The sequence below is a fragment of the Lissotriton vulgaris genome, chromosome 8, assembly GCF_964263255.1.
Source record: "Lissotriton vulgaris chromosome 8, aLisVul1.2, whole genome shotgun sequence".
Lineage (NCBI taxonomy): Eukaryota > Metazoa > Chordata > Amphibia > Caudata > Salamandridae > Lissotriton > Lissotriton vulgaris.
The window spans coordinates 237987512-238059600 of record NC_141696.1 but is presented as its reverse complement, the minus strand read 5'-3'; positions in this window follow the sequence as shown (position 1 = coordinate 238059600).

The following is a 72089-nucleotide window of genomic DNA, read 5'->3' as shown; positions in this document are numbered from 1 at the left end:
TTACAAAAAGTGTGGCGAGGTCCTGAGTATCTTTAGGCAAGGGTGTCTTTGATGGTTGTTTTGCCGTCGGTACGGAGTTGGAACTTGAGGTGTTCTTTGATCGGTGTGGTGCAGTCTTCCATGGTGTTGCAAGGGATGGCTTCTCTGTGGATGATGGCGGTACCGCATCTGTGTTTGTTGGTGCTGTTCTTGTGAACCATGTTGTAGCTGCTGGGAGTGGCAGTGGTGATGTCGGGAGCAGAGGCGAGGTGAAAACAGGTCTTGTTGATAAATATGACGTCAGGTGAGGGAGCTGATGGTATCCTGGATTTTGATGGCATGTTTCCAGAGCGACCTGCCGTTGATCAGAAGGCAGTGGAGTAGTTCCTGGGTGGTCGTGGTCAGTGAGGAGGCTGTGGTGGTGGTTTCCGTTCAGGTGAGAGATCTAGAGTTGCAGGAGACGTTATAGTGCTGGCACATAAATGGTCCTACTGTCGATTGAGGGCTCATAAGGTAGCAGTGGTTGTTGCAGCATTTCGGGTCCAGGGTTCCGAGCTCGGCAGCAAATTATCTGTGGGTGGCAGGCAGGTCAGGGTTCCTGGCACTGGGTGCAGTCCAGGCATGGACTGGCACAGACATGCTTACTTTTGGCGCGCCTGTGGTCAGCCCACTGTGCATGGATATGCTGCTGCCTCCTTTAAGTAGGTCCTTGGACGAGCTGAGTGGTGGTAGGTAGGAGCGACAAAATGGGCGGGAAAGCAGGCAGCGAGGTGGGCTGGCTCGCTGAACAAAGATTAGACCAAAACAAACAAAGCGAAACAGCACAGATTACCACAGTATTGAAATGGGGCTACACATAATAAACAGGAGACAGAAATAATAAGAATTGGGCTAAGCATTAATGGCTGAAAAATTAAATAGAGATACAGTTACAATACAGTCAGGTTACGGTTGCAAAATTGTTAGGTCAATACAGTTCCAATAGTGAAAGAAAACAAATGTTGCGTCACTAGCCGAATAGCGATGTTGCCTGTTTCACACGGGCTGCAGTGCAACCTGTGATGCCTCTCTCTCCTCCTCGAGCGTGTCACATTGCAATACTGCTGCCCACTATTGCTATTTTGCAGTTGCGGTGTCATCCGTTACACCTACTACCTTTTATATCGGGCACGCCATGGACTTACGCGGCGGCCCGTCGGTTGTTAAAAGACATTTTAGAAACACTGCAGTTCCTTGATTGGGACAGCGTCTTCCTATGATATAACTTTGGGGGCACTTTCACTTACCTTTTTCATGGTGGCATCCTATAAAGTCCTCCCTTGGGGGCCTTCTTGATGCTTGTTTTCCCTTCTCCTCCTCCACAGTCATGCTCCCAGAAGGTCTTGGGGAAAGGTTGTTCTACCTTACTAAAATGGCGACCCTCCTATACTGCACTTCACTCCTTTCCCTATCCAAGATGGCAACAGCCTCCTTCCTGTTTTATCACTTCCTGTTCCTGTTTATCACTTCCTGTTCTTGTGTATAAAAGGGACAGAACCTTTTTGTTTCTTATGTTACAACACTCCTTGTTCCTGCTGGTGTGTCTTCACTCCTGTTGGTGCCCTTGCTGCAGTTTCAGTGTTCCCTTCCTTCTGTTGGCACTCCTTTTTAGGTCTTTGCGTGCTGCATAGGAAAAAGACCTTTAGCAATGGATTCTGTTTTTCAGTCAAAAACGTGCAAGCGTTGTATTGCTTTGAATGCAACGCGTGCACATTTGGCTATTCCCTTGTGGGCGCGAGCTTGACACCATATGGGTCCTGCTCGCTCCCGCAAGGGAAACAGCCGCAAGACCCCTCCTTTCTCCCCTCACCCTTCTGCCACCTCCTCTACCATTCCGTTTTTTTATTTTTTTTTCAGCGGGAGGCGCGCGCTGGTTCTTTTTTGGATCCATTTCACAGGGAAGCAACTAAATGAAAGAAGGAAAGAGATGTTGTGAACCGTTTCTTCATGTCACAGTTTTCAGTAAGTGAGGAGCGAGGCGCACGCTGGGTATACTAATGAGTTTGCACAGCCACGGGCCATTAACCAGACACGTGAAGTGCAGCAGATTGTGAATTATGTCAGAATAAATAACTACTTTGGCACCTACATTCAGGCATTTTCGATGTGTATTTTTATGCCACATAGCTAACACAGAAATTGAAGAACTTGGCCTGAGAGGGTACTCAGGTGGGGGCATTGCTCATTTCGATAAAACATATCTTGAGTAATATAATTAAGAACAGCAATGCCGAACATTACATCTACGCAGAGAGGACGGGCAGCAAAAACAAACATTCAAACAGGTTAGGATTCCCAAATGGCTGTGAGAGTTGGAAGACAGGGTAGCGCCGCAAAATATAAGCAGAGTCTCAAGACACTACAATAGAAAATAGTCCAAGGGCGTATAGGATAGGCCCGAGAATTGAAACCTTCACTTTATTGGAAACGGTGTGAATCTGCAAGGCATCCAAGCACAGCGCGAGGGAGGCAGAACCTCAGAACACTGACGTTACATTACGCATCTGGGCTTCTGTGCTTTGCATTTGTTTGAAAATACCCTAAATGAGACAGTGGCATTTTGTCAGTTAATAAAAACCACACATAATAAGAAAGGCACCAGGAGCAAGGGGCTTCACATGTTTACTTGTTTAGATAAGAAGGTTGAAAGCAGAGCGTTTTGAATGAAGGAATAGAGATTATTGGAGCTGTCAAGATGCTTTATGCCTTGTGCGACAACTTCTTCTGGGCCTGTCCTACTAGCCGATGCCACTGGGCAAGGCCTTCCCCAACTTAAACCCCTGGACAAAACCAGATGTGGTGCCCCTACACTTTGATGAAAAAATACTCGACAAACATCTGTACAACACTTTATGCCAGCTTGACAAATCAAGATCTATCCGACCTCTCCGGTCTATAATGCCTGTTATGCAACAATAAAGTAAGACAAGCTTCTCAAGCTTCCAAAAGAGAACCGATTTGAGGCCAGTAACACAAGCGGATATTCAGTGGGTGCCCAGAGATCAGCGGATTGGTGAGCAGCACTGATTTCCCCCGTAGTGTTCATGGTAGAGAGGGAGCTTTGCCAGCTCGCAGTTAGATCAGAATGCGGTCTGTAGGTGTTTTAGGGTGCGGCTGCTGGGTTTGTGTCAGTGGTGGAGATATCTTGGAGCAAAGGTCTTGTCAGATCACATGTTGCATGGGGGGGCTATTGCTCTTCTTATAGCTGGATTGACTGAGCATGTGGTTGTAGTCAGTGTTTAATTTGTAAAAACTAAGTGCCAGGGCCTTCTCGGAAAGCCACTGCAGCTTGCCTCACACATTGCCCCTGCGAGCTCTGCCAATGACAGTGCCAGCAAAACTACTAACCATTGCACCCTACAAGTAGGCTACAAGTAGGGTTGACAGTGGCAGTGTCTACCCGTTCTACTCGAGGACAGTCAGCCTGTACCAGGTCAGGTACATAGGAACGAGGTATTAACTGTCTGCAATCAGGATTTTAAATACATTTTAATTACGTCGTCTGGTTGATCTGAAAACCATCCGCTTGACCTGCACATAGAATAAGATTCTGTGCGCATGCTATGTAGTGTACTGGGGGTGATTTTAAATACTTTCCTGCACTCTGCAGTCAGTGCTCGATGTTGTAGCCTGCCCGCCCCGGTCCGACTCGGCAATTATTGCCGTAGAGCGGAGGGCGGACAGGTAAGAGCCTGACAAACTTCCTCACTTCCGCTAGTGGATCAGGTAGCGGTCTAGCCTCCCACAAGGAGGGGCTATTTAGGCAGCGAGGAGCTGCGCGCTGTCCGTGGATAGGGTTGACAGTGGCAGTGTCTACCCGTTCTACTCGAGGACAGTCAGCCTGTACCAGGTCAGGTACATAGGAACGAGGTATTAACTGTCTGCAATCAGGATTTTAAATACATTTTAATTACGTCGTCTGGTTGATCTGAAAACCATCCGCTTGACCTGCACATAGAATAAGATTCTGTGCGCATGCTATGTAGTGTACTGGGGGTGATTTTAAATACTTTCCTGCACTCTGCAGTCAGTGCTCGATGTTGTAGCCTGCCCGCCCCGGTCCGACTCGGCAATTATTGCCGTAGAGCGGAGGGCGGACAGGTAAGAGCCTGACAAACTTCCTCACTTCCGCTAGTGGATCAGGTAGCGGTCTAGCCTCCCACAAGGAGGGGCTATTTAGGCAGCGAGGAGCTGCGCGCTGTCCGTGGATAGGGTTGACAGTGGCAGTGTCTACCCGTTCTACTCGAGGACAGTCAGCCTGTACCAGGTCAGGTACATAGGAACGAGGTATTAACTGTCTGCAATCAGGATTTTAAATACATTTTAATTACGTCGTCTGGTTGATCTGAAAACCATCCGCTTGACCTGCACATAGAATAAGATTCTGTGCGCATGCTATGTAGTGTACTGGGGGTGATTTTAAATACTTTCCTGCACTCTGCAGTCAGTGCTCGATGTTGTAGCCTGCCCGCCCCGGTCCGACTCGGCAATTATTGCCGTAGAGCGGAGGGCGGACAGGTAAGAGCCTGACAAACTTCCTCACTTCCGCTAGTGGATCAGGTAGCGGTCTAGCCTCCCACAAGGAGGGGCTATTTAGGCAGCGAGGAGCTGCGCGCTGTCCGTGGATAGGGTTGACAGTGGCAGTGTCTACCCGTTCTACTCGAGGACAGTCAGCCTGTACCAGGTCAGGTACATAGGAACGAGGTATTAACTGTCTGCAATCAGGATTTTAAATACATTTTAATTACGTCGTCTGGTTGATCTGAAAACCATCCGCTTGACCTGCACATAGAATAAGATTCTGTGCGCATGCTATGTAGTGTACTGGGGGTGATTTTAAATACTTTCCTGCACTCTGCAGTCAGTGCTCGATGTTGTAGCCTGCCCGCCCCGGTCCGACTCGGCAATTATTGCCGTAGAGCGGAGGGCGGACAGGTAAGAGCCTGACAAACTTCCTCACTTCCGCTAGTGGATCAGGTAGCGGTCTAGCCTCCCACAAGGAGGGGCTATTTAGCCCTCTCGTCGCTCTGAGCGCGCAGCGGTCGCGCGCAGGGGAGTGCCTGAGGACGCGCCTGAGACAAGCCAGAGAGAAGCCCGTCTGTGCCCGTCCGTGCCTGGACGGGGCTAGGGGCGGGGTACCATGGCTGTTTTATCAATCTCTACGAGGATTCCTGATGCCGCCCGCATCATATATCCATCTAAGGTACTATGGGATTTACGTCCCAGTATGCCCTATACATGTGCCGTTACCCTCCCATCTAAATTAGAAGGCTCTTTTACTTGCCCTATTTGTTCTATACATTTCAGCTCTGAGTTAGTGGCCAAGAGCCCCTTGCGAGTGTCACCCGCAATGTCTTGTCTAATATCTAATACCGGCCCAGTAAAGACTACCAAGGATTCCAATCCCATAGGAAGCAAACACTTGTTATGCAATGTACGTTCACTATCAAAGCATGCTTCTCAGGTGTGGGACCTGATATCTACAGAGAAGCCTGATCTCTGTTTTTTAACGGAGACCTGGCTCAAGCCTCATTCTGCCCCAGCTGTTACTTTGGGTGTCCCGATGGGCTATAAGATCTCTAGACTGGACCGCCCATATAAAACAGGTGGAGGAATAGCAATCGTATATAGGGAGGATCTAACTGTTACGACATTGGAGGAAATTAGCACTCCCCTGATGGAATTAATGATTTTCAAACTTAGCTCCACTTCCGGGGAGAACAGAAGGGGTGCGATTTTATATCGACCCCCTGGCTCGAGTGTGGATTTTTCGATCACACTTATGGAGGTCCTGGCTCCATTCATCTCAAACAATCAGATTTTCCTATTAGTTGGGGATTTCAACTTCCACAGTGAACTGGAGACCTGCATGGAGGCCAGAACACTTCTCACTGATATGGAACATCTAGGTCTGAAAAAAATGAACCAGGGACCTACACATGAGGCAGGCCATACGTTGGACTTGGTGTTCTCCAACTCATTTTTAAATATGTGCCCATCCCCCATTCAAGCAGAATGGACTGATCATTATATTTTAAAATTTTATACTAAGCCCATGTGTAAATCAAGTGTACCGACTGCCTTGCCGACCAAAAGAAGACCATGGCACAAACTTACACAGGACACCTTTCGAGAGGCTTATCAAGCCCCTATAATTAATGAGCATGAGGGAATAATGCCAACTGAGCTCTATCGCTTTACAAATGCCATAAATGAAGCAATTGATGACACCATACCATTTAAAATGTATAAACCCCGCCAAGCAGCCAGACAAGAAGTCTGGTACTCCGAAGACCTGAGACACATGAAACAAAAGACCAGGAAGCTTGAAAAAGTGTGGAGACATTCTCGGAAGCCGGAGGATAAACAATGCTACTTATCATCCCTTAGATCCTATTATAAGGCAATAAGGTTGGCTCGGAAAAGCCACATTGCGATGCAACTTGCAGAGGCTGGGAAGGACTCCAAAGTTCTTTTTCAAATTCTGCAAACTTTTACCAAGCCTGTAGCATGCGAAACGGCGGAGATTGCTTCCCAAGAATTATGTGATAGGATTTCTTCCTTTTTTATGAATAAAATTGACACGATTTATGCTAAGATATTAGCCACTAAATCTATGGAAGTGGCCGATCCTAATAACCTCCCTCATAACAGTATTCAGCAGAACACACTGGCCAATCGTTTAAAAAACTTTCCCCCTATTTCTTTGGAAGAAGTCACCTCCCTTATTAAAGTAATCAAGAGCGGTAGTCCGCAGGATACTGTTCCCGCCCGGATCATGCCTATGCTGGCTGATATTCTTGGTCCAGATATAAAGAAACTGATCAATCTGTCTCTAAGCACGGGAGAAGTCCCGAGAGATTGGAAACGGGCATTGGTAAGACCGCTAAGGAAAAATACCACCATTCCTTGGACGGATCTTGCCAACCTGCGACCCATTTCTCTCCTCCCCTTTATGGGCAAGATGATGGAGAAGTTCGTTAATGGACATCTGTCCAGATTTGTTGAGGAGACACAGGGACTGGATCCCTCTCAGTCGGGCTTCAGGCCGAGACACAGCACCGAGACCACCTTGCTGTCAGTCGCAGACGATCTACGTATGTACCAGGATGGGGGTTATTCCGTCATCCTGGTTCTGCTGGATCTGTCTGCGGCGTTCGACACCGTGTCTCATGACATCATGACCACCAGACTTGCTAACATCGGTCTGGAAGGTGTAGCTCTGGCATGGCTGAGGAGTTTCCTGACCGACCGCACCCAGACTGTCACCTTGGGTGCTTACCGGTCAGAGGAGTTGGGGATCTCAAAGGGGGTGCCACAGGGGTCTTGCTTAAGCCCGACCCTGTTTAATATCTATGTGGCCCCCCTGGCTAACATCATGAGATCCCATGGGTTCATCCCTATGTCATACGCGGATGACACTCAACTCCTCTTCCCGTTTAAACATCTTACGGATACGGTCAGGAACTCTTTTTCCTTGGGGATGAAGGCAGTAGCCCACTGGATGGCATCAAACTTCCTGCAATGCAATGTGGCAAAAACGGAAGTGATGCTGTTCGGTGAGGCAAAGCTCCTATGGTCACCTGACTGGTGGCCGCAAGACCTCGGCCCAGTCCCAGAGCCAAAGCAGGTGGTAAAAAATCTCGGTGTACGACTGGACCAGGAACTTTCTTTAAAACAAAACAGCAATCAAGTAGTGGGTTCATGCTTCCATGTGATCGCCATGCTGAGGAAAGTCTTCCCCTTGCTCCCTGACACAACTAGGAGAACGTTAGTGCAGGCCCTTATACTGAGTCGACTGGACTACTGCAACGGGCTGCTCCTGTCAGCCAACGAGGGAGTTATTGCGAGATTGCAGGTAGTCCAGAATACGGCGGCCCGTCTTGTCCTAAATCAGCCTCCCCGCACACCATCGAAGCCTCTCCTGAACACCCTACATTGGTTGCCTATCAAACAAAGGGTGAAATACAAGATAGGATGCACTATACATAAAAGTCTCCAGAACAAAGGCCCAGAGTATCTAAACAATAGATTCTCTCTCTATAGGCCCGCTCGATCCTTGAGATCCAGTGAACAAGGTCTTTTACAAGTTCCAAGAGCCAGAAAGACCAGACAAGGTGGAAGAGCTTTGTCCATTGCCGGACCAAGATTGTGGAACAGCCTTCCTCTCTCTTTGAGACTCTGTCAGGAGTATCTCCTATTTAGGAAACAGTTAAAAACCTTTTTATTTCCTAATTAATTACTACCATCTGCCTACCTATTGTTACAAGCTGAAAGGTTTCTCAAAGGCGCGGAGATACTCCTCCGGGAGATGATCCTAGCGCGATACAAACCCGCTAATAATAGGACATTTCAGGCTATTCCTGGCCACCTTAAGCTATAATAATAGCGTGAGCGGCCAGTATTATTCATTTTTAATGTATATTAACTTAATAAATACGGTTGTTGTCCTCATCTCAAAATTAGACAGACAGCGCTGCCATGTGGTGGACTGTCACCAGAGCCAGTGCTCACAATTAAGTGTCGGTGCCGAGTACAGGAAACCACCTGCTCAAATTAAGCACAGGTTGTAGTGGGGTGTTTGGCAGAATAAGATAGGGAGAATCAACACACTGGGTTATCTGAGGTTAGCTGACCATGCATAGTTTATGCAAAAAGCTGTTATGTTTAATAAAGGTACCCAGATATAGGCTCAGGTAGTACGTTTCTGGGTGGCTTGTTGGTGAGCACAGGCCAGTCCAAGGCTGATGGAGTCAAAGCAATGCCGGGCCCTGCCATGAGCACACATCTCCCCGTTCCTCCCCCACGTTCCCAGAATATCCTCATCTGGCTCTTTCACACCCAATATCATCAAATGGGGGAAGAATGGTCTGGTGGGAGGGCAGGAGAAGAATTGGGGAGTAAAGAAGAAGGAGAGGAGATGAGGGATTCATAGAATGCACAGGTTGCTGGAGGATACCATGAATTAAGAGCAGGCTTCACTGGCATGATCTGCGCGATGCCCGGGGGTGGGCCTAGCTTGCTCATGGTAAAGGTCGGCCCTCAACATTACTATCATTCTCAGAAACCAGCATTCCAAGTGCTATTGGCATAAGCCAGGAGTGGCAGGCTGTCACACATGACATGAAGCCACGTGGCAGTTTATGTAATGCATTCAGTAAACTCTGTAAGTAGCTTGCACACTGGCTTGGGCTCAGTCCAGGCTAAGAAAAAAAAAACACTAAAATAACAATCTCTAGTGTCAGTTTCAACTTCTCCAGCACGAGATAATAAAACAGAACCCGGCTGATTTTGCTGGTGAAAAGGAGATAAGCGACTTAAACATCTTTTTATGGAAAGTTATGAATACACCAATGGCGCAGCCATCAACAGGTCAGGCTGAAAGCCCAGAACCTCCCCGAACCCACTGCAGTTGAGTCTCCTCTTGCACAAAGCTGGCAGGTTTGAGGGTCAGTAAGACTGGCGAGGTGTGAACTTGATATTCCCTCACAATCACTGTGGCAAACTCAACTAAAAACACACAAGACACGCGCAGAGGGTGATAGGTTGATGGGCATGAGCAGGGTAGAGGACAGAGCGATGTCAGTAGGAGGAAACATATTTCTGAAGTAAACAACATTTTTGAAACCAATTAAATGTATCCAAGTATTACACCATCTGTATTTTACAAAAAGAGCTTGAACATTTAGAAAAAACGTGCGACCTAAACTTTGGCCCAGATATTGAACTTGACTTGGGAAGGTGGTAGCCTCTCTCCACCAACGTACCACCACCAGCTGTCCATTAAGAGACAAGGATGCCGACAATCAGACGCAAGTATTGTAATTCCGTCCAATGGCAGCTGGTTTCCAAAAGCAAGCTATGTAAGAACCTGATGGCCGTGTTAGACGTCAGCTTTTTAGGTGGCCTCGTGAGGCAAGAGGATGGAGGTGAGGTCTGCAGGATCAAAGCTGGTGGTAGTCTACAGGCTGAACCTCCTGGGGGCTTATGGAATCTGGTGGATCATCCTAGCCAGACGCGGGACGCCACAGCAGTCTCTGGAGATTCTTTGAGCCAAAAGAATGGATGAGATGGCTCCCATCACCCCTGCACCCAAAGATAATCCAGTGGATTAACTTCCCTTGGTTGCGCACTACTCGAAAAAAGGGGATATCCCCGAGACACTTTTGCTGATACCAGGTGTATGAATGCTATTGTGAGTGGATTCCCCTTTTCTCTGTAGTGGCGGTGCACTCTTGGAAAGGGAATCCTTGTGAATGCCATGGTGTTTTGGGGGCTCTGCCAGGTCAGGTTTCCACCAGAGTGTCCTGTAGAGCCACCAGACAGATCAGGAGACATTACCACAGACCAAACCCTGGCTACCACCTGTAGTCAACTTTCAAAGCAATCTATTCAAGGTGAGTCCAGTATGTTTTCCTCGATAACCATCATCAACATCAAGCACCCAGTTATCTTTCCCTCTCGCCTACATCTCTTTATTATGTCTTACGCAGTGTTCTGACTTCTGGAAAGTTCTGGTCTTTGCTATATAAAAATGAATAAATACAGTGCCTGTGTGATTGGCGACTTGGAGCAACAAAGGTGCAATGCACCTTAACATAGGCCAAAGAAAAGAGTCTGCCTTACCCCCTAATTTTGTAGTAAAAGACGTAATTCGGGAGAGGTGGCATCACTTAATTTCTTACAACCCTGTGCCACTGCACATATTGCACGAATGCTAGCTAAACCCAATCAAACTAAAGTATAGTACCTGTAAGTATTGTATTGTATTCAACCGTATAGCACTTCACACCCTATTTTGGGGAGCCAAAGCACATTATTGTTGTCCAATATTGAATTAGGCGAGGAGAGGAACCTACAAGGATGGGATACGCTTTAACAGAGTTAGAGAGTCCTCCATGATGCAAGTCACATGTGGCAGATCTCACCAACCTTGAGGTGCGTGTCCTCTTTGTATTGTGTGGTTTGGTTAGGAGGATTGATGGCAATTTTCTGCGTGCAACTGAATCATGTGGTAGTTCCCATTTATTCTGGTGCTAGTTAGCCAGTCCAGACATGTTTCATGAGGCTCATCGAGATGGTATAGCATCCATCTAGCCCAGAGGTCTTCAAACTTTTTGATGCCGAGACCCCCTTGTAAAACCTTTTTAGGCGTAAGGACCCCCTTACGACAAAAGATTCTAGAAACTGGTACTCCTCATCATCAACAACTATCGACAACCATAAATGCGCCTGTTAGACCTCATCACATCCATCCATCCATCATTCATCCACCCACACTTTCACACATCCATCCACCCTTTCATCCTTCCATCCATACGTCCATCCTTTACCTATCCACCCATCTAATTATCCACCCACCTTTTCACACATCCATCCATCCATCATTCATCCATGCAACCTTTTACCCATCCATCCATACATCCATCCTTCATCCATCCACCCTTTCATCCTTCCATCCATACATCCACCATTTCACCTATCCATCCTCCATCCACCCTTTCATTATTCCATCCATACATCCATCCACCCTTTCATCCATACATCCATCCTTCATCCACCCACCCTTTCATCCATCCATCCACCCATCATTCATCCCCCCACCTTTTCACACATCCATCCATGCATCCATCATTCATCCATGCAACCTTTTATCCACCCATACATCCATCCTTCATCCATCTACCTTTTTGTCCTTCCATCCATACATACATCCTTCATCCATCCACCCTTTCATCCATCCATCCTTCATCCATCCACCTACCCTTTCATCCATCCATCTATCCATCCACCCATCATTCATCCCCCACCTTTTCACACATCCATCCATACATACATCCTTCATCCATCCACCCTTTCATCCATCCATCCACCCACCTTTTCACACATCCATCCATCCTTCATCCATCCATCCATCCACCCTTTCATCTTTACATCCATCCACTCATCATTCATCCACCCACCCTTTCATCCATCCATCCACCCACCTTTTCACACATCCATCCATCCTTCATCCATCCATCCACCCTTTCATCTTTACATCCATCCACTCATCATTCATCCACCCTTTCATCCATCCATCCACCCACCTTTTCACACATCCATCCATCCTTCATCCATCCATCCACCCTTTCATCTTTACATCCATCCACTCATCATTCACCCACCCACCCTTTCATCCATCCATCCACCCACCTTTTCACACATCCATACATCCTTCATCCATCCATGCACCCTTTCATCTTTACATCCATCCACTCATCATTCATCCACCCACCTTTTCACACATCCATCCATTCATCCTTCATCCATCCATCTACCCTTTCATCTTTACATCCATCCACTCATCATTCATCCACCCACCTTTTCACACATCCATCTATTCATCCTTACATCCACCCATCCATCCTTCATCCTTCCTTCCATCCATCCATCCATCCATCCATCCACCCACCCTTCATCCTTCCATCCACACATACATTCATCCTTCATCCACCCACCTTTTCTGTGCCTCTCTCATGGGGGTGGGGTCAGTATCTCTCTGTGTCTTCTTCCTTCTTCCTCTCTCATGGGAGGGCATCTCTGTGCTTCCCTGCTTGGGGGGGGGGGGGGGGGGGGGGGCAGACAGGCTGTATAAACACCTCACGGTGAAGAACAGTTTCAGGCACATTTCTCCTGCACAGGCGCCAGGTATGTGGGACTTGAACCAATGACTGTAATGTCCTTCTGCTGTTTGCTATGTGTGTTTGTAAAGCGCTCTGATACCTACTGGTTAAGCTAGCGCTATATAAAACGTTAAAAATAAAAATAAACCCCACAGCTAAGTCCATTGATTGAACTCAAAGGGCTACAGCCTCCTCCCCCAGACACCCCCCCCACCTCCCCCCCCACTCCCCAGCACGTGTAAGTGAGCCCGGCTGAAACAGCTTCGGGACACACAGAAAGGCACACCCGAGTACTTCACAGGTCTTCAGAAGACCTTTACTTGTTAATGAGGCGTGAATTAGGCCTCCACCGTGATCACCCGGCCTCAATCAGCCTGACGCCAGGAACTGCTGCACGCTCCAACAGAATCTGCGACCCCCTTCCCAGGACTCCACGACCCCCCTGGGGGTCGCGCCCCACAGATTGAAGACCTCTGATCTAGCCTGTCCTGATCAGAGCTGGCTCTGGCAATTCTTGTGGAATTTCAGCCCCATATTCATCTATGCTGCACTGGTTAATATCGGCCATGACAGAATGGAGTATGGAGTATGGCGTAACCTGTCACTTATGGACTCTGAAGTGTAGAATATTCTGAGCACACTTTTTTGGTTTTGTTGAAATAAAAAAAAAACTTGCAGTGATCATACAGTCAAACGTATGCTAGATTAATGAAATCACTAGAAGTACGTTCCACATAATACAGACACATATCATGCTTTACCTGGGTCCCATCAAAAACTACAATCCAGTCTCACCCTTGTAATATTGTGGCTAGATTATGTAAATGACCTGAACCTAAAAGTCCCACGCTTTCTACTGCAAAACTACATAGGATGCACATGGCATCACTGCTGTTCTATTGGCCTAAAAAAACTGAAAAGGGAAAGCTTCATTTATGCAATTGTTAAAACAAAAAAATGGATGTGTCAGAAATCCCATTGTGATTTACATGGACAATCTCCCGGCTAGAACAGGCAACCGGAAAAGCATGTGCTGTGTGTATGTGAGGGTTGAGCACTGCCGAGTGGATGCGGAGGCTGATCTTATGAACTAGAGTTTCCTTATAGTCCTTACACGAGCAAGTGTGGTTCAACGGTTCCACAGTGACAAGTAGGCCATCAGTGTACATGTTTTAAGCACAGCATGCGGCAAGCTATCCTCTCTTTTTAGGTCTCGCGCCTAGCCTTGCAGTGTGCAGCACTGCTCGCCCAGCGATAGACTTAACATAGGGGTTTCAAAACTAACATTTGGAATCGCACACGCTCATACGTGTGCTTTTTGTTTTGGCCCACGCTATTGGCCTTTGCGTGCGTCTTTTTAACAAAGACAGCACGCAATTGGCCAAAGGCGGGTGCATTGCTCCGCCCACGGCCTATTGGTGTCGGTTACCCACAGGCCCGACATCTGTTTTGCATTACCGTGCCCGATAATGCAAAACAGTTGTCTCGCTGTGGCACGCGCACAACTTGCGTGCTTGTTTATACTTATGTAAGCCCCAAAAATCTTGAGAACAAAGACAGAGTTCGTAGGCGATTTGGTGCCCTTCAACATTCTGAAGTAATTGAAAGGTGAAAACATCGGCTCTGCTCTCTTAGCGGGAGAAGAGATTCTAGTATATAGTCCTGACAGCTAGAACAGAAGTAATAGGGATCACAAAAGTCAACACAACACCTTTACTGCAATGAAGGATTTCACATCAGGAGCCGCACTCCACCAGTGTACTAAAAACTGCTGACATAAAAGGCCTTCACCTTATTCCCATCCCTCACTTTGTATTTAGAGACCAGACACCAGCAGGAAAGACTGAATAGTTTTGAGCCTCTACATTCACGACCCAAACTGTCAAATTTGATGTTCTGATGAGGATGGTTACACCACAGCAGGCAGGAGTAAAAAATTAGTACGTTTTTATGCCCATTTTAGAATGACATGCTCTTTGTTTGCTCTGTATGTACTACGTGTTTGCACACAGCTGAAGGGCTAGTGAACAGAGAGATACAACAAAGAACTAGAGACCCAACTTATCTCAGAGAATGCTTCAGGAAAAGGCCACGCTGCTGGACAAAACAGCCTTAAAATCCTCCACTCGCTGACCCAGCTGTGGAACCCATCAGCGTTTTCACTGTGTAAATACCGCATGCAGCACGCGCACAGCTAAACAAAAACAAGCATTTGCAATGCAACAGGTCTGGCACTTAGGCGAGTTTGAACTATTGGCATTGTAAATGACAATGCCTTTTATTTATGTTTTGCTTTTTGAAACATAAATAAAACGCATTGTCATTTACAATGCCAATAGCTTACGCTCACATAAATGCGAGACCTATTGCATTGCAAATGCTTGTTTCCTTTAGTGCCTCCAGTTCCAGTTTGGCTTCCTGTAGCCTACTGCTCAATCTAGAGCTTCCGGTCTCTCTGTGTTTTTCTTGCTCCTTGCTTTCTCCTTTGTTTCTGGAGTCTCCTCGTCATCTGAGGTTTTTTCCTATGGGTTTCTTTCCTCTTGGGAATCCTTCTGGAAGGCACTGGCTGCTCAGGGTTCTTACTGTTGGCAGCACTGTGGCTACCGGAAAGGGTTGTTCATATCTCGGACAACCAGGACTTACAAGAACCGAAGCCGGGAACCGTTCCAACATCTCAAGACCGGTAAGAAAGATTCCAAACATGACAGATTGCAACACCCAAAGCCCACACTGATCCTGGTACCATAGATCTTTCGCAGTCGCCCCCTTCCGAAGGGTCAGTGGAAACGGCACAGGTGTTAGTACAGATGGTTCATCAACAAGCTCGAGAACTTCAACAACTATGAGAAGAAGACATAGCCTTACACCATGTATTGGCAGCAACGACGTCTGATGTGCACGTGGTCTCTACCTACACTCCCCGTTATTCTGGAGATCTGAACAAGCTGAAGTAAGTTTTGGATTCATTAACTGTGTTTTTTGCCTTTCGTCCTTCTTAATTTTCTTTGGATAGAACTTTTTTATTATTATTAGTTACATTTGTTAGGCTCACAAATCATCCCTACCAGTATCTCTAGGTTCCATTGCAATGTGGGAGCATCAAGAGATTCGACTACTGAGAGAAAAGCCAGCTTTTCAGGAGTTTTTTAAATGTAGCAAAATCTGTACATGCTCGAAAAGATAAAGGTAGCCTATTCCAATGGTAGGGGGCCTGGAATGAGAAGGTGCTGCCTCAGTGCCTCGTTGTTCTGGCGCGTTTTGGGCATAGAAGCAGTCAGTCACTCGACATGACTTACCTCGCCGGGATATATGGTTGTAGTTTCTGCCTCAAATAAAGAGGGTCCTTCCCCTACAAGGTCTTGCATACCAGGCAGAGAAGTTTGAAAAGGGCACGTTTCTTAATTGGGAGCCAGTGAAGAGAATATAGAGAGGGCTCGGAGGGGGAGCGAGGAGGAAGATTTAGTATCAATCTAGCGGCTGAGTTCTGCACTACCTGGAGCCTGGCCAACAGTCCTTCACTACTCCCCACCAGGAGGGCATTGTCGTAATCCAGGTGGCTCATTAATAGTGCTTGTACCAGTGTCTTCTTAACCTGCAGAGGTGTCCATTGAAAAACCTTTCTGAGGGTTCGCAGAATGCCAAAACAGGTACCAGGCAGTGTTTTGACATGCTCCTTCATGGAGAGCTTGTATCCATCATTATTCCCAAGTTCCTAGCACAGGAGGCCACCATTCCTCTGCCTAGGCTGTCTTCGCCTTCCCAAACAGGGGAATCTCAATTTTGTTCATGTTCAGTTGAAGGCAGTTCTTGGACATCCACAAGGCTATTGTCAGTAGACAATTTTTAAATCTCGTTTTGGTCAAGGTGAGGTCATGGTCCATGGTGATGATCAATTGAGTGTTATCAGCATAGGAGATAGTTTCAAAACCATATGATCTAATCAGTTGTGCCAAGGGAGCCATATACAAATTAAACTGTGTCGGGATCAGGATTGAGCCCTGTGGCAACCCTTTGACAATATATAACAGAGCTGATGAATACTCGCCCAACTGTACCTGGCCTGTACGTTCTGACAGAAAGTTAACCAGCATTCCAGTGCTTTGCCTCTGATTCCGCACTCCCAGAGTCTATGTACTAAGATCTGATGGGAGATGGTATCAAATGCGGCAGTGAGGTCTAAAAGAACTAACATGGTCGGTGATCCCTAGTGCCTGTTTGATAGTGTCTGTGACCTCCACAAGTGCAACCTCTGTATTGTGTGAGGTGCGAAAGCCAGATTGGGAATTGTCGAGTAGGTGATTAGTTTCCATATATGATGATAGCTGGGCATTCACTACGGATTCTAAGATTTTCGAATAAAAAGGGAGAAGAGAAATTGAGTCAATAGTTTGCAAAGTTTTAGGGGTCAGCTGTGGCTTTTTTAAAAGGGGCTTAATATATGTTGCCTTCCATTTACAGGGTATGCTAGCCAATTTTAGGGAGAGATTACATACATCTGTAAGTGAGTTGCACAGAGTAGGGGCTAAAGTGATGCTCACCTGAGGAGGTGCTGGGTCTCTGGTGGCCCCTGATTTTATCGAAATTATACTGGCTAAGGTCTGATCCTCAGTTATTGGACTCCTGAGTAATGAAACCTACTGGGTTTGAGACTGTGTTATAGATAATATATTTTTTTGTTTAAAGTGGGCTTCAAGATTATCACAGTGCTCTTGTAATGTCGGAATCATTTGATTCCCGTTCTAAGGGTTTGTAAATTCTTTAAGGATTATAAACACCCCCCTAGGTACATTTTTGCAGTTAATTCTCTCTTAAATATTACAGTGTTTGGGGTACATTCTCAGGGCGCTTTTATAGGCTTGCTTGCCCTCGTTTGTTTTGTCCTTCCTCCAGATCCATTCCTGTCTCCTTACTCTGGTTTTCTCCTTCTTTAATGCCTCAGAATATCATTGAGCCAGGGATGTTCTCCTCAAGACTTAGGTTTTCTTAGTGGTGCAATGGAGTCAAAGGCATGTACAAGTGAAGCTTCAAAGGCTGTCAAGGCCAGATTAATATTGTTGTAGTGCACAATAGATAGAGGACTAAAGACAGGATGAAGTGTGGAAGGCCTCACCTTCCTCCAATGTCTTGTGAGTTTAGATTTATGGTTGTGAGTCACTTTGTTGACCTTGCTATCTAAATTAAAATTAACAGAGAGATGGTCGGTCCATGCCTGCTCTATGGAAGTGTCTGCTGATACGGTGCCCTCCTCAGCAAAGATTAAGGGCCAGATGTAGGTAGCCAAATACAGGTCGGTAACGGCCGAAAATACCGATTTTCAGCCGTTACCGACCGGTATTTGGATACTGAGATGTAAGGCATCAAAAAAATACAGATTTGGTCATTTTACCGATTCAGTAATTTTACCGATTTGGTAATTTTACCGATTCGGTAAAATTACCGAATCTATATTTTGAAATGTAGGTAGCACTGTAAACAGTGGTACAGGGCTTTAAGGATTCGTTATTTACCACCAACTATTAGTTGGTGGTAAATAACGAATTCCTATGTAAATGCAAATATGTGCATTTACACCTGTGCCATGTGGCACACATACATGCACACAAGCACTAATCAGGGGTGCAATAGGGTGTCAAAGTGACACCTTGCCACCCTTGACTATTTCACAATTTTACAGAATCGGTATTTAACGATTCGGTAATTGACATTCATTCCTATGGGCCTCCAGGCCCATAGGAAGGAATGGCAATTACCGAATCGGTAAATACCGATTCGGTAATTACCGAATCTTAACGATTCGGTAAAAAATACCGAATAATTACCTACAAAGGTTTTACTGATTCTAAAATACCGAATCTGTAAAATTCGGTATTTTAGAATCGGTAAAACCTTTTTACCTACATCTAGCCCTAGGTCTAGTGCATGACTTCCTCTATGGGTGGAGCCGGCTATCAGTTAGTGGAGACCAAGGGACTCCATATCTGATAGTAGTTGGGTAGGGTTGGAATGTGCAACTAAATGCTAATATTTTAATGACTTATGTCTAAGTAAATACATCTGTAGTACAGACTATAACTGCTTAATAAACGTACCTTCTTCGACTGAAGTAAGGTATATCTATAATTGAAGGTTTGTTGGGATTTTTTCAAGTAAATGAAATACGCAAAGTTGTATACAAACTGTGATACTAAACTACACTGTGACTGAATGGAGGGTCATAAATGAATAGACAGAAATGTAACTATGATTAAATCGGAGCAACTATTCTAGTTGCAGATTTTGTACGGTTCGTGATAAATGAGTTCCTTGTGAATATTGTTTTTGTGCTTCTGTACTTGCCCAGCTCACAAGGACATATGGGTTGCTCTTGTTATTTAAAATTTAGTAGTTGGGTAGTGTCCAGATCTGTTTGGATGTCTATATAAAAGTTAAAGATTCCCTAGAAGCAGGAGATGATCCGCCGCCAGGATATTGGGAGCCAAATGTTCCAACAACATGACGCTGAAGACCTTCCCGTCAGGCGGGCGGTAGACAAAGGCTTCCTTCCAGGTTATGCCGTTTGGCACTTTTAGTTGAAAGATTAAGATATCCTGCATGAGTGAGGAACAAGAGTCTAATGTATCTATTCTTAAAGCGTTTTTAGTTACTATGGCTTCCCTGCCCCCCTTTTATTTTGTCAGTCACATCTAGTTATGGTGTAGCCTTGTGGCAATGCTAAGGCTAACGAAAGTTGGGTATCTGATTAGCGCCTTGTCCTGTCCTGCATTAGCATGTGCAACACCATTGGTACCCACGAAGATCCTCGACTGTCAAATTAAGCGTCCTTTCTTGTTGCCTTTAAATTAATGTTTGAGAGACCTGGTCTGGAGACCTCAGCAGAAGAAGCCGTGTGTAACATCCATTACATGCTTTAGGCATCTGGCGGCGGAGACCACTTGGGTGGAACGAACATTAGTCTCTCTTTTCCGCAGAGTCTGCAAGAAGAAATTAAAGATGAATTGGTATATTCACCTTTTGCAGATACTATGACTGAGTTAATGGACTTGGCATTATCAATTAAACATCGCCTCAATGAACGTCGACTGGAGAGACGAAAGTCACAACTCTGTGAGAAGGGGGAGGACGGGATGGTCTGAAATCACTTCAATTTGCACCTCGAAAGAAACTTCCACTTTTCTATTACTTCTGCCTTTGCTTTTAAGGTTACCTAATGGTATGGAAGAGACTATACTAGCATTGTTAGATTGTGGTGCCAGCTGAATGTATTTGGATGAAGAATGGGCTATGGAGAGACAAATATATTGTCTTCCCAAGAAGATCTCGGAACAGGTACATACAGTGGACGAAACCCCCCTTATTTCTGGACCAGTCAAAGACATAACACCGTTATTACAGCTAACATTTGGAAAACACCAAGAACACTTGTCCTTCGACCTGATCACCTCACCCAGCCATGTCATGATTTTACATTGACGGATCATACATATTCCGTATACCAATTGGGAGACAAGGACCTTCTCCCTATTGTTGCATTTCTGCCAACAATTCTGTTACACTACTGAAGAATACTGGTCTCCAAAAGTAATACCCATGATAAGAAAGGTAGCTACTGTTAACTCTGTCCAAGGCGTACCTAGTCACTACCAAAAATCTGCTGAAATATTTCAGAAACCAAAGAACTCAACAATACCTCTCTCACTGAGCCCGAGAAGGAAACCCTTAAACAATATCTCAAAGAAAACCTTCAGAGTGGTCTTATCACTCGATCCTCGTCACCAGCCGGGGCACCCCTCTTCTTCGTACCCAAGAAGAACAAAGATCTTTAGCCATTTAAAGATATCTGAGGCTTGAATAAAGTCACCATCAAGACCACTATCCATTGTCTTTGATTAAGGATGTCCTGGAGTCAGTTAGAGGAGCACAAATATTCACCAAGTCGGATTTTAGGGGTGCCTATCATGTCCTTCGAATCAAGGAAGGGGACGAGTGGAAAACCACATTTCATACTCCATTAGGGCATTTTGAATGCCGGGGCATATCTTTTGGACTGACCAATGCCCCTTCCATCTTTCAAAGATTTATGGACAATGTGATCTTCTAAACTAGATTGTGGTAATATACTTAGATGACATTTTGGTCTACTCAGCAGCTCCTGAGTTGCATCGTGCGCACGTCATGCAAGTCCTGGAAAGACTACGTCAAAATTGTCTTTTTTGTAAACCTAAAAAATGTGAGTTTGACAACTCCGAAGTAGAATATTTGGGTTACCCAATTAGCAGGACAGGGATAGCCATGGATCCGCGAAGAGTAAAAGCTATTTTAGATTGGCCATCACCTTTGACCATTAAAAAAGCTCAATGTTTCCTAGGCTTGACAAAGTTTTATTGTCAATTAATTGATAACTTTGCTCACCAAGCTATCTATATTACTGAAATGTTAAAGAAGGAAAATCTCTTACAAGGGTTCAAGTGGACTGAAGTCGCCGAACGGACCTTCCAGTCCTTAAAAAAGACGTTCACGCAAGCACCCATTTTACGTCACCTTGATAAAACAAAACTGTTTTTGTGGAAACAGATGAGTCAGACAGAGCTGTTAGTGAGGTCCTCCTGCAAGAACAAGAAGACGATCTACTGGGACATCCTGTTTTTTGCCTATCACATGTCCAGACTCTGAGAGAAACTACTCCGTTCTAGAAAAGAACTATTGGCCATGAAGTTGGCATGTGGTGAATGGAGACAATTCCTAATGGGTACCAACGAACCTTTCAAAATCAGAACATAGCATAGAAACCTTCAATGTCTCCTAGCCTAGCATTCAGTATCAAAATAGTCGTCAAACCCGGTGGGCTGGCTTTTTTAGCCAGTATTACTTTGTCTTTACATATATACTGGGTTCTTTACACTTACTTTCCAGCAATCCAGCATTTCCGAACGGAGGATCGAGACCCAGAGAGACGAGACCTTCAAGTGCACCAGCGCACTTGACACATCGGCACACGTGGTTTCCTGCCTACTCCTCGCCGCACCCGCTTCGCGGGTGCCGCATCGCTGCAGTGTTACTGCGCCAGCAGCCTTTCAGCAGGACACGCAAGGACCCATAGCGGCAAGGCGGTAAGGGGCGCGAGGCACCAGCAGGGCTGCGAGCGTGCGGGGACTTCATTTCCCAGAAGTCCCTGCAAGACCAAGGAAGAGCTTCCGGTCCGCTCTCCCTGCTGGCCCGCCCCCCGCCCATCAAAGTTGCATAAAAAGTGCCCCCGTTCTCGCTATCAGCGGGACACTTACTTTCCAGCAATCCAGCATTTCCGAACGGAGGATCGAGACCCAGAGAGACGAGACCTTCAAGTGCACCAGCGCACTTGACACATCGGCACACGTGGTTTCCTGCCTACTCCTCGCCGCACCCGCTTCGCGGGTGCCGCATCGCTGCAGTGTTACTGCGCCAGCAGCCTTTCAGCAGGACACGCAAGGACCCATAGCGGCAAGGCGGTAAGGGGCGCGAGGCACCAGCAGGGCTGCGAGCGTGCGGGGACTTCATTTCCCAGAAGTCCCTGCGAGACCAAGGAAGAGCTTCCGGTCCGCTCTCCCTGCTGGCCCGCCCCCTGCCCTAACGGCGCAAACTACAAAAAGCCAACTAACTCCCGCAGCGCGGGACGCAGCCCGGGCTAAGACTGGGCAAAGACAGGGCCGTTTGAGGCCGTTAGAGTACGGGAGAGCCCGGCCCGGCCCCCCCCTCTAACAACTACATCCCGGCCTCCCCAATACAGGTATTTATAACCATTCCGATTCCTCCTATAATACGTCAACGTATTACCCTCTATTTAGGTGATCATTCACTGCAAAATGAATACGAGATCCACCAGGCAGAAAAAAACAAAAAAGAACGGTATAGGTGATCAACTACTAGGTCCAATGGACGACTTTTTGTCCAAAGCTAATACTTTCATAGACCAGAGTATAAGCCTAATTGAGGGTAGAGTTTCCACTGAATTGGCGATCGCACGTCGCTCATCAATGGGATTAATTGCAAAAGCAAAAACTCCAGAAATACAGTCAACCTCAACGCTAATGGCGGCGACTACGAACAGACTTAGTCTACCCAACAATGTAGATTTGTCAGCATCCCAAATATCTGTAACCCTCTCAGAATCTGACCTTGAGAATACCCCTGACATATTTCCCGACCCAACACCTGAAGAAACTAGACAAATGAGAGGCAAGCGGGAGGGGGCTGTAAAAAAAAGGATTGCAAAGAGTAATTCAAATCATACCATAACCTCTTTAACATCTAAACTCCCGACAACGGTCACCAACACAAATGATTTGGTGATTCCTAACCACCCTGCTCCCCCAACTAATAACGTGGTAACAATCCACCACGCACCGCGTGACCTCTGTGATACTTTAATGCCTGATTCAATATCCTCATTAAACACTGGCAGACAAAAAGAATCAGCAAGATTAATCACAGAGATAGCCTTTCTTCTAAATTCTCATATTCGCCCTCTAGAAACAAGACTCAGTAACATAGAGAGGCAGTTAACAAAAATCATTGGTTCTTTACAACCCACACCCTCACAATCCCATACCAAGCCTCCGTTAAATCCAGAGCCTATTCTCCCTACATCTAAGAAAACTGTCACTGTACCTCCCCCAAAGTCCAAAAAGCAAACCACACTAAACCTTCCGGCAAATAATCCCATTCCACAAAACGTAGCCCCCACGCCCCTGGTTATCCCCTCACAAGCTAGTTCCCAACCAACATCAACTGCAATCTCTATTCCCTCAAAAACTCCTGCTCCTAAAACACCTGCGCCTAAAACACCTATAACAACAAGTACTAAGCCACCACAAACAAAAAATACTCCGAGGGGGACAACCGATCAACCACCTACCCTAAACTTACCACCTGAGGCTACTCCATACGTGGTGGTCATGACGGGGGTTCCCGAACTCACAGGTGAGGGAACTGAACCAAACTGGTCGTTAAAGAACAAGGCCCAGTTCTGGTTGAACACAAACCGTCCTGTTCCGCCACCCTGGAAAAGTAAAATAGCCTCAGTTTCCCGGACCCCGTGGGTAGGATATAGAAAAAAAACAATACGAGGAGACGGCATAGTCATTACATTTGAGGACCCCAGCATAGCTGAATATATATGCTCCTGGGAATGTAACAACTCTCCCGGGGGTATTGTAACAAGACCCTTGTCTTACTTCTACCCGAAAAGGTATAATAATAGTAGCCATCAACGTAAGTTTGACAACATGTGGAGGAAGCCAATTCCGCAACCATGGGAGCTAGAATCAGCTGCCACTAATACTGTAATGCGACCCACCGAACCTATCAACTTTCGATATCCACCTAATCGGAGCTTCCACCAAAGAGAAGTCCCTTGGCAGATCGTGGGCCCCCAAAACAGATTCGGAAGTTGGGAGCATTGGGAGAGACCATCTTACCAAACGCTTGGTCCTAACTATGAAGACACTATTAATGGGCAACACTGGCTAGGTTTTCCGACCACGAACAGGTTCAGTGGCCTGGAAATGGTCGATTGACAAACAACTAAACCCCCATTAAAGATTATCAAGACAGACCTCCTTCCGAACTTCCAAATTCTTACATTTTCTGTAGGGAAAAAAACTCGTATTTCAACAGTAAACACATACAACAACCTGGATCTAGAAAATTTTGTGAATGTTCTCGACCAAATTCAAAACAAAATAACGGAACACATTCACTATAAACAGAAAGGGGATACTGCTCACGTAATTTGGGGCGGTGATTTCAACTTGCACCCCTGCCCCATTATCGATACTTGTGGAATAGTAGACGACTCTGACAGTCCTTTAACGCACTTCACCCACTCAGAAGCAGGATCCGCCATGAACAAAGTAATTGCAGACCTGGACTTGCAAATTTTGAATCCCATACAACAATCAACTGATAAACTAGAGCCTACCTATAGAGGAAGGGGCCACGAAACTACAGTGGACTATATACTAGTTACAGAAGCCCTAAAACCGCAAATCGTAACATTCAAAATTTTAGAAAACTGCCTTAGCGATCACTCAGCGCTAAGTCTAAACCTCCAAATACATCACTCGAACTTTCCGATGGTAACCATAGCCAATACCTTATCTCAGAATAGGCTCGAGTTGAACAAGGCTAACGGCTTTACAATTAAATGGGAGAAAGTGGATCCCAATATCCTTACGAAGAAACTAGTTACTCTTGCTTATAAAAACATTTCGATTTGTCTTGATCCCCAAGCAGAGGCCAATCAAATACTGGAAAACTTCAACGCCATTATAGAACTTGTCAAAAGCCTATTAACCAGAACTCTCAAACAAAATAATAGAAAGACCACAGGCTGGTTTAGTCGAGACTGCACGAAAGCACAGTCTAACCTGAGGAAAGCTCTTAGGGAACCTAATAGAGATGCAACAAAGATCCAAAGTCTCAGAAGAGAATACTCTATTGTTAGAAAGACGAGGAAAAAAGAATTAAAAACATCCCTGTGGAAGGCCTTACACGAGAGCGCACTCTCGAAGAACTCCCAGGCTTTCTGGAAAATAGTCAAATCGCCTTTTTTATCCAACTCAACTGGACCAAAAATAGACGTGGCCATAGACGAGGCTACATGGACCAGCCATTTTTCGAAAATCTTCCAAACTACATCTAATAGCGGTCTGCATCAGTCTAGCTGCAACCCAGTCACCTTCCCAATTCGTCTGGAAGTTGACCTACAAGATGTCGAAAAAGCGTTATCCTTAAGTAGACCCGGAAAAGCCCCCGGCCCTGACGGGGTCCCCGTTGATCTTTTTAAATTCCTTCCCGACCTGTGGACTCCAATAATCACGAGAGTCTGTTTCGCAACCATGGAACTTGGACTGCTGGACTCATGGTCATCGTCAATAATGGTCCCCATTTTCAAGAAGGGGGACAGGCAAGACATTAAGTGCTATCGCCCAATCTCCCTTCTTGACTCTCTGGGCAAAGTAGTCGGCAGAGTCCTCCTTGGCAAGTTGCAACAGTGGGTGGCTGACGAAAACATCCTCTCAGACCTACAGTTCGGCTTCAGGGAGGGCTTTGGAACTACCGAGCAAGCTTTAAACCTCTCTTTGCTCATAACCAAGTATACACTGGCAAAATCAGGTACTATTTTTATGACATATGTGGATCTGTCCTCCGCATTCGACTGCGTCTCACATACCAAGCTCTGGTCATTGCTAAGCAAGATGGGAGTAGATCCTCCTCTCCTGGACTTTTTAAGAGAACTCTACAGCGGGGCCACAGCGAGAGTGAGGTTCGGGATAAGAGGAGAACTGACAGCACCATTTGGGGTAGAGCGGGGAGTGAGGCAAGGCTGCGTCCTCGCCCCCTTTCTTTTTTCTTTATACACCAACGGTCTGGAAGAGTGTATGCTGAAGGGGGGAAGAGACCTCCCAAAAGTAAAAGATCGCCTAATCCGCGCCCTGCTCTACGCGGACGACGCTGTCATTTTAGCCCGAACTTCAATTGAACTACAGAAATCTTTAACCAAATATGCAGACTTTATGGCAGCCCTGGATCTGCATATTAACGTTAAAAAAACCTTCACTATGGTAGTCGGTGGCTCAAAAAAACCTGCAAAGACCATCTTTTTGAAAGAGCAAAAAATTGATAGAACCTCTCAATACCCCTACTTGGGTATCATGATAGATGATGCCCAAAATTGGAAAGCGGCGGTAGAAGCTAGGAGGCACCTTTTTAAAAGAGCGATCATGGCCCTAATGAAATTCTCCAACAGACTAGGGAAAAAAACCCCAGTGGAACTGTTGCAAATATATGCGGCGAAGTGCCAATCCACAGCATTATATGGTGCTGGGATCTGGGGACATACAAACACTGTCCCAATCCAAAAAGAGGAAAACATCTTCACGAGATTCCTTCTGTCAACACCACGAGGCACTTCCACCTATGCCTCGCATATAGAATTGGGAATCCCATTTATTGAAGATTTGATAAAAATTCAACCTCTAATGCTTTGGAGAAGAGTCTGGCTATCTGATGAAAACAACCTGACAAAAAACATTATACGAGACATCATGGAGTTGGACCATGCTAAAAAAATACCTTGGATTTCTTACATTAGAAATGTTTTACAGGATCTGGGATTTGAGAAATACTACTATAATCCAGAACTAATGAAAGAAATCTCTAAAAAAGACCTAAAACAGGTAGCATTGAGCCACTTGGATTCCCTGAGACTAACAACGCTGACTACAAAAAAATCCGTCATGCATGCAACTATCATTCAGCAGACCACGAAAATTCAGCCATATCTTACCTTAGGGATTTCCACCTACGAGAAGATGCTCCTAACAAGGTTCAGGTTGAACCTATTTTTCAGACTGGTGACCTTTCCCGAAAAGAATAATTGGAGTACTGATATGGTCCTGTGTCCTTGTGACGAACATTCCCAACAGTCCACCATTCATACAGTACTTTTTTGTAAGTTCTATCATCCGCACCGAAAGACCTGGCTTATTCCCCTATTAAAAAAATTGGGTTATAGACAATGCCGCCCAGCGATGTTATCTCTCCAATTTTTGGACTCAGAATGTACGGTATATCATGTATTAAATTTTTTAAAATGCCTCATGAGACACAGAAACAATTTGTAAAATGGCAACCTTCCATCTTTTGCTATTTTTCCCAAACTGACTAAAAAGTACCTGTCCGAGCTAAAAAATCAAATGTATAATTCTCTTTTTAATTAATTCAATGTTTTTAAAATAATCTGTTATCTTTTATGGCTTTTCGAATTGTAAAAACCGAATAAAGATTATTATTATTATTATTATTATTATTATTATTATTACTGGGTTCTCAGAACACTCTGGCAGACGCATTATCTCGTCATTCTCCGGAAGTCCTATGCTCGCACAACAAAACATAATCGAGCCACAAAGAATTATTGGCATGTTTTAATCCTTCCTAGACAGAGTTCAATCAGAGTACAAATCCATGAATCAAGAAGAGTGGAAGAAGCTAATCGTTCAGATGACGAAACATGACACACACCGCTACCATGATAGGACATTATTCCTCCCAACACAAAAGGTACAGTTAGAGGCTCTAAAAATGTGTCATGATTCTCCCGTTGCCTGTCATTGTGGTTTCAAAACTACCCTAGAATTGTTGCTTTGTTCTTGTTGGTGGCCTTCGATAAGAAAAGATATTGAAGTCTACATGTCATCCTGTCCTGTCTGTGCCTAAGCCAAGACACTTCCCGCTAAACCCATTGGGTGGCTTCAGCCTCTGCCCGTTCCATCAGCTCCATGGCATACCATTTGCACAGATTTTATCTCTTCTCTGCCTTCTTCTGCAGGTAACCAAGTTATAATGGTGACAATAGACTCTTTTACAAAGATTGCACATTTTACAGCTAAGAAACTACCTACTGCAAAGAAACTTGGAAGTATCTCGATACAGGAGATATCACCGTGATGGTCTGCCATGGGTAATTGTATAAGACCGCAGCCCTCAGTATATATCTCGTTTTTGGAAACATTTCTGCAAATCACTTCACATTGAAGTAGCCTTGTCCTAAGGGTTTCATCCCCAGACCAATGGTCAAACCGAACGCCTAAATCAAGGGCTTGAGCAATACCTCTGCTGTTACTGCAAAGCAACCCAACGTGATTGGTCCTCCAATTTACAGTTAGCAGAATATTCCCATAACAACACTGTCCATAGTGCATCCAAGACTACCCCATTCTTTTGTTTATACGGTTTCCATCCTAGGACCTTTCCGTCAGATCTTCAAGACACCACTTCTGTTCCAGCTGCAGACTCTTTTATTCACCATCTCTGAGCTATAAGACTAAAGGTACATATCAACCTCCAAGAGGTCAAAAAGAAAATGAAAGACACCGCTGGCATCCTTCGTCATTAGTCTCCACCATACCAGGCAACAAAGCGAGACGCAAGATGGCGGTGTGAAGCGAGGGGTGAAGGACAGCGGTGAACAAGAAGTGAGGTGAAGGAGCTCCGTGTCAGAGACGCGACCGCGGCACCTCCGAGGCTGTTCAGAGGGACCGGAGCAACCCCAAGACACACCCGCAACTGAAGCGTGCGAGGCCAGCTGACTGATAGCGAGAGCCACCTAAGGGACGACAACACAAAGAAGAAGAAGCCAAACTGCAGTGTGGAAGGAAGGAGCGGAGAGTAAGTGCCCCCCTACCTTGCAAGCGGTGTGTCCTCAAAGCGAAACCCGGAGGGTCGACGCCAGGCAGCCGGAAGTGAGCGGAGGTGAGGCGCCATTACCGGAAGTCTTCCCCGATCTGAAGCGGAAGGTGAAAGGTAGGCTGCCAAGCGACCCGGAAGCGGAAGAGCCAGACAACCGGAAGTAATACCAGCCAAGAAGAGTGACGGTGAGACAGGAGAGGCGAATGCCAGAGAGCGCCAGCGGGACCCAGCGGAGCTCAAGGAAGGCGCGAAGGGCGGCGGCAAGAGCTCCGGAGGTGAGCGCTGGAGGCGGAGTGTCTAACGCGCCAGAAGCGGAGAGGTCATCAGAGCGCTGAAGGGGGGGAGCATAACAAGGACACAAATAACAAGGCAAGACAAACGGAACAAACGGATCAGCCGGAGGCTGGAGGCGGTGTGTCGAACGCGCCAGAAGCGGAGGAGTCATTACAACGCTGAAGGGGGGGCATAACAAAGGGCATAACAAGGACACAAATAACAAGGACACAAAGACAAACGGAACAAACGGATCAGCTGGAGGCAGGAGTGTCTAACACAGATCAGCCACAGCAGAAGGGTGCTCCAGAGGACGCAAGAGCGAAGGGGGAGGGTGCCAACTAGCACTGACACTAGCACTGACACCGAGCAACAAGAAAGGGGGGCTGCATAAACAGCAGACTAAGGGTGATCAGCGCAACGCAGAAACAGCGTGACAGGGGGCCCTAATATACAGTTGCAGCGAATGCGGGGCAACACCAAGAAAGGTGGGGCTGCATTAAGGGCAGACTAAGGCGGACTAAGGGTGACCCGCAGAAAACAGCGCGAAATGAAGACCCGCGACATGCCAAGCCGCAACTGAGGCGAAGCGGGAAACACAGCCCCGGAGAGGCAACGAGCAGGGCCAGAAGCCAGAAGCCAGGAGCAAGCACCCCAAGCCTGAGAGGGCCACATATCCACAAGACACACAGAAACAGAAACAGAGGAAACATACAGCGCAGCTCATAAGACCGCTGAGCAGTAGGAGGGGTGCGAGATACCCAGCCTGTCAAGACAAAAGCGCCCAGGCACCCCAGCACAACCCCCTCTAGCCAGGCGAAGCCAAGCGAAGCCAAGCGAAGCCGAAAATAGCAAAAGGGACCAGCGGACCAGTGGCCGTGCGAGCCACAACCAGGCAGCCAGCACACTGGCCGGAGCAAAAGCAAAAACGAGAACAAGACACATCAGAGAGCCAAGCAGATACAGACAAGCTGTCCAACCCAAGGCGGTAAAGGCACAAACAACGAGTACACCCAAGGTGGTGCAAGCAGGAGGAAGACTGATTAACATCCTGTCAAGGAGGGGCATCCGAACAATGGCAGGCAGCGACGGGAAGCTGGCAGGTGACCAACAGAAAAAACCGAAATTTGACAACCAAGGATCCCCAACCAAAGCAAGAGGAGAACCGGTAACGCTGGAAACGATCCTGCGGAAGGTAAACGAGGGCAATGAGGTGGGAAGAGAGACAAAACTCAAGCTGGAGAACATGCAACTGGAGATGGCGGCCATCAGAGCGGACCTGCACAAAACAAACACAAGAATAGAAGCTGCAGAAAGCCGAGTAAGCCTGGTAGAAGATGAAACGGGCAGGAACACCAAGGCGATAACAGAGCTGAGAAAAGCCACGCAGGCGGTACAAAAACAGCTAGCGGAGAAGGACGATAGGGCCAGAAGGGGCAACATAAGAATACTGGGAGTGCCAGAGGGAGCTGAAGATAAGGCAGGCTCCTGTTCCGCCATGCTGGAGGAGATGATCCCAAAACTCACAGGTATCACTTTCCAGAGAGGCTTTGAGGTACAAAAGGCCTACAGAATACCAGCAGGAAAACCAACCACAGGCAGAGGCCCAAGAGCGATAATCTGTAACCCGCTGAGACTCAATCAGACTGAGGCCATTTTTGCTTTCGCCAGGAAAAATCAGAATCTAACATGGGCTGGCAGCAAGATAGTACTGACCCAAGACTATTCGAAACCGACAGTGGAACTAAGGAAAGGCTTCCTGGCGCAAAGAGACACCCTGCGAAGAAGAGGAGCCACGTTCAGCTTTGTCAGCCCGACGAAATTCAAGGTGACAGACAAATGGAAGACGTTGTTCTTCGAATGCCCGGAGGCCCTAAAACAATATCTTCAAGGTCCAGCAGTGGAAGATATGGAAGAGAACAAAAGCCCAGGGGCAGCAAAGAGAAGCGCGTCGCCGCTAGAGGAGCAATTAGAGTAAAGAAGCGAACAGTGAGGACCGACAGGACGCACAGAGCAGCGTATATGCAGCACATAGGATTGAAGGTTAAGCCCAGATGCAGATGCAGATAGAGACTGAGAGAATGAAGGGCTAAAAGACAAAAAAGAAACCCGAACATGGAAGAACACAACTGCCAAAGATATAACCAACTCTACCTCAGGGATGATGCGGGCAGAGGAACTTTGTCGTCGCACACCCTTTTTGCAAGTAAGGGAGGGCGGGGGGTGGGAAGGCGAGAGTGGGGGAGGGGGGAGGAGGGGAAATGGGGAGGGGGAGGTTTTGTACATGGGCTTACTGACTATCTTTTCTTTCTCTGCATCTCTTGCATCTTTTATTTCTCTTTCACACCAGCACCAAGTAGGAGCACAAAGAAACAGGAACACATAAACAGGCACATGGCTAGGGGGACAAATGATCCTAAGAGAAGCCCACCAGCACAGCGAACGCACACCAGCATTAATGACACATAACGGGCAGAGCAGCATAGGGTCAGACATCAAAATAGTCTCCCTAAATGTCAAAGGGCTAAATAGCCCTGTTAAAAGAAGGAAGGTGCTTGACCACCTAAGGAAACTTAAGAGCGACATTTATGTGTTACAAGAGACCAGGCTAGAAGAGGCAGACATTTTGCGATTAAGAGCCAACTGGATAGGGGAGGTGGTGGGATCGCCGGCACAAAACAAGAAGAATGGGGTAATAACACTAATAAGCAAGAATTCGAACCTGTCTATCACTAGCTACCAAGCTGACACCCAGGGCAGAACACTAGTGACCAGCCTCAAGCGAGCAGGAGAGACCTACCACGTCGCAAACATTTACGGCCCGAACAGTGAAGACAAACAGTTTTGGGAGGGGATAGGTGCCCAGCTACACAACTTACCAATGGAAGATCTATTGATTGTTGCAGGGGATTTTAACCAAGTCCTGGATCCAGCTATAGACAAGCACCCCTGCAGACGCCACACAACCGCTAGCCCTAACATCCTCAAGAACCTGTGCTCGAAACTAGGCCTGAAGGATCCGTGGCGCCTAAGCAACCCGGATGCCAGGGAATACACATTCTACTCCAACCCCCACAACTCCTACAGTCGGATAGACTACATACTGATGTCAGGAACACACACACACCTAATAGACCACACAGAGATCGGACCCAGGACCATATCAGATCACGCACACATAAGCCTGTCACTATCAGGCAGACACAATGAAAAGCCAACACGCAGGTGGCGTTTTGATGACGGCCTCCTCCAACACACAGAAGCGAAGGCAGAGATAGACACAGCAATCCGAGAATACCTGACAATCAACGACACACCAGAGACGCCTAGAGAGGTACTATGGGATGCTCTTAAAGCAACCATACGGGGGGTAGTAATGACAATAAAAGGGAAAATGAACAAGGCGAGAAACAATAGGATCGCAGACCTAGAGAAAGAAATCAAAACACTAGAGAACAGCCACATAGCCAGCCTGGAAGACAATAACACACTCACTGAGCTAACCAAACGGAAGTATGAGCTCAACAGGATACTGAGCGAAAGAGCAGGGACCTGGATCAACAAATACAAGTCAATTAACCTCTGCACCGCCAACAAAGCGGGGAAAAACCTAGCAAGCTACCTGAAAGGGAAACAAAAACAACACACAATTGGGGCAATCAAAGACAAGCACAACAAAGCCCAGACCGCCAATAAAAACATCCTCGAGGTCTTCAGGGACTTCTATGAGGGTCTCTACACAAAAGATGACACACTAAAGGAAGATGGGGGCGAGGAACTGCTCAAAAGCATAGCTACACCCACACTAACAGACAGGGAACGAGACATTCTAGAGCTCACGGTCACAGAGGATGAGATAAAGAAGGCCACGGTCGGCCTCAAAGAGAACAAGGCTCCAGGGCCGGACGGATTCACAGCTGGGTTCTATAAACAACACCTGACAACACTCCAACCCACTCTGAAACAGGTATTTGAGGAGTGCGTCCTCAAAGGACGCATGACTCCATCAATGGCGGAGGCAAACATAATAGTCATACCAAAGGAAGGGAAAGACATGACAGAGGCGAAGAACTTCAGGCCGATCTCACTCATAAATGTAGACTGCAAGATATACGCGAAGATACTAGCCAATAGACTTAACGCCTACCTACCAAAACTCATACACAACTCCCAGGTAGGATACCTCAAAAACCGCATGTCCCATGACAACACCAGACTACTATGCCATATCATCAACCACTCGGCCCAGAGCAGCAAAGCGGCCGTCATGATAGCCCTGGACGCCGAAAAAGCGTTTGACAGAGTCTCATGGCCCTACCTGGATCACTGCATGGGGAAGTTCGGGCTAGGACCCAACTACAGAAGAATGGTGATGGCGCTTTACAACAGCCCCAAAGCGCGAGTGGTTGTGAACGGAGGCACCTCAAACACACTAAATTTAGGCAGAGGCACACGACAAGGCTGCCCTCTCTCACCCGGCCTCTTCCTACTAGCGATAGAACCGCTCCTAACAATGATACGAACTAACGAAGACATAAAGGGGGTGCCAATAGGAGGGGAAAACTTTAAACTGGCAGCGTACGCAGATGACGTGCTAATAATGACAGAGGACCCAGAGAGATCCATCAAGGCACTGACAGACACAATTGAGAGGTACGCCCAGGTCTCAGGGTACAAACTTAACAAGGATAAATCAGAATGCAAGCCCCTCAACATCCACACAACAAGGACAGTACTCGGCACATCAGGTCTAGCGTGGCAAAATAAACCTATCAAGTACCTGGGTATCCTCTTCGAGAGGAACTTGAGCACGACACTAGAACATAACGAACAGGCTATAATCCAGAAAATCAAGGCCAAGGTAGACGGCTGGTCGCCAAAGTTCACAACATGGTGGGGGAGGGTGGAGACAATTAAAATGATGATCACACCAATGCTCAATTATATGCTAGCCATGCTACCCCTCACCAACACAGAGGACTTCCACAAAAAGATAGACAAGATACTGAATGATTTCCTATGGAGAGGGAAGAGGGCCAGAATAAGTATGCAAAAACTTAGACTATCAAAAGAACAGGGGGGGCTAAACATAACAAACTTCAAGCGATTCCACGAGGCGTGTCTAGCTAGACAGGGACTGCACTGGCTAGACCCAAGACAGGACTACACCCCGGCATGGCTAACATTAGAACAAGGGTTGCTAAACGGCATGAAACCCATCACCCTCCTCACGGCCACCAAACACCCGGCAATAAAAGATAACCCGATACTCAGGAACACAAAACGAGCTCTGCTCAAGATTGACAAACTGCTAAATACGAGCATCAAAAGGGGGCCTTTCGAATCAATCTGGCACAACCCATCCCTAAAATACAGGGGTAAGGTCTTAGACATGCATGACTGGTACAGCCAAGGCATATCCACAGCCAATGACTTTAAGAAAAAGGGCGCCGACGTAACATTTGACACCCTGAAAGGAGAGTACAACCTAGAGAGCGTAGAACTATACAACTTCCTGAAGATAAAGGTCGCAATAAGGAAGGCTAACCTCAACACCCAGACACCCTCGATAATACAGCTGGCTAACAGTCTGAACACACTGGGACACCAGGTAGCACACCTTTACAAGATCCTAAGCCCCAAACACACCAGACTCAATGACAAGGTCATGAACTTCTGGGGGGAGGCAGCAGGTCAAGCACTCAGTGAGGAAGCCAGAGCAGAGCTATGGAGGTCCACCAGTCGGAAAAAAATAACGGCCACGCTGAACCAGACAAAATTCTGGCTGATACATAAGGCATACTGGACACCAGCTCGCTTAGCCACTGTAGGCATTAGAGACAGCGACGCGTGCTGGAACTGTGATGAAGAAAGGGGAGACTTAGAACACCTTTTACTAAAATGCCCAAAAATCAAGGACTTCTGGGGGAAGATCAGAACACTTATCCACGAGATCACAGGCACAGACATACAAACAGACCTCACAGGCCTAGCACTAGGGTTTACATCCCAGGCGATCACAAAAACGGAGGACAGGGACCTCATAGATCTCATGCTGACAGCCGCAGTCAAAGTCGTCCTAACTAACTGGAAGGACACATCAAAGGCGTCTCCACAGGCGTGGCTCAACTGGGTCACGTTCCTGAGGGGGGCGGACAACATAACAGCAAAATACACACCGAAGACGCACAAACAGTCGACCATGTGGGGATCATTAGATCACTACCTGTCATCATCACACAAGCCGCCATGAACATCTGGGGCCACAGGCCGAAATAGGCTAGTGCCAACAGAGCACCGAGCACATCTCCTACTCAACCTATAACCTATAACCTAGACCTCTCTCTACTGTCCCCCGGGGTGGCGCGGGGAGCAAGCCGCCTGACAACAAACGCCAAGGTATACCAATGGGCGCAATATGGACTACCAGACTATGAGACTTTTGGACTATGAGACCACGAACTGGCGAACGATCTCAAGAGTATGTAATGCCCCCCCCCCCCCCCCCTCTCTCTTCTTTTCTCTCTTTTCTTCTTTCCACTCATGTATAAGCCTCTTCCATGTATGTAAAATTATATTTTTCTATATACAATAAAGAATTTCAGAAATAAAAAAAAAAAAAAAAAAAAAAAAAAAAAAAACAAAGTTTGGCTGTCCTCAACATTTTTACCTCATCAAATCAATTATCATGTAGTAAGTTCAAGCCACCCTTTTATGGTCCTTTCAAATTCACCCAAGTTGTGAATCCTGTGTCTTTTCGACTTCAGCTACCACGTACTTTGAGAATTCATCCTGTTTTTAATACATCTCAGTTCAAGCCCTATGTTTCAGATCCTTATAAGAGGGTTTTTTCTCGTCCACCTCCTGTTCTAGTTAACGATGTTCCTGAATACGAGGTCTAGGCAATCTGTAACTCTTGGTCCTGTAGGAACTGTTTGCAATGTTATTATCCATTAAAAAAGCTATCCCCCAGTGATAACTCTTGGGAGTGTGCGGACTCAGTTCACGCTCCTGTTCTTGTCTGCTGTTTTGTTGGCTTTTTCCTGGCAAACCTGGGGTTTTGGGAGGGGAGCTACTGTTGCGCTGAAAGCCCAATCACGACAAGCGATGCTGCCTGTTTTTTTGTCACGGGCCGCAGTGTAGCCCGCGATGCTTCTCTCTCCTCCACGAGCGCTTTGCTGTGCAACACTGCGGCCTGCTATTTGCATTTTGGTGTTGCAGGTGTGTTCTGCTATACCTACTACATCTTTACTTCCTGCACGCTGCAGACTTTCGCGGCTGCCCGTTGGTTGTTAAAAGACACTTTAGGAATGCCTTAGTTCCCAGATTGGGACTGCAGCTTCCTATGATATAGCTTTGGGGGCACTTTCACTTACCTTTTTCATGGTGGCATCCTATAATAATTTAAAACCCACACAAGGGGTGCTAAAGGTCTATGGTGGCTGAGAGATGTCTATTGTGTACTCAATGGATAGAAGTATTTCTCACAATTCCCTCAAGGTGAGACACCTAGTGGATACCAGGTTGGTTGTTTTTCAAAATCCCAGATGATGAAGTTCCGCCAACGGGTGGGCTGATGGGTTCACTCTTGCTCTGCTCTCTCACACTAACAGTTTATACTTCTATCCATTGAGTACACAATAGACATCTCTCAGCCACCATAGACCTTTAGCACCCCTTGTGTGTGTTTTTCATTAGTTCAATAGGGGTAGGGTGTTTATAGGTCTTCAATCTCGCATCCCCCATAGACCCTTTCCACTTTTTGTTTGTTGTTATCCTATAATAATTGCCATCTTGTTGCATGTTTTCCCTTCTCCTCCACCACAGTCATGCTCCCAGAAGGCTTTAGGGAAAGGTTGTTCTACCTTACTAACATGGTGATCCTCCAATACTGCACTTCACCCAGTTACCTAGCCAAGATGGCAACTGCTTCCTTCCTGTTTTATCACTTTCCTGTTCCTGTTTATCACTTCCTTTTTTTGTATAAAAGGGACATAACCTTTTCTTCATTGCGTTGCAACACTCCTTGTTCCTGCTGGTGTGTCCTCGCTCCTGTTGGTGCCTTTGCTCCAGTTTCAGTGTTACCTTCCTTCTGTTGGTACTCCTTTGTTCCTTTTATGCCTCCTTCTCCAGTGTGGGTTCCTGTAGCACTACTGCTCCATTTGGGGCTTCTGGTCGCCCTGTGTTTTTCTTGCTACTTGTCTTTCCTTCGGTTCTGGAGTCTCCTCATCAACCAAGGTTTTTCTCTATGGGTTTTTTCTCTTGGGACTCTTTCTGAAAGGCACTGGCCGCTCAGGCTTCTCACTGTCGGCTGCACCATAGCTAACTGGAAAGGGTCTCCCATATCTCGGACAAACCAGGACTTACAGGAACCGAAGCAGAGAACCGTCCCAACATCTCAAGCCCGGCAAGAAAGATTCCAAACGTGACAACAAATTTCCTCAGTGAGAGAAGTAGGACTTGAAAGTACACAGAGAAGAAAGGAAGAATGAACAGACCAACAGGAAGGATTAATGGGAATGGCTTTCCAGAGGCATCCAGACGGATGCAGAATAGAGAGGAGGAGCAAGTGAAGAGACACATAGAGAGGACGAGAGAGCATCAGGCATCAGAAGCGAGAGCAACAAACCACAAATGAGCCATCCAAGCGGCATAGAGGAGATTGAGGCTGCATGCGAGGAAAGCCTGAAGACTCCTAGGACTGGAGGAAGGAATGGTGGACTCTTTCTCCTGAGACGAGTGAAGTTCATAAACCTACCACAATCCAAGAGAGCTTTGGCTTGGCTAGGCGGGTTCCAGAGTTGGAAGGGAGTCCTTAGTCAAAAAGAAATGCTAAGTGAAACAACATAGACAAGAAGTGAGACAAAAATACACAGAAAGGAGAAAAAAAAAGACAGACAGCCATAAGCACAGGAGAGGGAAGATGAACAATTTCCTGTATTAATTTTCCTTTACGTTGACATACACTCACCTGATTAAAAAAAAAGTTGTGAGAACCACCAACCCATAAGCGGAAGGAGGATCTATACATTTGAGAAAGGGAAAATCAAGGAGGTATTAGGATCTCTGTGTGGACTTTGGGATACAGAGCGGGATAAGGGGTAGTATTATGTTTGAAACTAAAGACAATAAAAATACTATTTTATTACGACATCTAGTATTGAACTATTTTAACACCTATCTTCATTTGGCCACTTCTAAATATAACTCAAAATGTGAACCTCTTTTTGTATGTTCACGTCACGGGCATTCATTGAAAGCTCGTCTGGCCATTGGGTCGAGTAATTAATAGATGGATGGTGTAAGCATTGTGAAGATGTTATAATAACAGTGCAACCCTATATAGACTGCAGTTGTAATAGTTTTCAGTAACTACCATTCATTTGTGAATTAAAACATTGTATTTACATCTTTTACTCTATTTGATCACAATGGACTAAGGGGCATATTATCAAGACAAGCGATAAAAATATCGCAGCTTTAGCGGCAGAAAACTGCTGCTAAAACGGTGCTAATGGGCTTGATAATATGCTCTATGCTATTCCAATTGAAGCTCAAGTTAGATGTCCTTCACATCTAACATGGGCTTCAATTGGAATTCCATAGGGCATATTATCAAGCCCATTATCACCGTTTTAGCTGCAGTTTTCTGCCGCTAAAGTGGCGATAATTTTATCGCCTGTCTTGATGATATGCCCCTAAGTGTAGAGAGTTCGAATTTACAATTCCTAGATTTCTTCTGGCATCCAATCAAAACATGCTGTCATTAGTAATCAGTGAATACTATGTTTGTTGATTGTTTTACTCCTGATCATGTCCCTTTTGCATCCAGATTGTATATGATCCTACCACAAAAAAAAAAAATATTGTGTTTCTGGGACATTGGTTCACAATTACATGTAATTGCCTTTCACTTGAACTCTATTAATGAAAAGCATTGTGAATATTTAGCCTCTGATCCAGCTAGGTTTTTGAAATGTCGTTAATAGGAAACATTTGGGCTCAGATTCTGAAAGGTTTAGTGTCGGGCTATTGTTACTGGTAAATGCTAACCCGACACTAAACCCGTTTTGGGATTCACTAACCAACACAAAGAAATATTTGTGCTGGTTTGTAGGGAGAAGTAACACGAAGCAGTGCAAAACGCTGCTCTGCATTACTTTGTGCTAAGGGTGTGTTACATGGGTGATAAATGGGTGTTCCCATGTGACCACCCATGCTTTTTGACGCTAAATCTGATTCACTAACATTATTGGAAAGGGTTTAGCGCCAAAAATTAGCGCTGCAGAAAAGCAGGCATTGAATGGAGAAATGTTTACATTTCACCGTGCCTTTCTGACTTTGCATGCGTGTTGCACTGGGCAGCACACATACAAAGTAGGAACTGCTTTTGCCAATGTCTTGGCATAGTATTTTGTACAGGTAGGATAACCTCAGTGCTTAATTTGAGTCGGTGCTTTCCGGTGCTAAGCACCGGCACTTAATTGGTTACCGGTGCTCATCCACGCACGGCACCTAATTGTCAACACCGTACATAGAACCGTCTACCACTTGGTGGTGCTGCTCATCTAATTTAGAGATGAGCAGTACAACGGTTGTTTGGGTATTCAATATACATTAAAATTGCTAATACCTGCTTCCCCAGCCATTCCTTTAGCTTTGGGGACCTGGAATAATCCGAACTGTTGCACTTACATGTGAGAGAGATGGTTAGTACTTGGCAGCGATGACAAGGGCGATGTGTGGTGCAAGCTGCAGTGGCCTCCTGGTCAGAGCCCTGGCCCTTTTTATTTTACAAAGTAAGAACTGGATAACATTCCTCTAAAAAACATATGCTAGACTCAGACACGCACCCTAGTGCTTTGGCGCTAAGGTGGGTGCCTAGTGCACTGCAGCTTAAATAAGCGCAGGCGCTAGGAAGAGGGGAGGAGAGAAGAGAGCCATTTCTCAGTGAATATAGTGCTCTCCAGCTCTCTCCAAGTCACGCAATACAACTCAGCCTCTTAGGAGGCTGTGCTGCGTTGCGCGACAGTTTTCAGAATTTGGGCTGGGATTTGTGTAACATGTGGAACATTTAACAACGTAATTAATTATTTGGGTCTTTTCAATCCAGTTTGACTAAAATGGAAATCAACTATGAGTGAAGCATAATAATCGCTTTTGGGGGTGAGAAGACAATTGTTAATGGGATGCAAATGCCAACTGAATAGGTTGCAAGAAAAATTAACAACAGGACTTTTACAAAACGTGATCCGTTCAGTTATGAGCTTTCAAACTTTCATGGTGCATGTCCCATGGCCCAACCCCAAGGCCCAGATTCTCAAAGGTTTAGCGTTGGGTTATTGTTACTTTTTCTTTGGAAACCCAAAACTAAACCTATTTTGGGATTTGAAAACCAACGCAAATTGGTATTTGCATTGGTTTGTATGTAAAAGAAACACAAAGCAGCGCAAAATGCTGATTTGCATTACTTTGCGTCAAGGGGGTGTTACATGGATAGTACAAGGGCATTCCCATGCAACCACCCATGCTTTTTTACTCTAAACCCTATTCACTAACATAAGTAGAAAAGGTTGGGTGCCAAAAATTTATGTTGCTGAAAAGCAGGCCTTAAACAGAGAGGGGCATATTATCAAGGGGGTTCATCTCCGCTTTTTTGGCTTTAAAAGCCAAGAAAGCGGAGATAAAATTATCTCCCTATTACCTAGCTGTCGCTAACACCAGTTAGCGACAGCTAGTAGGAGATAGCGACCATCTGGGCCCCACTTTGCATGTCAGTGATATTTATCACTAATGACATGCAAAGTGGGCGTGCCAAGATGTTAGCGACTGGAAACAGTCGCTATCATCGCTAACTCCTATTACCAACTTTTGGAGATATTCGCTCTAAGCGCGATTATCTCCAAAAGCTAACACCTGCCCCTGAGCAGTTCTTAGCCATGTTATCCAATGGTAGGTGGATAACATGGCTAAGAGCATTAGCTCGGTAATGCATGAATAGCGCTGACTTTTCAGCGATATTCATGCATTTCGGCCGATTCTTATCGCTTAGGAGATAAACCTTGATAATAGCAAGGTTCCTAAGCGATAAAAATCGCCGCAGCTCGGCGATAAAAATATTGCTGCTAAGTCAACATAGCGATAATTATTGCTAGTTGTTGGTAATATGCCCCAGAATTCTTTTAATTTATCGTTGCTTTTCCAACTTTGCATGTGTGCTGATCTGTGTAACTTGCATACAAGGCAGGAAAGAGTTTTAAACATGTATAGGCATAATATTATGTACAGGAAGGGTACCCTTCCTGGACATAACCTATACTAGACGAAGGCACGCACTCTAGGGCTATGGCGCTCAGGTGTGTGCCTAGTGCAAGGCAGCTGAGATTCACACCGGCTCTAGGAGAAGGGGAGGAGAGTGCCATTTCTCTGTGACTATGATGCTCTCCTGCTATGTCCCTGTCATCCAAAGCAGCGCAGCCCCTTGTAACGCTGCACTGCGTTGTGTGACAGGTTTCAGAATCTGTGCCCTAGTATACCAAAAGACCGGCCACCCATGAGCAGTGCTTAAAATGATGAGGTCAAACTGTGTAAATTACACTGTAATTTTGAAAAAGTGGTATGTGGTATAGGCAGGTCAAATAATCCGGGCATGCAATTTAATCTGGCCTCCTAGAGTGTTCGAGCTCCATTAAAGAATGTGTCATTGGGGTTTTCTTCCTTTCATGTTTGCATTACCCACCAATTACAAATAGATCATGGATAGTCTTTATGGGTGAGGCAGGATGGTCAAATGAAACACAGACGATCTCACAGTAGCTAGCATTAAATAGCATATCTGGATTTGGATCTGTTAAAATATCGAGTCTGTTGTTTCTTCTACTGCTTGATGATCTCAATGTTTGTAGTTTGCATTGCTTCTTGGTGAGTTTTTCCCAAGAATTCATAATGGGGGGCAGAGATAACCCCCACACCCTGTTGTCCCCTCCTATGCGTCTGGCAGCACTCACCATTGTTTTCTCCTCGTCTGTTTCCTGGTTTGGCTTATTCTGTCTCTTGTAACTCTGCGTGCCCCCATTGACCCCCCACCCAACTCTGTATCACTGCACAGGTTCCCATCTACCCACAGTTGTTGCCCCTACCGTTGTTGCTTGGCTAATTCCGTATCTTATTGAAGCTCAGATGGAAGTGCATGAAACTGATTCCTCTTCAGATACCAGCTCCATTACTGTTGCTCAAAAGGCCTAAAGGTTTAGCTGAACTGAAGGACATCTGTACAGAATTCCATGGTGCAACAAATAGCCTTTTGCCCTGTTGCTCTCGTATTTGCAGTACGCCGTATTATGGAAGTGCCCCGGGGCGCAACAGGTGTCTGCACCCGCTTTGCGCTCCCACAGGACACATTGGTATTACAGAAGGGGCAGCAGATGCGTGTGCATACCTTCCTGCAATACAGATTGCCCTGGTGCACATATAGCGACAGCACTATCATCAGAGGGTGTTCCCTCATTTGCATGGGGCATGGCCTCATGCAAATTAGGGAATTCCTTTGTTCTGCACCTACACCGTATTATAGACACTGGCGTAGACGCAAAGAAGCTGTCAGGAGGTGTACTGACAGTGTGCCACCTAAAAGGTGGTGCACTCTCAGGGCGCCCCCTGATGGTATCCCTCAGAAGGGGGTAGAAATGGGATCCTATGAAACCCCCAGACATCCTGTTGCAGGCAGTTGCAGTTCCTCACTGCAACCGCCTGCAACAGGATCTTTCTCCCCTCTTAAAAGTGCAGGTGATTGCCGACTGCATAGTCAAACATGGAGCGGCTGCGTAAAAGCTGCTCTTTTTTTCACCTGAATGAACTGCGCCCAAGGCCGCACGTGTTTACTCAATGGCCAGGGATAACTCTAGAGCTTCTTGTCAGGGCAGACTCACTAGTCCGAAAGACGGAATTCCCTCCTTGTAACACCAGGTGCCCTATTATGTATAGGGCGCATTTCCTGTTTGCACCCGGAGTACTTTAAAACTGGTGCACCAGCACAAACAGGGAAAGTGTGCACTATTACATAGAATGCGCTGCCCCAAGGGCAGCTGCATACTCGTGCTGCCCTGGGGGCAGTGCATGCCATGTGAAAAATGGAGCATCTTTGAAGCAGCCGCTCCATGTTTCACTGTGCAGGCGGCAACCTGCCTGCACCTTTAAATGGGATTAGAGATCTCCTTGCAAGCGGGTCAGTGAGTGACCGCACCCGCCTACAAGGTGGTGTCTGAGGGGTCCATAGGATTCCCTTTCCCCCATCCATAGGGCTTCTATCAGGCCTGATAGCTTTTTTGCCTCTGCACCAGTGTCGATAATATGGCGTGGGCGCAGAGGCAACATGATTCCTTCATTTGCATTGGACCCAGTCCCCATGCTAATGAGAGAACGCCTTCTTGAGAAAGCGCTGGTGCTGCATGTGTGCCAGTGCTATTGGTATTACAGATTAGGCCACACAAGCATCTAGGGCCCCTTCTGCAATACCAAAGTGCCCCAGGGACATGTAAATCAGGCACAAATTGGGCACCTCTGGGGCACTTTTTAGTAATACAGCTGCGGATCGGCAGAAGTGTGATTCTAAGTATTTGCAGTCGTGGCCGGCATGACTCGCGTGTAGGGGAGTTGGTGAGGTCGGAGCGCGTGGGGGGAGTGGGGGTGGGAGGAGGCAGGAGTAGGCGGGAGGTTTAATTAGAATTTAAAAATCTTACCTTTGCCTCCTCAGATCCTGACCGGGTTCTGCGATTTCCCACTGCTCTCCTAAACAGGAAGCAGCCACAGGCAGCCTCCCTCCCCTTCCCTAAGCCAACCACAATGCTGCAATGGCTGCGTTATGATTTGTGGGAACGGCGCCCAGCTGGGTGCCTATGGGGAGGCCATTTTCTCTCTGTAGGCTGCATGCAACCTACATAGAGAAAAGGCAGAGTGCACATGACTGGTTTTGTCAGCCCTAGAGGGCCGACCAAACAGTCAAGGCCCACAGCATTGGGCAAGCCACTCCTCCCCGACCCGCCCACCCGCCCGCCCCCAACCAGGCATACCCTTCTGCTTTCTCGCAGTGCGAGAAGCAGAAACATAAAATAGCATTTAAAATACCATTTTATGTTTCTGTTTCTCGTACTGCGAGAAAACAGTAGGCAGACGCTCCTCTGTCCTAATCGAGGAGCCACCCTGTTTTTGTCTTTGGCTCATATGCATATGGGTGAGTCTCAGCCGAGCCCCCTATCTTGCAGAGTTCAGTAGAAGGTAAAGAGAGCACTTTCTGTGAAGAGGACAACTTCAGAATTCCAATACTGCTTTCACACCCTATTTGGTAGTAATGTTCATTAATTCCGATATTTTAGGGATATTTCGAATCATCTGCTACATGGAATTCTTGCAGTTTAGTGCACATTCTTACTGTTCAGATGATTGTCAGTTTCCGAAAAAAATGATACTTTGGCATTTGGAAAACCTAGAGGAATGTGAATGTTGAATACTTTTTTCTCTAAGTGTGCAAAGTGTTGATTGTCTATAGTTAGTGCATCCTCTTTCTGTGGCGACTTCGAAGGGGGATACAATTAAGGTGATGCTTCAGCCCTTTCCGATAGCTTCATTACAAAGTCTGCCTCGTCACAGTTATTAGATTCCCTCACCACAAAGGTCATAGGGTGGAGTTTCAATTTCAAGAAGTAAATGTTTGGTATTGTAGGTAGGAGTTTGAAGTGAGTCCGGTGAGGGTGCGGGACTCTTATGCTGAACAGGATGAGTGTGATAACTAATAATCTCAAATCAGAGATTTAGGCAAGAGCATTGTTTTCTTAGGAAGAGTTGAGAGACATACCAGTCTGCAAGGACAGGATTAACCTCATAGATTTATGATGGGGCCAAAGAGGGCATTGAGTGGGCATAATGGATATTACTGGTAATTATCAAAGCATTGATGAATGCATTTGTCACAACTGCTTGCCCAGCCCCGAAAGGAAGTCACAGGGAGGCCAGTAGGTTTGTAGAAAGGCGTCTTTCTTCTTTCCTATGTTGCTGCCTGGGCATGCACGTCCTCCCTGCCTCATGTCCCCGCTGTAGTGTGTGCTGACCAGTTCCTGCCCCTGCTGTGCTGACCAGAAGTGGTGTCCTGTGTCTAGACCTCTGTGCAGGGTCCTAGTGCCCACTGTACACCCAGTCATTGTAACATCATTCAAAGAATGGGAAATTATCAAAAATAACAATTCAGACATTTGTTTCTAACTTGTAACAAGCAGTTATCTATATAATATATGTAAGCAAAAATTGCTTGAATAGAGAAATAATGTTAGTACTAAATATGAGGCACTTCTTATTCCTGAGAGCCCATTCGCCATTGGTCCGCAACAATAATACAGCACGTAGGCAAAGGCGGTCCCTCTTTTGCTACCACCATGTTTCCATAAACATTAGGGAAAACCCCTTGGGGATTGTGCAGGCGCTATTTGTGTGTCTGCATGATTGGTATTACAGAATGGGCCATGCTCTTTCATTTATATGTAAGCGCTGAGGGGCCCAAAAATGGTGCAAATGCTTACTACCCTCAGGACAGTTCTGTAATACGCCCATAATGGCCGGATTGAAGAAAGAGGAGTGATTTTTGTGTCACATTACTTTTTATTAGTCAAACTCTCAAAACAACAGAAGTAGTCACTTTTTACCAATGGTAATGACAAATACTGTTAATGAGCATGCAAAGATCAGAGGGCATATTATCAAGAACAGGAGATAAAATTATCACCGCTTTATCGGCAGAAAACTGCAAATAAAGCGGCGATAATAAGCTTGATAATATGCTCTATGGATTTCCAATCGAAGCCCATGTTAGATGTGAAGACATCTAACATGGGCTTCGATTGGAATTCCATAGAGCATATTATCAAGCCCATTATCGACGCTTTACCTGTAGGTTTCTGCCGATAAAGCAGCAATAATTTTGTCTCCTGTTCTTGATAATATGCCCCGAGATCTTAATACTCTGCAAAACTTGCGATTTTTTAAAACTATATCTGCTTTTAGAACTTCCAGAAGAATTTCACAACGCACACTTATTTCACTAATCCGAAAATTTTGCAAACAATCTAGACATTGCTGTTTTCACCTGCTCTTCAGCTTATTGGACTAATGATTGTTACTGATGATCTTGATATAGGCTGTAATCAGAGACCACATATCTCACTGATGGTCCTAACACTGGAGTGCCACTTCCAGCAGTGAACTAAAGGTTGGAGAATGCTGCAAACTAAATATTGTAAATTGAGTGAAAATTAATTCAACATGGACACAGAATTAGTGAGAATGAATTGCTACAGTCAACAGATTAAAGGCTACCTGCACCTACGCTATGTGTGCCTACCCTCCAGTAATGAAAATGGCACTTGTGCAAGCGAGGGGTCTCTCCCACATTACACAGCCTTGGAACCATTAGTGAAAAATGTATAGCTTAGAGTTCTTCTTTTATCTATAACCAGATAATGTCTTAACGAAGGCAGCAGCCCCACAAACTCTGCCACCATATGTGCAACATTATTCCAATAGACCTTGCTCCATTTTAACTCTCCCTGTTGTTCAACATATTCTTAATACACATACGTTTTTCATATAAATACCAGGTGGACTTAAAACGCTTATCTGAATATTCTCATCAGTGTTCTTTTTATGGGTTTTCATCATTAAGGGCAATTTATTCATGAAATCATCATGGTTAATTTTCCAGGTATTTAAAGTACTAAATAACATAGTAAGAGACTTGTGTACTTCTAAGAAACTCTCTGTCTCATGAAGGTCCCCGTTCTCATGTAAAGGCTACAATCTGGATCTATTTATAGAGTCGCCAAACATGCTAAATAGCAGCCTATACTATATGAATTATGTGCTTTGTAATTTGGTAGAAATACTTATTGAAGGAATTGTAATTGCGCTTCGCATATAATCAAGACTTCTTAAAATGTCCAAATGTAAAACACATGTGCGGCAACAACATGTTGTACACTGTTCCTCTGAGACTGGTGATATTTTAACATAATGATCTTGGAAGGAGCTTTGTGAAGAGATAGGAACAATTTGACTTTGGAAAAATGGTAATCGTCTCACAATGACCATATACTTAACATAAAGTAGGAGTTCTTTTTTTCATTATAAATTACAATCACTTTAATTATTTTAAAAATTTAAAAGCCATTGTATTTGTATTATCAATACATCTAAGTCACGTAAATACAAACCATGTTGCATTACAAATGCTATAGGTGTCACAAAGCAGACATGAAGTTCCTGATTAAAGGGGGGGGGCACGAAAGGTGAGGTAGGTAATGGTACCTGGAAAAGACCGATTCCACTGGGTGTGGTATTTACCAGGTGTGGTAAACACTACATATTCCAAATGTTTCTCTAGAAAAAAGGAATTGCATGTGAAATCAGTTTTTTGTACCAGGATTCAACTACATCAAAATGTACTGCATCATTTTCTCCAAGTAAATTTCACAGCGTTTGGCATGAATAAAAACACATTAATCAAAGTCATGACTCATGTAAAGAAGACTAACACTTGGTGCACTTGCTCGAGTAAACAATAAAGTGCATGACACCATGGCAATCGTTGTTGAGCATTGCCCACCCCATACGTACATTCAACACAGACATAGGGAATATTCTAAGTCAAATAGGGGCGCTCTCGCAGACCACCTCAAATGTCCAGTCTGTGAAATACACACACTACTTTGTAAATTATTTCACACCCTGTACTACAGGGAAATACACTGTGAGCAAAGGGAATGTGAAGGCAACAATGTGAAATTGCACACAACTTGCTCATAGGCAGCCTAAGTACACACAACACAGCCACCAGTTACGGCAATCACTACACTCTCTTCACTGCACTTGCAGTTGGCAGTTGGTTATGTGTGTTTGGGCTTATTTATTGACACACACATGAAGTTGACAACACCAAAGAAAAAACAGAACATAGCCCACAGCGTGCATTCAAAGTCCTCAAAAACAATGGCAGCACACACCACCATCTGAACCTAAGGCGAAGAAACGATATCAGCTGCTCCTCTATTAGGGTGTAGAGCACCCCCCAACTGCCACCACCCACAAATAAAACGATATTAAAACAGGTTTCTAACCCGTTTTATTGTTTTATTTTATCCCCCCTGAACCCGCCCCCAGGACTCTGAGGAGTCTTGGGGGTGAGTCCAGGGGGATGACACTGTGGTGGTGGAGTGAACACTCCCTTGTCACTTCGCTGCACATTAGGTAGTTGGCCGGCCATTTCAAGCCAGCCAAACATCTCATGCGCAGTGATGCTTTCTCCAGCCCCAGCATTGTTACTGGAGCTGGAGAAAGCAGGCACAGGCTCCCAGTCTGCCTGGGAGTGCAAATTCATAGCGCTCAGGCCAATCATGACCAGGGACTGCCGGCACAGCGCGACGGTATGGGGGGCAGACCCGCTGCGGGGCTGCGGGCTGCATTAAAAAAAAAATAATAGCACCTGACGCCGCTGCCGGGTCCGCGTCTTCTCTCCTGCTCTCCTGTGTCCGACTCCAGGTCATAACAGGAAGCAGGCGCCCAGGCTCACCCCTAAGCCAATTATAACGCTGCAATGCAGCATTGTGCTTGGTCTGAGCGCTGTAACACAGCGCTCACAGCGCTCACAGCGCTCAGCCAGGGGATGGAGCGGTGGGTAATGCAGGCTGTAATGCAGCCTGCATGGGGAACAGATGAGTGCATGCGACTGTTTTGGGTGCTGTGAGAGGGCTGTCCAAACAGTCATTGCACACAGAAGTGTTCTACCAGTCCTCCCCTGCAGCTCTGCCCTGCCCCCTGATGCACTGTTGCAGCAGGAGGACAAAATACAATGATAATAACATTCCGTTATTATCATTTAATTTTTTCCTTCCTTTTGCTGCTTCCTTGCAGTGGGGGGATATTTAGTGGAGAAGCCGCCATTGATCATAACGCTGCCTTCCTGCAGCGTCATGATTTGCCGCAGTGCAGTCTGGGAGCCTGTCCCAAATACTTCCTGGTAATCTTCATCACCCCAATTCGTAGTCCTCCTCGTCCCATTCCACATACTTCCCTCCCTCTCTTGGTGCTACTCCAATAAGTTGGGCTTTGGTATATATAGGAGGAAGAGTGGGCAAAGGTACACTTTATGGTGTAATTATAAATACAGTAAAACTACACAAGCAACTTCGATCAGTGATCCGGGGGCGTTGTGAACTCTATGCCGGAGACGGGGTCGCCGCACCAGGGAAGGACTAGCAGAAGAAAGAGTAGATGAGGGAGTTATTTATGGTTCACACTGTTTATTTAGTTTAGTGTTGATTCCACGGCGTGTGCGCTGTGAGAGGAGCCTGTCCCTGAGCTCAGGTCGGGACTTCATGCTAGGAAAGACTGTCCAGAAGATTTTGAAATCATAATAATCTAATGCCGATGGCAAGCAGACTAGTTGGTCCCCACTCGGTTTTGTTGTTTGAGACAGGCTTAACAAACCTGGTTACAGTCCGCCACATTGTTTTTTTTTACCTAGTTTAAAATGACTAATGACCTTGATTTAACCTTGATCGAATTACAAAGGAAAGTGGACACTTTGGGCATCTAATGTTGATTGTAAATTATCGTTGAAAAGTTAAAGCTCATGGTGCTTGGAAAAATAAAAAGTAAGTATGCGTGGTGGTTGACTGGGCTAAAATTGGAGGAGATTACACTACCAGTACTTAGGGTTATCATTTAGGCATATTTTAGAGTGAAACACACAATTGGAAAACATGATGAATGAAAGCACAAGCTATTTTAGGTACCGTGAGAAAGTTTTTATTTTTATGACATTTTATTGATTTTATTCGATATTGATACACCAGACTTTTGCACAACAGCAGATGCCCGGCTGCCTGAGCTTTGCGATATGGCATTGTGAAGTAATGGGAGTAAGTATAAGACAAGCTACCCTCAGTTCCAACCAACACTTAACATTGTAGTCATCAACTTTAGTCTCCCTTCCCTTGTGACCCCAGTTCAGGCCTTGTCTGCATTTTTCCCAATTTCATCACCCAGGGAGTGACTTGGCTTTGTCAGCCTTTGAAGGGCGATGCCCCAGTACTGACACCATGCAGCCCATATTTTGTAATGTTTGAGCAGGCAGACCTTTGCTTTATATATAGGATTTTCCAAGCTCATACAACGATCCAGCCCAGTTTTCCCCTGTTCCAAGGACTGAGGGCTGCTGTCTTTCCATGCCCTGGCAATGTCCCTCTTTGCTATCACCAGTACCAACCACAACGCGGTGCAGTATGAGTTGGTGTCCATCTCCTTTGTAACATGGAGGAGAGCAAGCTTGGGATCTCGGGCAACATCCAACCTCGCACCCATTCCAGGCAGAACAACCCCCTTCCCAGAAATGGGTCAGCCTCTCACATGTCCAGATTGGATAGAGAAAATTGCGCCATTCTGATGTGCAAAGTAGGCTAGTCGGTGAGGTGACCGAACTCATTTCCCATAGTCTTTCCTGAGTGTAATTGACCCTGTGTAGGTATTTCCACTGTATAAGGTGGGTCTGCGAGGCAATCAATGTATCACGGGGAGGAGGTTTCTGGGTGGCAAGAGCTATGCTATGTGCTGTTTGCATTGGTCACAAGAGGGGTGTTGACGACTAATGATCAATACTCCTGTGACATTTTGTGCTTAGTCAGTTCGCTTTGCAGTATTTTGGCCTCCAGTGGGCCCTTTGATGTATTGGGTGAGTGTGTGCCGTAGCCGCAGGTACCAGAAAAATTGTGAGTGGTTTAGGTCATATTCTGCTTCCACTCTAGGAAGAGTTTTATTGCCAGGCCTGACAGGACATCTTCCAGCTGGGAGATGCCTATTACATCCCCAGGGTATAAAGCCCTCTTAGGCCGTAACATCCAATAGGCTGGTACAGCGCCACAGTGGGTTTTCTTTCGTCAGGCGTCGCACCCACCTGAGCAACCTCTGGGCCTCGCTCCAAATCTGAAGAGTCACTTTTGTTGCCATCGGGAGGTTTCCAGGAGAGGTCCCTCCATATAACAGATGCAAAAGAGGAGTCTCTTACATCGTCATTTCTTATTGCAAAGGGGGGGTCAGCAGTGGTGTTAATCCACTATTCATTTATGACAATGAAATGCCCTGTAATACAAGAGTATGTCCAGAGTTGCAATACCTTCATCATAAGTAGATGTATAGGACTTGGAGAGGGCTTTCCAAGGAGTTTTGTGTGGTCCCACAGCAAAGAGTCTAATTTTTTTAAAAAACAGAGTGGAGCAGGGGGGTAATTCTGCAGCCAGGGTAGCAGACGAGGTAGGACAACCATTTTGTATATAGCAGAGTGCCTTTAAATGGACAGAGGCAGTGTTGTCCAGAACTCAAGGTCATGGGACACCCACTTCAGATGACACTGTCATGTACACTCCCAGATCCTGGAAGACCTTCCGAGGGCCTGTATACCATCAGCCCAACCTAGTGCCAATGGAGGGTACCCCAAGGGGAACACTGAGGATTTGGATGTGTTGATGGTAAGCCTGGAAAAAACCCTGAAAACTCAGAGAATCTGGAAGACTAGAGGCCCGGACTCTGGGGGTTCGTCCAGGGAGATTAGGACTTAGTTGGCATATACCTATACGCAATCCTAATGGAGACCTCAGGTGTCCATTTTAGACTCTTGGCCAGGGTGTCTAGCCTCAGCCATCCCACCAGGAGTTCAATAGTGGCAGAAAATAGTAAGAGTAATAATTGGTCTCCCCACTTTGTCCCACTGAATAGTGAGAATTAAGCGGAGAGTAATCCTCTCACACTCTCTCTTGCATGTAGATCAGTATACAAAAGTCTTGTTCAATTAATAAATTGAGGGTTGCAAATCAGTTTGTGCAAAAGGCAAATATGAGAGCCCCACTGGACAGAGTGCAATGCCTTGTGAAAGTCCACCAGAAAAAGTGATTGGGGACCTGGTAAACTATCTGCTAACATCATCTCTGTGTGTAGTAGTCTCATGTTGTGCAGTGTGGCCCTCTAAGGCATAAACAATCAACCTCTGGTGGAAAATTCCACTAGTTTACCAAGCACACTCCTATATGTTTAAAGTATAACCAATGTGAACAATTGATAACCTATAATATTTCAATGTTATCACTCGAAGAGAAAATTCAAAGAAAGAAATTATTTTTCAAAACGTAGCTTTATATAATCTTTTGCTTGTAAATCTTGTTCATTTCAACATATTCATTTTGAAATCAATACACAATCTGAAAATTAACAAGTAAATGTCATCACATTATAAGTTTGTTGTAATAACTCTGATGTTGAAAAACTTTTTGATGAAGGTGAAAACATAGTTGAGAAATAGGCCCAATGCATTTCGGGGGATTCCCTTCTTCAGGGGCACTGTAAAAATGAGACAACGTATCAATTATCCGTGTTAACATTTCATTTGTTTACAAAGAACTTCAACTAACATCTCATTAAATAATTTGCGAAGGCAGTTCATGAAAAACACTGAAACTAGATATGTGTGTTCAGGCATCTAATTTGAACAGTTGATTACATGAGTGATATAAACATCGGACAATTGATCTAGGTCAAAAAATAGAAAGAGAAAAGAGGTAAAAACTAAACTGGAGAAAACATCTCTACCGCTATCAATGTGTCTTGCGTTGCAGTGCTAATTTACAAAATTCAGGGCGCAACAAGGAATAAACTCGATATTGATGGTAAGTGTGCCACCATACTGCGTATGTTGTAGGGGCAAAAATAGTAACGAAGGTACTCACATCTCAACTCCTCAATGTCATTTATCAGAATTCAAGTGCTCCAACATGTAAAGTTGATAAATCTCAATCTCTCAGCTTAGAACGAAAACGACAAGATATATATGTATCACAACCTAGACATCAATTTGTTCAGAAGCCTGATGGGGAATCTATTCCTCTAAGTGTTCACTTACTTGATACTAAGTAGCTATGACTGAAAGAAATAAGTCTAAGTTGAAAGACAATAATCACTCGTGCGTGAGCACCGAAGCCATCTGTGCTCGAGCACGTACCGGCACCTGCGGGGAATGCTTCTTGATATTTCACTATCTAAGATGCAAAAAAGCAAGGGTATATTAGAAAATTCCTGTCTTGCCAGCAAAATTGATATTCTCAAAAAATTCATAACTCAGTAAAGGACTAGAAAATTGCTACACCACACGTATCAACAACAGCGTTCTTGAATACTGTTTGAACTTAACCAATACAATAACACATCTTAATTGCATGCATTAACACTAGCCACTGCCCAAAATAAACTGAGCCACCTTCTTATGCTACTAAGAGAATCTGATCTCCACATATCTCGGTGACCAATGGAACTGCTCTTCCCTCTTTGCACACTAAATCTGTCAAACTTAAACACTGGCACTGTATCGAGTGCTGTAACTCCCTTTATGTATATAAGCTCACCAAAGTTGCGTTATCCTCTCCATTAAGAATCTGGGCTTCTTAGTTACTATCTGCAAAGAAAGCAAGTCTACTAGTAAAATTCTAAGATTACATGCGCTCTATGCCTATACTAGCTCAACCAGACATAGACTCACCTCTAACTGTTCAAAATGACGCCGTTGTGCTTCCAAACTCTACCACGAACTAAGCTTCTGACAGCATGTTGCGGTGTTATATACCCACATTTGTTTGGTCGACAGTGAAACAGGACTGCTAGAGTTGTATACTCGTGACCTCCCACCTTGGAGCCATGGACAGAGTAATAGGACTAGAAAACATCATCCATCCCACCTAAGAGCCATAGACAGAGTAATAGGACTGGAAAACATCATCCATCTTGGAATGGTAAAACGTCGGCTAACTTGTGCCCATAGTGGTTAAATATACATTGCAACTAAACTATGTGCTATGATACGTTGGTTCGCAGAAACAGTATGAGGAACAGTAATTTCTCATATCAAAGTGGTGAGCGTTTAAATCTCATTACGTCAACCCTAAACTGCAGCTCAGATCGTTTTTTGTTAGTTCCATAAGCTGAGAAGCAAGATCCAACAAGAAAGTTATGGTGAGAAATGAACAAAAAAAGAGAAAATGAGAGAAAATTCGCCAATTACAAGAATTGTAATTGCAAAGAAAAGCTTGGTAACTATTGTTTGACCTGTGTAAGAGTCCGTTACAAAAAACTAAGTAAACAACATGCTAGGTATTGTACACACAAAACGAATGGCATTGGAAATATCATGTCAGTCATTGGCATAATTCAAGTATATTGCAGTTATAAAAAACACTGTAGTTCAATCCTGTCATTAAGACCACTCGGCACCATGGTCTGTAAATGTTTTGTCCACCAAGCTTCCCTTTGAGCTAATTGTATTGGGTGGTTTTTGTCTGGTTTCACTGTGACTATTTCTAAGATTGTAAACCTGAGCTGTGCATTGGTGTGTTGGTGTTCTAACCAATGTGTGGCAAAGAAAGATTTAGTAGATTTCGTTCTGAATGTGCTTTTGTGCTCAGAAACGCGTACCTTGATTTTTCTTGAAGTTTTGCCTACATAAAGAAGACCACATGGGCATCTGATAGTATAAATGACGTTCATACTATTACAGTCTCCATTATATCTTAATGAAATGCTTTTCCCAGATTGTGGGTGGTGAATGACATTCCCTGTTATGACATTGTTACAATGAACACAATTGTAACACTTTCGCATTCCGTTAAATAATGGTTGATCTGCAGAAACTGTGGTGGTCAAAATTTCTTTTAGATTCTTGCTCCTTGTGTACGCAAATAAGGGCTCTTCATCATACAACCCCTTGAAATCCGGCTCTTGTTTCAGCAATTCCCATCTTGATTTAATGATATGTTGAATTGCTTGGGATTTGGATGAATATTTAGACACGAACACATGTCTATTACTTTTCTGTTTCAACTTAGTGGTGAGCAACTCCTCACGATGTTTAGCTTCAGTCTTATTCAAAGCAGTCTTCAAAACTTCCACAGGGTAGCCTCTTTGTTTGAATTTCTCTGTTTGTAGTTCTAGAGCTTCTTGTAGATCTGCTGGATTAGACATGATTCGCTTCACTCTTAGTAATTGTGAGTACGGAAGGTTGTTTTTCAATGACGGTGGGTGGAAACTTGAGTATAACAATAAATTGTTTCTGTCAGTGGGTTTTGTATACACTGATGTTTCTAATTTGTTGGCTCTGTGAGTTATCAAAACATCCAAGTAGTGAATCTGTTGTTGACTGATCTCATAGGTAAATTTGATTCTTTCATGCTTGTGGTTGAGTTCATTAATCAGCTCTTCTAATGAATCTTGGGAACTTTTCCATACAAGAAATATATCATCTATGAATCTGATATAAAAAGCCAGATTCTTAGCCCAGATCTCCTGCTTAAAGATATGTGTATCCTCGAACTGAGCCATAAAGGTATTGGCGTAAGCCGGTGCGCCAGAAAAACCCATTGAGATTCCACTCACTTGGAGGAAGAATTTGTCTTGCCATGTCAGGTAACTATGCTGGAGGCAGAATATCAGTAGTTCCAAAATGAAAATTTTGTTAACTTCCAAGTCAGGTAGTTGTAACAGCGCCCATTCACTTGCTTCTACACCATCTTTCAAAGGGATAGATGTGTATAGTGAAGTCACATCTATTGTGCACATCAGCCAATCCTAATTGTTATTTTCTTGTACATCCCGAAACAGATTCAGAAAATGGGTAGTATCCTTCACGTAACTGCGCCAAGTTTGCACAAATTTTTGTAAAAAGTGATCAATAAGTTGTCCTAGTGGTGTGAAGATGGAATCACAGCCTGAGACTATTGGTCGAAAAGGTGGATTGTTTAGGCATTTGTGCACTTTCGGTAGCATGTAGAGCTTTGGTCTTCTTGGATATTGTACTGTCAGAAACTTCCGTAATGTAGGTGTTATCCATTCCATTTCCTCAGCTTTATCCAAAATCTGACTAAGTAATGACATGAAGGTGACAGTTGGATCTTCTTCCAGTGGTAGGTAAGTCTTTTGGTCTTCTAAATGCTCATTGACCTTCTTCACGTAAAAACTTGTGTCCATTACAACAAGTGCACCACCTTTATCTGCCATTTGAAGCGTGATTTGATCATCTGCACTCAATCTTCGAATGATGTCCAGTTCATCTTTTCTTAAGTTAGGCCGCATTTTTGGGTGCAAATTCAATTTGTTGAGATCTGATGTTGAAAAACTTTTTGATGAAGGTGAAAACATAGTTGAGAAATAGGCCCAATGCATTTCGGGGGATTCCCTTCTTCAGGGGCACTGTAAAAATGAGACAACGTATCAATTATCCGTGTTAACATTTCATTTGTTTACAAAGAACTTCAACTAACATCTCATTAAATAATTTGCGAAGGCAGTTCATGAAAAACACTGAAACTAGATATGTGTGTTCAGGCATCTAATTTGAACAGTTGATTACATGAGTGATATAAACATCGGACAATTGATCTAGGTCAAAAAATAGAAAGAGAAAAGAGGTAAAAACTAAACTGGAGAAAACATCTCTACCGCTATCAATGTGTCTTGCGTTGCAGTGCTAATTTACAAAATTCAGGGCGCAACAAGGAATAAACTCGATATTGATGGTAAGTGTGCCACCATACTGCGTATGTTGTAGGGGCAAAAATAGTAACGAAGGTACTCACATCTCAACTCCTCAATGTCATTTATCAGAATTCAAGTGCTCCAACATGTAAAGTTGATAAATCTCAATCTCTCAGCTTAGAACGAAAACGACAAGATATATATGTATCACAACCTAGACATCAATTTGTTCAGAAGCCTGATGGGGAATCTATTCCTCTAAGTGTTCACTTACTTGATACTAAGTAGCTATGACTGAAAGAAATAAGTCTAAGTTGAAAGACAATAATCACTCGTGCGTGAGCACCGAAGCCATCTGTGCTCGAGCACGTACCGGCACCTGCGGGGAATGCTTCTTGATATTTCACTATCTAAGATGCAAAAAAGCAAGGGTATATTAGAAAATTCCTGTCTTGCCAGCAAAATTGATATTCTCAAAAAATTCATAACTCAGTAAAGGACTAGAAAATTGCTACACCACACGTATCAACAACAGCGTTCTTGAATACTGTTTGAACTTAACCAATACAATAACACATCTTAATTGCATGCATTAACACTAGCCACTGCCCAAAATAAACTGAGCCACCTTCTTATGCTACTAAGAGAATCTGATCTCCACATATCTCGGTGACCAATGGAACTGCTCTTCCCTCTTTGCACACTAAATCTGTCAAACTTAAACACTGGCACTGTATCGAGTGCTGTAACTCCCTTTATGTATATAAGCTCACCAAAGTTGCGTTATCCTCTCCATTAAGAATCTGGGCTTCTTAGTTACTATCTGCAAAGAAAGCAAGTCTACTAGTAAAATTCTAAGATTACATGCGCTCTATGCCTATACTAGCTCAACCAGACATAGACTCACCTCTAACTGTTCAAAATGACGCCGTTGTGCTTCCAAACTCTACCACGAACTAAGCTTCTGACAGCATGTTGCGGTGTTATATACCCACATTTGTTTGGTCGACAGTGAAACAGGACTGCTAGAGTTGTATACTCGTGACCTCCCACCTTGGAGCCATGGACAGAGTAATAGGACTAGAAAACATCATCCATCCCACCTAAGAGCCATAGACAGAGTAATAGGACTGGAAAACATCATCCATCTTGGAATGGTAAAACGTCGGCTAACTTGTGCCCATAGTGGTTAAATATACATTGCAACTAAACTATGTGCTATGATACGTTGGTTCGCAGAAACAGTATGAGGAACAGTAATTTCTCATATCAAAGTGGTGAGCGTTTAAATCTCATTACGTCAACCCTAAACTGCAGCTCAGATCGTTTTTTGTTAGTTCCATAAGCTGAGAAGCAAGATCCAACAAGAAAGTTATGGTGAGAAATGAACAAAAAAAGAGAAAATGAGAGAAAATTCGCCAATTACAAGAATTGTAATTGCAAAGAAAAGCTTGGTAACTATTGTTTGACCTGTGTAAGAGTCCGTTACAAAAAACTAAGTAAACAACATGCTAGGTATTGTACACACAAAACGAATGGCATTGGAAATATCATGTCAGTCATTGGCATAATTCAAGTATATTGCAGTTATAAAAAACACTGTAGTTCAATCCTGTCATTAAGACCACTCGGCACCATGGTCTGTAAATGTTTTGTCCACCAAGCTTCCCTTTGAGCTAATTGTATTGGGTGGTTTTTGTCTGGTTTCACTGTGACTATTTCTAAGATTGTAAACCTGAGCTGTGCATTGGTGTGTTGGTGTTCTAACCAATGTGTGGCAAAGAAAGATTTAGTAGATTTCGTTCTGAATGTGCTTTTGTGCTCAGAAACGCGTACCTTGATTTTTCTTGAAGTTTTGCCTACATAAAGAAGACCACATGGGCATCTGATAGTATAAATGACGTTCATACTATTACAGTCTCCATTATATCTTAATGAAATGCTTTTCCCAGATTGTGGGTGGTGAATGACATTCCCTGTTATGACATTGTTACAATGAACACAATTGTAACACTTTCGCATTCCGTTAAATAATGGTTGATCTGCAGAAACTGTGGTGGTCAAAATTTCTTTTAGATTCTTGCTCCTTGTGTACGCAAATAAGGGCTCTTCATCATACAACCCCTTGAAATCCGGCTCTTGTTTCAGCAATTCCCATCTTGATTTAATGATATGTTGAATTGCTTGGGATTTGGATGAATATTTAGACACGAACACATGTCTATTACTTTTCTGTTTCAACTTAGTGGTGAGCAACTCCTCACGATGTTTAGCTTCAGTCTTATTCAAAGCAGTCTTCAAAACTTCCACAGGGTAGCCTCTTTGTTTGAATTTCTCTGTTTGTAGTTCTAGAGCTTCTTGTAGATCTGCTGGATTAGACATGATTCGCTTCACTCTTAGTAATTGTGAGTACGGAAGGTTGTTTTTCAATGACGGTGGGTGGAAACTTGAGTATAACAATAAATTGTTTCTGTCAGTGGGTTTTGTATACACTGATGTTTCTAATTTGTTGGCTCTGTGAGTTATCAAAACATCCAAGTAGTGAATCTGTTGTTGACTGATCTCATAGGTAAATTTGATTCTTTCATGCTTGTGGTTGAGTTCATTAATCAGCTCTTCTAATGAATCTTGGGAACTTTTCCATACAAGAAATATATCATCTATGAATCTGATATAAAAAGCCAGATTCTTAGCCCAGATCTCCTGCTTAAAGATATGTGTATCCTCGAACTGAGCCATAAAGGTATTGGCGTAAGCCGGTGCGCCAGAAAAACCCATTGAGATTCCACTCACTTGGAGGAAGAATTTGTCTTGCCATGTCAGGTAACTATGCTGGAGGCAGAATATCAGTAGTTCCAAAATGAAAATTTTGTTAACTTCCAAGTCAGGTAGTTGTAACAGCGCCCATTCACTTGCTTCTACACCATCTTTCAAAGGGATAGATGTGTATAGTGAAGTCACATCTATTGTGCACATCAGCCAATCCTAATTGTTATTTTCTTGTACATCCCGAAACAGATTCAGAAAATGGGTAGTATCCTTCACGTAACTGCGCCAAGTTTGCACAAATTTTTGTAAAAAGTGATCAATAAGTTGTCCTAGTGGTGTGAAGATGGAATCACAGCCTGAGACTATTGGTCGAAAAGGTGGATTGTTTAGGCATTTGTGCACTTTCGGTAGCATGTAGAGCTTTGGTCTTCTTGGATATTGTACTGTCAGAAACTTCCGTAATGTAGGTGTTATCCATTCCATTTCCTCAGCTTTATCCAAAATCTGACTAAGTAATGACATGAAGGTGACAGTTGGATCTTCTTCCAGTGGTAGGTAAGTCTTTTGGTCTTCTAAATGCTCATTGACCTTCTTCACGTAAAAACTTGTGTCCATTACAACAAGTGCACCACCTTTATCTGCCATTTGAAGCGTGATTTGATCATCTGCACTCAATCTTCGAATGATGTCCAGTTCATCTTTTCTTAAGTTAGGCCGCATTTTTGGGTGCAAATTCAATTTGTTGAGATCATGGCGAATCAGGGATTCAAATGTATCCAGAATTTTATGTGTCACCGGGGACATAAACGTACTTTTAGGTCTAAACTGTCTCATTTCCAAATCCTCACTTTCTTCTTCAGGTAATTCTGGATACTTTTGAATCCCTGATTCGCCATGATTCGCCATGATCTCAACAAATTGAATTTGCACCCAAAAATGCGGCCTAACTTAAGAAAAGATGAACTGGACATCCTTCGAAGATTGAGTGCAGATGATCAAATCACGCTTCAAATGGCAGATAAAGGTGGTGCACTTGTTGTAATGGATACAAGTTTTTACGTGAAGAAGGTCAATGAGCATTTAGAAGACCAAAAGACTTACCTACCACTGGAAGAAGATCCAACTGTCACCTTCATGTCATTACTTAGTCAGATTTTGGATAAAGCTGAGGAAATGGAATGGATAACACCTACATTACGGAAGTTTCTGACAGTACAATATCCAAGAAGACCAAAGCTCTACATGCTACCGAAAATGCACAAATGCCTAAACAATCCACCTTTTCGACCAATAGTCTCAGGCTGTGATTCCTTCTTCACACCACTAGGACAACTTATTGATCACTTTTTACAAAAATGTGTGCAAACTTGGCGCAGTTACGTGAAGGATACTACCCATTTTCTGAATCTGTTTCGGGATGTACAAGAAAATTACAATCAGGATTGGTTGATGTGCACAATAGATGTGACTTCACTATACACATCTATCCCTTTGAAAGATGGTGTAGAAGCAAGTGAATGGGCCCTGTTACAACTACCTGACTTGGAAGTTAACAAAATTTTCATTTTGGAACTAGAGATATTCTGCCTCCAGCATAGTTACCTGACATGGCAAGACAAATTCTTCCTCCAAGTGAGTGGAACCTCAATGGGTTTTTCTGGCGCACCGGCTTACGCCAATACCTTTATGGCGCAGTTCGAGGATACACATATCTTTAAGCAGGAGATCTGGGCTAAGAATCTGGCTTTTTATATCAGATTCATAGATGATATATTTCTTGTATGGAAAAGTTCCCAAGATTCATTAGAAGAGCTGATTAATGAACTCAACCACAAGCATGAAAGAATCAAATTTACCTATGAGATCAGTCAACAACAGATTCACTACTTGGATGTTTTGATAACTCACAGAGCCAACAAATTAGAAACATCAGTGTATACAAAACCCACTGACAGAAACAATTTATTGTTATACTCAAGTTTCCACCCACCGTCATTGAAAAACAACCTTCCGTACTCACAATTACTAAGAGTGAAGCGAATCATGTCTAATCCAGCAGATCTACAAGAAGCTCTAGAACTACAAACAGAGAAATTCAAACAAAGAGGCTACCCTGTGGAAGTTTTGAAGACTGCTTTGAATAAGACTGAAGCTAAACATCGTGAGGAGTTGCTCACCACTAAGTTGAAACAGAAAAGTAATAGACATGTGTTCGTGTCTAAATATTCATCCAAATCCCAAGCAATTCAACATATCATTAAATCAAGATGGGAATTGCTGAAACAAGAGCCGGATTTCAAGGGGTTGTATGATGAAGAGCCCTTATTTGCGTACACAAGGAGCAAGAATCTAAAAGAAATTTTGACCACCACAGTTTCTGCAGATCAACCATTATTTAACGGAATGCGAAAGTGTTACAATTGTGTTCATTGTAACAATGTCATAACAGGGAATGTCATTCACCACCCACAATCTGGGAAAAGCATTTCATTAAGATATAATGGAGACTGTAATAGTATGAACGTCATTTATACTATCAGATGCCCATGTGGTCTTCTTTATGTAGGCAAAACTTCAAGAAAAATCAAGGTACGCATTTCTGAGCACAAAAGCACATTCAGAACGAAATCTACTAAATCTTTCTTTGCCACACATTGGTTAGAACACCAACACACCAATGCACAGCTCAGGTTTACAATCTTAGAAATAGTCACAGTGAAACCAGACAAAAACCACCCAATACAATTAGCTCAAAGGGAAGCTTGGTGGACAAAACATTTACAGACCATGGTGCCGAGTGGTCTTAATGACAGGATTGAACTACAGTGTTTTTTATAACTGCAATATACTTGAATTATGCCAATGACTGACATGATATTTCCAATGCCATTCGTTTTGTGTGTACAATACCTAGCATGTTGTTTACTTAGTTTTTTGTAACGGACTCTTACACAGGTCAAACAATAGTTACCAAGCTTTTCTTTGCAATTACAATTCTTGTAATTAGCGAATTTTCTCTCATTTTCTCTTTTTTTGTTCATTTCTCACCATAACTTTCTTGTTGGATCTTGCTTCTCAGCTTATGGAACTAACAAAAAACGATCTGAGCTGCAGTTTAGGGTTGACGTAATGAGATTTAAACGCTCACCACTTTGATATGAGAAATTACTGTTCCTGCGAACCAACGTATCATAGCACATAGTTTAGTTGCAATGCATATTTAACCACTATGGGCACAAGTTAGCCGACGTTTTACCATTCCAAGATGGATGATGTTTTCCAGTCCTATTACTCTGTCTATGGCTCTTAGGTGGGATGGATGATGTTTTCTAGTCCTATTACTCTGTCCATGGCTCCAAGGTGGGAGGTCACGAGTATACAACTCTAGCAGTCCTGTTTCACTGTCGACCAAACAAATGTGGGTATATAACACCGCAACATGCTGTCAGAAGCTTAGTTCGTGGTAGAGTTTGGAAGCACAACGGCGTCATTTTGAACAGTTAGAGGTGAGTCTATGTCTGGTTGAGCTAGTATAGGCATAGAGCGCGTGTAATCTTAGAATTTTACTAGTAGACTTGCTTTCTTTGCAGATAGTAACTAAGAAGCCCAGATTCTTAATGGAGAGGATAACGCAACTTTGGTGAGCTTATATACATAAAGGGAGTTACAGCACTCGATACAGTGCCAGTGTTTAAGTTTGACAGATTTAGTGTGCAAAGAGGGAAGAGCAGTTCCATTGGTCACCGAGATATGTGGAGATCAGATTCTCTTAGTAGCATAAGAAGGTGGCTCAGTTTATTTTGGGCAGTGGCTAGTGTTAATGCATGCAATTAAGATGTGTTATTGTATTGGTTAAGTTCAAACAGTATTCAAGAACGCTGTTGTTGATACGTGTGGTGTAGCAATTTTCTAGTCCTTTACTGAGTTATGAATTTTTTGAGAATATCAATTTTGCTGGCAAGACAGGAATTTTCTAATATACCCTTGCTTTTTTGCATCTTAGATAGTGAAATATCAAGAAGCATTCCCCGCAGGTGCCGGTACGTGCTTGAGCACAGATGGCTTCGGTGCTCACGCACGAGTGATTATTGTCTTTCCACTTAGACTTATTTCTTTCAGTCATAGCTACTTAGTATCAAGTAAGTGAACACTTAGAGGAATAGATTCCCCATCAGGCTTCTGAACAAATTGATGTCTAGGTTGTGATACATATATATCTTGTCGTTTTCGTTCTCAGCTGAGAGATTGAGATTTATCAACTTTACATGTTGGAGCACTTGAATTCTGATAAATGACATTGAGGAGTTGAGATGTGAGTACCTTCGTTACTATTTTTGCCCCTACAACATACGCAGTATGGTGGCACACTTGCCATCAATATCGAGTTTATCCCTTGTTGCGCCCTGAATTTTGTAAATTAACACTGCAACGCAAGACACATTGATAGCGGTAGAGATGTTTTCTCCAGTTTAGTTTTTACCTCTTTTCTCTTTCTATTTTTTGACCTGGATCAGGTGTCCGATGTTTATATCACTCATGTAATCAACTGTTCAAATTAGATGCCAGAACACACATATCTAGTTTCAGTGTTTTTCATGAACTGCCTTCGCAAATTATTTAATGAGATGTTAGTTGAAGTTCTTTGTAAACAAATGAAATGTTAACACGGATTATTGATACGTTGTCTCATTTTTACAGTGCCCCTGAAGAAGGGAACCCCCCGAAATGCATTGGGCCTATTTCTCAACTATGTTTTCACCTTCATCAAAAAGTTTTTCAACATCAGAGTTATTACAACAAACTTATAATGTGATGACATTTACTTGTTAATTTTCAGATTGTGTATTGATTTCAAAATGAATATGTGGAAATGAACAAGATTTACAAGCAAAAGATTATATAAAGCTACGTTTTGAAAAATAATTTCTTTCTTTGAATTTTCTCTTCAAGTGATAACATTGAAATATTATAGGTTATCAATTGTTCACATTGGTTATACTTTAAACATATAGGAGTGCGCTTGGTAAACTAGTGGAATTTTCCACCAGAGGTTGATTGTTACTTTGGGCTGGCTGCCTTACAACCAAGCAGCACACAAACAGTGTACAAATATTATATGAACAGTACATTAGTATTACATTAGGGAGTGCGCAGATAAGAAAAACATTTCCTCTAAGGCATAAAGCCAGATTCATCAGCATGGACCAGGGTGGTAATGATGGGGCGCAATCTGTTGGACAGGGCCTCTGCACATATTTTGACCTCTGTGTTCAGGAGGGAAATGGGGCAATATGAGGAACATTTGTCAGGCAGGTGTCACTGTTTATGTGTGACTAGAGTTTCAGACAGTAGAGATCAGGGGAAGTGTGCCCATCACTTGTGCCCATATAAACACATTCCAGGTATGATTTATGAGCTGCATCTGTACAGTTTAAAGAACTCTACTGGGAGGCCACTGGGACCTGTTGTTTTGCCTGATGGATCTGAGACAGGGCCTCCCCAGTTCCTTTCAAGTGATGTCTTTGTCTAGTGTGCCCCTTTCTGGGTCTGTCAGAGGCATGTGGGTAGTAGGAGGCCCTTGGGTCCACTCCAGGTGGTGAAGGATAATATGTTGTTCAGTAGGTGGCAAAACTCTGTGCGATGGCCACGTCTCCCATGTGTCTGAGCCAATCAGTTTTCCCTCATGCAATGGATGTACAATCTGCCTGTTAGTACAGAGCCAATGTGGGGTTTTAATAGTTTTATTGCCCCATTGATATATGCAGCTCTCAATAGCAAGACACGCAGTCCGAACCTCCTCCATAAGCAACTGATAGAGAAACTCTTGTTGTTGTTGCAGTGAGTCTCTCAGTGTGGTGGGGGAGCTATATGTAGCATAAGTCTCATGCAACTCTAGGATGCAACCTCCAAATTGGGCATTTCCTGTCTGTGCATCTTGCGCCTTCCCGATCCAAGCTGTTAGTGCTGTGGACCTAGCTGCAGCCATAGTTCCAGGAGGAGTGGTTTGAGAGACCACAGACTTGTATATTGGTGTCTTTAACCCTGTGAGATATTTAGGCAGGTAAGAGAAAGTAGTCCAACAGGGAGAAAATGTTATGGTTTCCCAAGTAAAAAGTATAGCCTGGGTCCCGTGGGCGTAAGACTCACCATGCGTCCATTAAGCCCATGGCCTTGATGATTAATGCAAGGGAGGACAGCCCCCAGTCAACACTCCCTGCCCTGTAGGTACTGTCCAACACCCAGTCTGCGGCGCCATTAAAGTCCCCGCCAAGAAACCATCCTCCCTTTGGAAATTGTGTTACTAGAGCGCAAATGTCTGCAAAGAAATCATGTGTGAGTGGTGCAATGGCATAGATATTTCCTATCACAATAGGGTGCCTGTAGAGAAAACCAGATAGCACTATGTATCGGCTGAGATTGTCAAATATCAGTGGAAAGTCTTGGTGTAACAGTCTGACCGTCCCCGTGACCCTGGGGTAAAGCCTGCATGGAACACCGTACCTGTGTGTATCCCATATGGTCAAGAACCGGGCATCTGGTGCTCGTTAGGTGTGTTTCCTACAGGAGTATATTGACAGAGTATCGTTTAGCCCATTTCAGTTCCATGCCTCTTTTGCCATGCTCTAGGATACCATTAATGTTTAACCTTAAAAGACAGAAGATGCGCGTCAGCGTTAGTCTGATCGTTCATGGGGCCTGCCAGTACAATGCAGATGCTTGAATGGGAGAGGTGGTCTGGGATCAGAGTCAGTCAAAACTATGGGGCAGATTTATGAGTTCTGGCGCATCTCTGCAAATCAGCAGGGATGCGCCAGAACTGATGCGTCACGCAATTCTCTCCTTGCGGCACCACAGATGCGCCGCATTTACAATGCGGCGCACCATGGTGCAAGGAAGGGCAGATGTGTGACGCATCTTGTGGTGTACGGGCGGCACATTGCTGGAGTAGCGCCGCAAGTGCGACGCAACTCCTGCAATGTACAGAGGCCACCCATACATAAGATGGTGCGTCACTCTTTAAGCCTGCTTCAAGCAGGCGTAAGGATTTGACGCAGCAGCGTCGTAAAACTGACTCAGTGAAATCTTGTAGATTTCACTGCGTCAGATTTACGGGGCTTTCATACGAGGGAACGCCCACCCTGTGACAGAACGCCCACATGAAACCTGACACCGGTTCCATGTGGCGCAGGGCTTTACAACGTGACGCATCTGTCTTGATGCGTCACGTTGTAAATAGGTCGCAGGGATGCGCCACGTTTCCGCGCCATTGCGTCACGCAACGGCGGCGTAAACGTGGCGCAAGTCCGACATAAATCTGCCCCTATGTGTTTTTCGATGTCTTGCACAGTTGCAAAAAGAACAATAATATACAACAGTAACAAAACCTTCCCGCCTCCTCTCCATACCTCAAGAACATTAAGTACCTGTCGCGGAATAAACTAGGAACTGTCGCCAACCTCAACATCATTCCTCTTCACCATTCCATAAAGCAATCTCAAATACACAACCCTCAAAAAAGAAAGAAGAGACTTCCACGTGCGAAGTGATGAACCATTTCCACTTACTGACAGATGTACGAAGGCTTGGTAAGGCCCCAATGAAAGTGTCAGGGGGCCGAAGCTCCTACCACAGTTGGAGAGGGAAGTGTCCTGCTGTGTGTCAGACCCTGGTGTAAGGACCTCGAACAATGGTACCTTGGGAAGCCTGTCAGATTGGTGGTGGGGTGGCACTGTGAGAAAATGGCCTGTTATATGCTGTCCACTATTCTAGTGGGCAACTTGAACCAGTCCAAATGCCCCTTATTTATGGTAGGTTTAAAGACAACCTACATATAAAGCTATCCTAGTGGTAGTTGTGGAGAGCAGTCTTCAGGCTAAGTCTCTGAGGAATGTAAAGCAACTTGTTTTACCAGTCTATAATCTCATAAATGACCAAATAAATGACCAAATAAAAGGAGAACCACACCAGGTATATGTATTTATTTTAAACACACACCTCTAGTCCCTTTATGAGGCTTGAGGCAAAAGTACATTCAGTAAACTTAATTAGCACACAGTAAATTAGCACAATATACATTGAGCCCTAGGGGTGTACCAAACCATATATTAAGAAAGTGGTATAAGAACCACGACTGACATAGATACAAGGCCTAGAGCCTTTAGAACTGCTGGGGCCAGCAGGAACCACCCAAGGTAGTGACACAGGAGACCCACGGAGTATGCGCGCAGTGTCTAAACACAGCTGCGAATCACCATTAACTTCTTTGGGGAAAGTCGCAGTTGGAATTTTAAAGACAAAGAACACTTAGAAGAGGACTTGAAGCAAACCCCTTTAGAACTAGGAGGTTCTAGAGTCAACACCCACAGGAGCACCAGAGTACTCGAGTTACCTCACCCATGGAAGCCGGGTGCATAGGAAGGCGATGAGCGGATGCCCACCGATGTCCGGTGATTTCAGGTGAAGATGGTGAAGCTTGACTCTTCAGCCACGAGGCCCAGGAGGCTTTGATGATGACCAGGTGCTGGATTCGAGCTGTCCCACAAAGGATGTCGAGTGCTGTGGTGTCGACTTCCGGATCGTACCCAACAAGTTTTGGCAACAGCAACCCACGCAGAAGGCAGAGATTGGCTTCAGTGCAGACCAGCAAGGTCTGAAAGCCTCACCCCTTGGTGAGGAGTCAGGGCACATCTGGAGCAACCAGGGAAGCCCAAGAAAAAGAAGAGTTATTTTCGTGGGGTCCCACCAGTCAACGGACCAGCGATCACGAAGGGGCCTCAAGAAGAAATGCTAGAAACGGGCTCACGAAACACTCGTGTAGTGTAGGCCCACAATATTAGGTGGAGATGGTGCTCTGAGCTTGGACTACAAGTAGCCCAATGCACAACTTCGGGATATCTCGGGAACTGGATGCACCAGCAAATGTGCACAGTGTTCAGGAGTTCCAGTCCCACGTCACTTGTGAGGGCTGCGGGTCTCAGCTTTGCTGGGATCTTGTGTCGGTCTCTGAGAAGTCTGGAAGTCCATGTCCTGAGTCACAAAGACTTTGGGGTCCGGCGGGGGCCTTGGAAATGCAGACCGACAAGATGCTTCTTTGGTGCCTGTTTGAACAGGGGAGTCACTCTGAGGTAATTGGAATTATTATGGTCAGTTATGTCCCCTAACGAGTACCCCATCGTCTCCATGTATGAGTTAAAGTGCATATAACTTCCCTCCGCAACCGAATTTGAAGACGCAAATACATTTGCGTCCAACGTTAACATGTCCTCTTTCAGATCCACCATGAATGGATTGATAATTCAGTTCCTAAGTATACCGTGCCACCGTCTTTACATGGTGCACTTTCACGTTTTCCTGGCTCTGCCGAGTTAGGCCCTGATTCCTGCCATTGAACCACTTTTCCGTCTCTGTCTCCGAAAGCTGCAACGTGGAGATGAGATGCATCCCTGACCTCTGCCTTACTTCCTGCCAAGCGAGCGGTGCCCGGCTCGGCCTGCTCTGCCTGCCAAAAACAGTATTTTGCCATCAAGTTATCAGCGTAGCCAGCTCAGCCTCCTCGAAAACACATTCCTGTCTAGTAAAATAAGTAAACAGTTCCCCGACTGCAGAGTAAAGGGCCAAGCCTTCCTGTCCTCCTCATGTAATTCATTGCTCCCGTTACCATGGTAGGCCCTGGCTCCGCGCATCTGCACCTATACACGCATACATTCAGTGTAGCATAGCCTCTGCCTGAAAGACCTTTTCCTCCAGTATAAACATCCTCCAAACACAAGATATCAGATATGTTTCAGGAACAGGTCGACCTGACATGCCAGACCTATGTCTTCTCCACTAGTGTTAAAAGTCAGACTCTTAGCTCCCTCCAGACGCACGTCAATCACACGTCATTTTAGCTGCGCGCGCATCCAGGCCAAAGGTTTCAGCTGACTCTGCATGAATTCACTAAGCATCCACCCACTTATGACACTTTTCTGTGACGTTCCTAGTTCACGCCTCTGTGCACACCCATGTTCACGCCTTTTTGCTACGCACATGTGTTCTTATCATATACATTTCACTTGTCACGCCTACTGTATGCAATGCTATTGTGTCATTTTACTATATATGCCATGTACTGTGAATAAATCGTTGACATCTTTCCTGACATCTTCCCTTGCATGCCCGAACCCTTGTATTGATGGAATAGATCTCCATTGACTCGAGTCATTTCTGAATTAAAGCCCTTTCAGACTCAGACACCCCGGACTCTGCCTTTCATTTAATTGAGCTATTCTTGTACTTGTAATTATATGGCAAAATATGATACGGTAAAATATTTACCACATAATTGGCGCCCGAATAGGGACCCCTCCCCCACCCCACGCGCCGGAGATGCGTCGCAGGCCTAGCCCCCTGCCACGGCCGTGACGGACCCCAAGCGCATCCGCAGGATTTCCTGTATCTCCCTCAGGCCCACGGAGGTGACGGAGACTGCGATCGACATCCAGACGAGGTGGTGAGGAGTGCGGAGGATCCCGACCAGAGCCCAGCCGAGAGAGCAGCGTCCGAGGTGTCGAGAGGCCCACCTGTAGTGCCGAGGCGCATGCGTAGTGCGCAGCAGAAGCGGTGACGTCAGTCCAGTCCAGTCGAGTTTCTGAGGCCTTCCGTTCCGTGCTTCCCGGTGAGTACCGTTGCTGGGGACGCATCAAGACGGGTACATTGATTTGTATCCGGTCAAGACGGGTTTGGGTACACAGACCCGGTCTGCACTGTTTTAGCAGTGTATCTGTACTGTTTAGCAGTATATCAAGTCATTCCTGTATACAACGGTTCAATTTTGTTCACGTTATAGAATTAGTGGGTTGTCAATTTATGTTCGAAATGTTTCAATGTGTTTAATGTCGTGGTATGAGTGACTGTTTGCATATTATATTGTGTTCATTGTTTTCGTGTCCGTTTTAGAGGCAGCAATGCCTTTATTCTCGAAATTACGACAGATAGGAACTAGAAAAGGGATACTTGAGGAAGCTGTTCCCATCCCACCCAGGGACACTCCTGGTCATTTTATGTACCACAAGCATGGCTTAGATGCCATATTATATCTAGATTTGTGGGTGGATTACACGAAAGACTTAGCAGAGAATCAGAGATGGCCCGTTACAGGGACATGGATGCCGATTGCATCATGAGAGTAGAAGAAGCGTTGTGGAAAAAGAAAGCCAGACAGTCACAGAAAGATGCCATTGAATTGTGGCGTAAAGAATCACACAGACGGACAGAGAAAGCACTCAGAAAAGCAGAGAAAAGCAGAGAGGGTTCCGAAAAAGCCAAAGAAAAAGAACTAATAGAAGAAGGAGAACGAGTTAAAATGGAACAACACGACAGACAGAGTAATGCCATTATGACAGGACTGTATCCGGTTCTGGCCGAGGGCCTGCCCAAGGCGACCCCGGAAATACCGAAAGACCTGCCCCCTCCATTGGTTCCGACTAAATCACGTCATAAGACCGCAGCAGACATATTCCTTTCTTCCTATTTAGACGATGTAGCTCCCGCATATACTAATGCACCTGCCCATGTACCGTACCACCTGCACCTGCTGACGTTAACCTACCCCACGATCATCTACCCCCAGGTCCGCAACAGCAAACTCCACCCGCACCACATCCTGCTCCACATCCTCCACCACTTCCTGCACCTGTTGTCGCTTCCCCGGTAGTTTTCCCTGGTGGTATTAATCCACTTAATCCTTTTGCCCAGGGTCCAATCCCGCCACAAATACCGACCCTACAGTCAGGTTATGCTCAAGCCTCCGCCTCAGGAGGTGCTAGAGGAGGTTTCCGTACCCCGCCGCAGTTACAACGTATAACAATGAGAGATCTCGCAATGTCACGAACACCTAAAGGAGCTCCAGCCGAAAAACTTCAAGAACAGCTTACAGATTGCAGATATGATCCAGTGCCTGGTAGAACAGGACCCATGTTGTTAGCATCCTTACGTTTAAGACGTGTTACTGATTATTTAGTTTTACTGCCAGAAATGCCAGAACATCTAGACAATATGTATCATTTTATTAGAACAGGAGAAAGACCGGAGTCTGTTGGTGACGCCATGTCACGTCAGAAAGTTGAGAACAAAGGTTTAATCATGCATTTTTGGTTAATTGTTTAATAAGGGAACAAGACCAGGTAGGTTTTCCACAAGATGAGATGAATAGATTGACCAGATGGAGCCAGAATATATCTGAGGGTAAACATGATAAAGAGAAATGTGTACATGCTATGGTTAGAAAGATCTGTAAAGAAATAATAGATATACATGCCCGTCGTGAATCTGAAGAGCCACTCGAATCAGACGACCCAACCTCCTAGCAGGAGGAGGATGAAGCAGAGGATCTAGCAGAAACCTCGCAACAGACAAATAGAAAAATAATGGCATATGTAGGTAGAGAGAAACTCCCTGGACCGTATCCTTATGATAGGCCCTTCGATAGACCCATTCGTAAACAAGAAACGTTCGAAAACAAGAAACGTTACCTATGTCCGATACCAGAGCGAT